Genomic DNA, 72089 nt, shown 5'->3' on the forward strand with positions numbered 1-72089 from the left:
CGAGTCAGGTTGGTAATAGGAGCGATGAGAGTGGAGAATCCTCGAATAAATTTTCTATAGTAGTTGGCGAAACCCAGGAACCGCTGGATAGACTTGAGAGAATTTGGAATGGACCAATTGGCAATAGCTTCCAATTTTGTCGGGTCCATCTGAAGATCCGATCCGGAAATTATATAACCCAGGAAGGGTATAGAGGGAACTTCAAAGGTGCATTTAGATAGTTTCCCGTAGAGCCGGTTCTCACGAAGACGTCGGAGAACTTCACAGACTTGTAGACGATGAGATGGAAGGTCTTGGGAGAAGATAAGGATATCATCTAAGTAAACAACGAGGTACTTATACAGGACATCACGAAAGATTTCGTTCACAAAGTGTTGGAACACTGCTGGAGCATTACTCAACCCAAATGGCATTACCAGGTATTCATAATGGCCATCTCGAGTGTTGAAAGCTGTCTTCCACTCGTCACCACTCCGGATTCTGATGAGATTATAGGCACCGCGGAGATCTAACTTGGTGAAGATGCGGGCTCCTTTAACTCTGTCAAATAATTCGGTAATGAGTGGTAATGGATAACTATTCTTGATGGTAATGTCATTGAGACCCCGATAGTCAATGCATGGACGCAGTCCTCCATCCTTCTTTTTAACAAAGAAGAAACCTGCACCAGCGGGTGATGATGACGGACGGATGAATCCCTTCTGAAGATTCTCTCTGATGTAATCACTCATCGCCTCAGTTTCAGGAACAGACAACGGGTAGGTGCGCCCCCTAGGTGGCTTCTTGCCAGGAAGGAGATCGATGGGACAATCCCATTCCCTATGGGGCGGCAGGATATCAGCAGCCTTTTCACAGAAGACATCTGAGAAGTCTTGATAAGCTGCTGGGAGACTTGACTGTGTCTTTACTTCGGTAGATTTTATGGGACACACTTGGGCTAAACAGGATTGATGACAATGTGAACCCCATGAGGTAAGCTGCAACGTTGACCAGTCAAACTGTGGATTATGTAGCTGGAGCCAGGGCATGCCCAAGACAATCTCCTGGGTGGCTTGAGGGATGACCAGGAACTTAATCAGTTCAGAATGGAGAAATCCAACTCCCAGAACCACTGGGGCAGTTTGATGAGAAATGTTCCCCTTGGAGATTCGACTACCATCCACAGCAGTAATGTAAACTGGACAAGAAAGTTCACAGGTAGATAGGCAAAATTTATTTACCGCAGCTTGGGTGATAAAGTTTCCTGCAGCACCGCAGTCCACTAATGCTGACGCAGACTGGAGCCCAACTGAAGTCTCTAGCGTCACTGGAAGGATGAGGTCTTGTTGAGAAGGAGCTTGACTGAAAGATCCTAACTTGACTCCTCCCTTACAAGTCAGGATCTGGCGTTTCCCGAACGCACCGTGCAGGAGTTAATCTGATGGCCCGCAGCAGCACAGTATAGGCAGAGTCTCTCACGTATTCTTCTTGCCCGCTCTTCAGGAGTTAGGCGGGACCTATTTATCTGCATAGGCTCGTCAGAAGAGGGAGACTGGAACTGTACAGAAGGTATGAACCTTGATCTGCGTGGCTCACTCCGAGCGCGTTCATTATTGCGTTCGCGGATGCGAGAGTCCAACTTAATGCACAGGGAGATCAAATCAGACAGTTGAACAGGAATGTCACGGGTCGCCAGTTCATCCTTGATCCGATCCGAGAGTCCGTGCCAGAAAGCTGCTACCAGAGCTTGGTTGTTCCACTGAATCTCTGCAGCCAACGTCTGGAACTGGATGACATATTGTCCCATGCTTCGGGTACCTTGACGAAGTTGGATCAGGTCTGCCGAAGCTGATGTTGCACGACCAGGCTCGTCAAAGATCCGTCTGAAGGTTGACACGAAGTCTGTGTAGTTATTAATCAGAGGGTCAGCACGTTCCCACAGAGGAGACACCCAACTCAGAGCAGATCCAGAGAGTAAGGAGATGATGTAGGCAACCTTGGATCTTGGCGTGGGGAAATTATGTGGCAATAACTCAAACTGTATTTCACATTGGTTGAGAAACCCGCGACATAACTTTGGACTGCCATCATACTTGCTCGGCACGGGCAGGTGCAGACGTGACACTGGAGCTGAAGCAGCCGGCATAGAAGAACTCACAGCACTGGCAGGTGCTGGAGTAACAGGAACAGTAGGAGAGAGTACACTAGGCAGGGATTGCTGTAGTGTATCTAATCGGGAGGACATCCCTTGCAGGAAGTGAAGCATCTGCTGCTGCGCAACCTCTTGACCATCCAGACGGGAGACCAGATTTTGCAAGGCCTCTGACCCCACACTCCGTCCACCATCCGAGTCCATCGTTCCTGGACTTACTGTCAGATTGTGTTTGGGCTGTGTCCCCGGAGGGGGCGCTAGTGGGTCAGTGGAGGTAGATGGGAGAAAACGAGGAGGCTGGATAACGTTCCTGCGCATGAGCGCAATGGTATTTTATTTGGCAGATGATATAATACAGAATGGTAGCAGAAACAATAATAACAGATGAATAAAGTCAATCACTCAGTATGATAACTGAAAGTCTATGGCAATGGATGACAGATGACTTGAGAAAATAATATCCGGTAATATATAAACAGAAGAACAAATGCTTGTGAAATGGTTCTGGTTTGGAAACCAGTGCAGGTTTTAAAACAGGAAACTTAGGCAGCAAGGTGGAAATGGCAAACCTGAGCAGAGGCAGGAGTCTGACTTCACAGTGCAGGTGATGAGGCACTGGCAGCAGCAAGCTGTATCACAGGTGGAGGAATGAAACACACCTGGAGTCAGTCTTCAACTGCAGGCTGAAGCACACAAGGTGGTGATGAGTGTGAAGCCTTATTTGCAGGTTGCAGGTATTGCTGGGCCTTGAAGTTCCACGGAGCTGTGCAGAGTAACCAGGAGTACAAGTTCTTAAGCAGAGAACCAGGAACACAGGAGGAACAGGAACAGATCCTTTCACATGGGTCGCTGGAGAGACACAAAGTCCAGGATGCCTGCAGACTGATCCTGCAGTCTCTTATGTACCCCATGGTGCACAGGGATTGGGTGAGTGAAGGAAAGTGGGTGCGGCCAAGCACCGGATTGGCCGCAGTATACTGGCTGTTTGCAGAGTGTCATGGCGGTGCCCACGCCGCGGCCTAGCGGGGACGCGGCGCGCTACACGCCCGCTGTCTCAGGAGTGTTCCCAGGCCCTTGATGATGTCCCATGGCAGGGGCATAGGTGACAGGTGACCGCAGGGAGCCAGGACGGAGTCCGCAGCAGCGGACGGATGTCAGCCTGGTAAGTCGATTCCTGACAGAGATAGTGAAACCTTTGTTTTCTGATGGCTCAATGAGCACAAACTTTGTTTAATACACAAAGTTATTAAAAATATTGTATTAAATGAACTTCAGGCTGTGTGTATGAGGTGTATATGAAACATAAATAAATTGTGTGTATGTACACAAACTTTGTTTAATGCACAAAGTATATTATAGCATTAGCTAAAATGATGTTTAGGCAGTGTGTATAAGGTGTATTCGAAACATAAATGCATTATGTGCTTAGACTTAGGTCCCATCACCATGATATCTCATTATGGCATGCAATTATTCCAAAATACGGAAAAATCCGATATCCAAAATACTTCTCGTCCCAAGCATTTTGGATAAGGGATACTCAACCTGTATATGCATTGGCACTAACCAACTTCCCAGCATCCGCATACACCCAAGAGGAGGAGGATGGGTGCCGCAAGCTGCAGTACCTCTGGCCAGGCACTGCTCTGCTCTCTGCTCCGCGGCTGTGTCAGCCTCAGCTTCCCTGCCTCGCTGGAGCCTCATCCCGCCCGGCTCCTCCGATGTGGAGCCTCATCCCGCCCGGCTCCTCCGATGTGGAGCCTCATCCCGCCCGGCTCCTCCGATGTGGAGCCTCATCCCGCCCGGCTCCTCCGATGTGGAGCCTCATCCCGCCCGGCTCCTCCGATGTGGAGCTGACACTTATAGTGCTGGAGAACGGTACCAGGAGGTAGCCGGGTGCACCACAGAGCTACGTTGGAAAAGCAGCAGTCACACTTTAATCCCACTGTGAAGCACACACTGTACATGCAGGTGCCCCTTCAGGGCTTGGAGCCCGGAGGCAGGAGTCTCAATTTCCTCTAGGAGTTATGCCCCTGAGTAGGCCCCAGTTTAACTGCCCCCTTCCCACGTGTCACAATATGTGTCATTTTTTACATTTTTAATATACCCCCCCCCCCCCCCCCCCCCAGACCAAAAAGTGGTTTTGTGGGGCAGCACACACCTCCATAGTGCAAAAGATAATCCTTTAATTTAGACACCACCCCAGTATAACCTGATCGTCAGTTCCCCCCTGCTGCAGCTAATCTCTGCACACGCTGAGATCAGCATACTTGTGCTCGGTGGGAAACTGTTTCCCTCCTCACACTTTAGATTTACATGCTTGCGCCCCGGGTTGATACAGAATATAGACATTATAAAGGTTGACAGTCAATAGGTCGACATTATAGGGTCGACAGTCAAAAGGTTGACAGGTTCAAAAGGCAGACAGGGTCAAAATGGTGTTATTTTGTCTTTTTAATCATATTTGACCCAAATTTGTTGAAAAAAATGCGTCCCCTCACGGGCTCGCTTCGCTCCACATGCTTCGGGCTCAGTGGCTTGCTCCGCTCCACTTCGCTCACCACAAGGTTACTAAAAGATATTAGTTTGTGAAATGAATAGTAAAGATAGCAAAAGTTGTAAAGACATGAAAAAACACGTGTTGACCATATCTGTGTTGACTTGTTTCATGTTGACCTTTTGACCCTGTTGGCCTTTTGACTGTCAACCTTTTTGGCCCTGTCGACCTTTTGGTCCTGTTAACCATTTGACTGTCGACCTTTCGACCCTGTCGACCTTTTGACTGTCAACCCTATGGTGTCTACCTATAAACTGTTAACCTTTTAACTGTCTATCTAACAACCACCTCCCATTCCCACAGCATTCTGGGGCACAACTGTGTGAGTGAGATCGGCGGTCACAGACGGCAACATTACTCCAGGGGTCCAGAGCAGGAGGCAGAACGGATTTCCTCCAAACGGCGGAGGCAGAGCAGCATCACTGACGTATGTGATCCACCTCGGTCAGGTAACGCACTCCTGCCTGCAGTCCCATCCCATACACTAATGCCAGACAAGTGGTTAAAGAATTCCAGAAAACATGACCTGTTGGGACTTCTTGAGGAAGTATATGTTCATCATGTCGATATACAGAATATCGCCATAGAGAGAATGTTAACATTCAATATGTCAGCACTGACAGTGTCGGCAATGACAGAATGCCAACACTGTCATAATGCAGACATTGTGAATGTTGACAGCTGATTTTAATTAGGCTGCTGTGGGTTTATTAATAGAGTTAGTTAAGATGTCTATAGAAAACCGCATGGTCAACAAGCCGACTCTCGACATACATATGTTTGACCTCCTTTCCATGTCGACATTCTGAATATTGACTTTTTGTACTACTCAGTTCTCAGCTCATAGAAGTTTTCCACGCAGTGTGGGTGCAAGATTTCTCGGTGCCCACTTCATCCATACTGCCCCCAACAAACGCCAATACCCACTTCCCAGCCCTTCAGAGGAAAGTGTTACTTAAAAGCTCCACAGCCACCTCTTGCATTAAAGGGCCCTACACACTAGTCGATTTCTCTGAGAGATATGAACGATATCGTTCATAAATGAATGATAAATTGTTCATATCTTTCAGTGTAGAAGCCTCAACGATGAACGATGCGCGTCAATGCTCTCGTTTATCGTTGGTTTCCTGACATTTGAACACGCAGGTCGATTTGGACGACCTGCATGTTCGGGAATAGGGCCGGGTGACGTGGGGAGGGAAAAAACTTTCCCTTCCCTCGTCACCCGCACCTGCGGCGGATCGCCTGTTGGCCGTATCGCCCACTGGGCACCTCGGCCGCAGGTCGCTGAGTGTGTAGGGGGATTATGTTCAACAAGGATGTTACTTTCGGAGACAGCCTTAGTTTTGTGATGGGCAGGATCAGTGGCCGTCCCCCTCCCCTGATCCCAGCACCCTAGGCAGATGCCTAAAGCTGCCTAATGGTAGAGTCGGCCCTGTTTCCAAGTGTAATTAGTGACAATTAGAAAGGCACACCATTGAATTCATAGAGCTGTTTATTTGCTATGCTCTGCCGTGGGCAGGAGTCCTCCAGCCTGCACTGTAGGGAAGATGTGACATATACAGTAAGCAGGCCTAGGGGCTGGCTCTCTATTCTGCAAGCTCGGACTACATTGCTTGCTACAGGGCCAGATTACTTGATACTGGTCTGTAGAGCCCTCGTGCTATGCAAACTAGAGAATATACAGTGAATGCTGAGGATTATGTAAGAAAGCACATAAAAATATAAACTCATAGGACTTAATGATCTGCCCATTTTCTAACATTTCTTAATGCGGTACAAACTTTCTCGAATTTAAAATACATTTTAAAACAAATGAAACTATCTCCCCCTGGTGGTCGTTACAGATAGTGCTAAGTATCAAAAGTTCTATAAGAGATTTTGCAAATGATCAGATTTTTTACATTTTGGGGTCTCCAAACAATTGACAATTGCTTTATCATTGGCAGTACAGGAGAAATTAAGGATAAATAGATCAGTACAAAGAAGCATGTAATTGCAGGTTACTAAGTAAAAGGTATTGCCATATTTTCCTCTTTCTACTTGGCTTCCAGGATATGGATAGATGAGTAGAAAAGAGGAGACGGGTGAAATTAGGGATAACTAGAGAATGGTTGGAGCAACTATTTCTTACGGCGATCACGTCATCGTGGTTCTAACCCCCACTGTAGAAAGTAGAGATGAGCGCCTGAAATTTTTCGGGTTTTGTGTTTTGGTTTTGGGTTCGGTTCCGCGGCCGTGTTTTGGGTTCGAACGCGTTTTGGCAAAACCTCACCGAATTATTTTTGTCGGATTCGGGTGTGTTTTGGATTCGGGTGTTTTTTTCCAAAAACACTAAAAAACAGCTTAAATCATAGAATTTGGGGGTCATTTTGATCCCAAAGTATTATTAACCTCAAAAACCATAATTTACACTCATTTTCAGTCTATTCTGAATACCTCACACCTCACAATATTATTTTTAGTCCTAAAATTTGCACCGAGGTCGCTGTGTGAGTAAGATAAGCGACCCTAGTGGCCGACACAAACACCGGGCCCATCTAGGAGTGGCACTGCAGTGTCACGCAGGATGTCCCTTCCAAAAAACCCTCCCCAAACAGCACATGACGCAAAGAAAAAAAGAGGCGCAATGAGGTAGCTGTGTGAGTAAGATTAGCGACCCTAGTGGCCGACACAAACACCGGGCCCATCTAGGAGTGGCACTGCAGTGTCACGCAGGATGGCCCTTCCAAAAAACCCTCCCCAAACAGCACATGACGCAAAGAAAAAAAGAGGCGCAATGAGGTAGCTGACTGTGTGAGTAAGATTAGCGACCCTAGTGGCCGACACAAACACCGGGCCCATCTAGGAGTGGCACTGCAGTGTCACGCAGGATGGCCCTTCCAAAAAACCCTCCCCAAACAGCACATGACGCAAAGAAAAAAAGAGGCGCAATGAGGTAGCTGACTGTGTGAGTAAGATTAGCGACCCTAGTGGCCGACACAAACACCGGGCCCATCTAGGAGTGGCACTGCAGTGTCACGCAGGATGTCCCTTCCAAAAAACCCTCCCCAAACAGCACATGACGCAAAGAAAAAAAGAGGCGCAATGAGGTAGCTGTGTGAGTAAGATTAGCGACCCTAGTGGCCGACACAAACACCGGGCCCATCTAGGAGTGGCACTGCAGTGTCACGCAGGATGTCCCTTCCAAAAAACCCTCCCCAAACAGCACATGACGCAAAGAAAAAAAGAGGCGCAATGAGGTAGCTGTGTGAGTAAGATTAGCGACCCTAGTGGCCGACACAAACACCGGGCCCATCTAGGAGTGGCACTGCAGTGTCACGCAGGATGTCCCTCCCAAAAAACCCTCCCCAAACAGCACATGACGCAAAGAAAAAAAGAGGCGCAATGAGGTAGCTGACTGTGTGAGTAAGATTAGCGACCCTAGTGGCCGACACAAACACCGGGCCCATTTAGGAGTGGCACTGCAGTGTCACGCAGGATGTCCCTTCCAAAAAACCCTCCCCAATCAGCACATGATGCAAAGAAAAAGAAAAGAAAAAAGAGGTGCAAGATGGAATTATCCTTGGGCCCTCCCACCCACCCTTATGTTGTATAAACAAAACAGGACATGCACACTTTAACCAACCCATCATTTCAGTGACAGGGTCTGCCACACGACTGTGACTGATATGACGGGTTGGTTTGGACCCCCCCCAAAAAAGAAGCAATTAATCTCTCCTTGCACAAACTGGCTCTACAGAGGCAAGATGTCCACCTCATCTTCACCCTCCGATATATCACCGTGTACATCCCCCTCCTCACAGATTATCAATTCGTCCCCACTGGAATCCACCATCTCAGCTCCCTGTGTACTTTGTGGAGGCAATTGCTGCTGGTCAATGTCTCCGCGGAGGAATTGATTATAATTCATTTTAATGAACATCATCTTCTCCACATTTTCTGGATGTAACCTCGTACGCCGATTGCTGACAAGGTGAGCGGCGGCACTAAACACTCTTTCGGAGTACACACTTGTGGGAGGGCAACTTAGGTAGAATAAAGCCAGTTTGTGCAAGGGCCTCCAAATTGCCTCTTTTTCCTGCCAGTATAAGTACGGACTGTGTGACGTGCCTACTTGGATGCGGTCACTCATATAATCCTCCACCATTCTATCAATGTTGAGAGAATCATATGCAGTGACAGTAGACGACATGTCCGTAATCGTTGTCAGGTCCTTCAGTCCGGACCAGATGTCAGCATCAGCAGTCGCTCCAGACTGCCCTGCATCACCGCCAGCGGGTGGGCTCGGAATTCTGAGCCTTTTCCTCGCACCCCCAGTTGCGGGAGAATGTGAAGGAGGAGATGTTGACAGGTCGCGTTCCGCTTGACTTGACAATTTTGTCACCAGCAGGTCTTTCAACCCCAGCAGACCTGTGTCTGCCGGAAAGAGAGATCCAAGGTAGGCTTTAAATCTAGGATCGAGCACGGTGGCCAAAATGTAGTGCTCTGATTTCAACAGATTGACCACCCGTGAATCCTTGTTAAGCGAATTAAGGGCTGCATCCACAAGTCCCACATGCCTAGCGGAATCGCTCCCTTTTAGCTCCTTCTTCAATGCCTCCAGCTTCTTCTGCAAAAGCCTGATGAGGGGAATGACCTGACTCAGGCTGGCAGTGTCTGAACTGACTTCACGTGTGGCAAGTTCAAAGGGCATCAGAACCTTGCACAACGTTGAAATCATTCTCCACTGCACTTGAGACAGGTGCATTCCATCTCCTATATCGTGCTCAATTGTATAGGCTTGAATGGCCTTTTGCTGCTCCTCCAACCTCTGAAGCATATAGAGGGTTGAATTCCACCTCGTTACCACTTCTTGCTTCAGATGATGGCAGGGCAGGTTCAGTAGTTTTTGGTGGTGCTCCAGTCTTCTGTACGTGGTGCCTGTACGCCGAAAGTGTCCCGCAATTTTTCTGGCCACCGACAGCATCTCTTGCACGCCCCTGTCGTTTTTTTAAAAATTCTGCACCACCAAATTCAATGTATGTGCAAAACATGGGACGTGCTGGAATTTGCCCATATTTAATGCACACACAATATTGCTGGCGTTGTCCGATGCCACAAATCCACAGGAGAGTCCAATTGGGGTAAGCCATTCCGCGATGATCTTCCTCAGTTGCCGTAAGAGGTTTTCAGCTGTGTGCGTATTCTGGAAAGCGGTGATACAAAGCGTAGCCTGCCTAGGAAAGAGTTGGCATTTGCGAGATGCTGCTACTGGTGCCGCCGCTGCTGTTCTTGCGGCGGGAGTCCATACATCTACCCAGTGGGCTGTCACAGTCATATAGTCCTGACCCTGCCCTGCTCCACTTGTCCACATGTCCGTGGTTAAGTGGACATTGGGTACAACTGCATTTTTTAGGAGACTGGTGAGTCTTTTTCTGACGTCCGTGTACATTCTCGGTATCGCCTGCCTAGAGAAGTGGAACCTAGATGGTATTTGGTAACGGGGGCACACTGCCTCAATAAATTGTCTAGTTCCCTGTGAACTAACGGCGGATACCGGACGCACGTCTAACACCAACATAGTTGTCAAGGACTCAGTTATCCGCTTTGCAGTAGGATGACTGCTGTGATATTTCATCTTCCTCGCAAAGGACTGTTGAACAGTCAATTGCTTACTGGAAGTAGTACAAGTGGGCTTACGACTTCCCCTCTGGGATGACCATCGACTCCCAGCGGCAACAACAGCAGCGCCAGCAGCAGTAGGCGTTACACGCAAGGATGCATCGGAGGAATCCCAGGCAGGAGAGGACTCGTCAGACTTGCCAGTGACATGGCCTGCAGGACTATTGGCATTCCTGGGGAAGGAGGAAATTGACACTGAGGGAGTTGGTGGGGTGGTTTGCGTGAGCTTGGTTACAAGAGGAAGGGATTTACTGGTCAGTGGACTGCTTCCGCTGTCACCCAAAGTTTTTGAACTTGTCACTGACTTATTATGAATGCGCTGCAGGTGACGTATAAGGGAGGATGTTCCGAGGTGGTTAACGTCCTTACCCCTACTTATTACAGCTTGACAAAGGGAACACACGGCTTGACACCTGTTGTCCGCATTTCTGGTGAAATACCTCCACACCGAAGAGCTGATTTTTTTGGTATTTTCACCTGGCATGTCAACGGCCATATTCCTCCCACGGACAACAGGTGTCTCCCCGGGTGCCTGACTTAAACAAACCACCTCACCATCAGAATCCTCCTGGTCAATTTCCTCCCCAGCGCCAGCAACACCCATATCCTCCTCATCCTGGTGTACTTCAACACTGACATCTTCAATCTGACTATCAGGAACTGGACTGCGGGTGCTCCTTCCAGCACTTGCAGGGGGCGTGCAAATGGTGGAAGGCACATGCTCTTCACGTCCAGTGTTGGGAAGGTCAGGCATCGCAACCGACACAATTGGACTCTCCTTGTGGATTTGGGATTTCAAAGAACGCACAGTTCTTTGCGGTGCTTTTGCCAGCTTGAGTCTTTTCAGTTTTCTAGCGAGAGGCTGAGTGCTTCCATCCTCATGTGAAGCTGAACCACTAGCCATGAACATAGGCCAGGGCCTCAGCCGTTCCTTGCCACTCCGTGTGGTAAATGGCATATTGGCAAGTTTACGCTTCTCCTCCGACAATTTTATTTTAGGTTTTGGAGTCCTTTTTTTACTGATATTTGGTGTTTTGGTTTTGACATGCTCTGTACTATGCCATTGGGCATCGGCCTTGGCAGACGACGTTGCTGGCATTTCATCGTCTCGGCCATGACTAGTGGCAGCAGCTTCAGCACGAGGTGGAAGTGGATCTTGATCTTTCCCTAATTTTGGAACCTCAACATTTTTGTTCTCCATATTTTAATAGGCACAACTAAAAGGCACCTCAGGTAAACAATGCAGATGGATGGATTGGATACTAGTATACAATTATGGACGGGCTGCCGAGTGCCGACACAGAGGTAGCCACAGCCGTGAACTACCGCACTGTACTGTGTCTGCTGCTAATATATAGACTGGTTGATAAAGAGATAGTATACTCGTAACTAGTATGTATGTATAAAGAAAGAAAAAAAAACCACGGTTAGGTCACTGGTATATACAATTATGGACGGGCTGCCGAGTGCCGACACAGAGGTAGCCACAGCCGTGAACTACCGCACTGTACTGTGTCTGCTGCTAATATATAGACTGGTTGATAAAGAGATAGTATACTCGTAACTAGTATGTATGTATAAAGAAAGAAAAAAAAACCACGGTTAGGTGGTATATACAATTATGGACGGGCTGCCGAGTGCCGACACAGAGGTAGCCACAGCCGTGAACTACCGCACTGTACTGTGTCTGCTGCTAATATATAGACTGGTTGATAAAGAGATAGTATACTCGTAACTAGTATGTATGTATAAAGAAAGAAAAAAAAACCACGGTTAGGTGGTATATACAATTATGGACGGGCTGCCGAGTGCCGACACAGAGGTAGCCACAGCCGTGAACTACCGCACTGTACTGTGTCTGCTGCTAATATATAGACTGGTTGATAAAGAGATAGTATACTCGTAACTAGTATGTATGTATAAAGAAAGAAAAAAAAACCACGGTTAGGTCACTGGTATATACAATTATGGACGGGCTGCCGAGTGCCGACACAGAGGTAGCCACAGCCGTGAACTACCGCACTGTACTGTGTCTGCTGCTAATATATAGACTGGTTGATAAAGAGATAGTATACTCGTAACTAGTATGTATGTATAAAGAAAGAAAAAAAAACCACGGTTAGGTCACTGGTATATACAATTATGGACGGGCTGCCGAGTGCCGACACAGAGGTAGCCACAGCCGTGAACTACCGCACTGTACTGTGTCTGCTGCTAATATATAGACTGGTTGATAAAGAGATAGTATACTCGTAACTAGTATGTATGTATAAAGAAAGAAAAAAAAAACCACGGTTAGGTGGTATATACAATTATGGACGGGCTGCCGAGTGCCGACACAGAGGTAGCCACAGCCGTGAACTACCGCACTGTACTGTGTCTGCTGCTAATATATAGACTGGTTGATAAAGAGATAGTATACTCGTAACTAGTATGTATGTATAAAGAAAGAAAAAAAAACCACGGTTAGGTCACTGGTATATACAATTATGGACGGGCTGCCGAGTGCCGACACAGAGGTAGCCACAGCCGTGAACTACCGCACTGTACTGTGTCTGCTGCTAATATATAGACTGGTTGATAAAGAGATAGTATACTCGTAACTAGTATGTATGTATAAAGAAAGAAAAAAAAACCACGGTTAGGTCACTGGTATATACAATTATGGACGGGCTGCGGAGTGCCGACACAGAGGTAGCCACAGCCGTGAACTACCGCACTGTACTGTGTCTGCTGCTAATATATAGACTGGTTGATAAAGAGATAGTATACTCGTAACTAGTATGTATGTATAAAGAAAGAAAAAAAAACCACGGTTAGGTGGTATATACAATTATGGACGGGCTGCCGAGTGCCGACACAGAGGTAGCCACAGCCGTGAACTACCGCACTGTACTGTGTCTGCTGCTAATATATAGACTGGTTGATAAAGAGATAGTATACTCGTAACTAGTATGTATGTATAAAGAAAGAAAAAAAAACCACGGTTAGGTCACTGGTATATACAATTATGGACGGGCTGCCGAGTGCCGACACAGAGGTAGCCACAGCCGTGAACTACCGCACTGTACACTGGTTGATAAAGAGATAGTAGTATACTCGTAACAACTAGTATGACGACGGTATAAAGAATGAAAAAAAAACCACGGTTAGGTGGTATATAATACAATTATGGTTGGACGGACTGCCTGCCGAGTGCCGACACAGAGGTAGCCACAGCCGTGAACTACCGCACTGTACACTGGTTGATAAAGAGATAGTAGTATACTCGTAACAACTAGTATGACGACGGTATAAAGAATGAAAAAAAAACCACGGTTAGGTGGTATATAATACAATTATGGTTGGACGGACTGCCTGCCGAGTGCCGACACAGAGGTAGCCACAGCCGTGAACTACCGCACTGTACACTGGTTGATAAAGAGATAGTAGTATACTCGTAACAACTAGTATGACGACGGTATAAAGAACGAAAAAAAAACCACGGTTAGGTGGTATATATTATAATACAATTATGGATGGACGGACTGCCTGCCGAGTTCCGACACAGAGGTAGCCACAGCCGTGAACTACCGCACTGTACACTGGTTGATAAAGAGATAGTAGTATACTCGTAACAACTAGTATGACGACGGTATAAAGAACGAAAAAAAAACCACGGTTAGGTGGTATATATTATAATACAATTATGGATGGACGGACTGCCTGCCGAGTGCCGACACAGAGGTAGCCACAGCCGTGAACTACCGCACTGTACTGTGTCTGCTGCTAATATAGACTGGTTGATAAAGAGATAGTATACAATACTACTAATATACTGGTGGTCAGGCACTGGTCACCACTAGTCACACTGGCAGTGGCAGTCCTGCAGCAAAAGTGTGCACTGTTTAATTTTAATATAATATTATTTATCATGTACTCCTGGCTCCTGCTATAACAACCTGCAGTGCTCCCCAGTCTCCCCCACAATTATAAGCTTTATATACAATACATTGATGTGCAGCACACTGGGCAGAGCAGTGCACACAGACTGAGTCACTGTGTGACTGTGTATCGTTTTTTTCAGGCAGAGAACGGATATATTAAATAAAACAAACAACTGCACTGTCTCTGGTGGTCACTGGTCACTGTGGTCGTCAGTCACTAAACTCTGTCTGCACTCTGCACTCTCTTCTAATCTACAGTATCACAGCAATCTCTCTCTCTCTTCTAAATCTAATCTAAATGGAGAGGACGCCAGCCACGTCCTCTCCCTATCAATCTCAATGCACGTGTGAAAATGGCGGCGACGCGCGGCTCCTTATATAGAATCCGAGTCTCGCGAGAATCCGACAGCGTCATGATGACGTTCGGGCGCGCTCGGGTTAACCGAGCAAGGCGGGAAGATCCGAGTCGCTCGGACCCGTGAAAAAAAAAGTGAAGTTCGTGCGGGTTCGGATTCAAAGAAACCGAACCCGCTCATCTCTAGTAGAAAGCAGCAGTTACCAGCATTGTATAGCAAGGGGCAGGGCCACAATGATGCAATTTAGTGCAAATCATGTCTTCAAGCAGCCAGGACTGCGGGCTGCAACAGGTGGCAGTGAGGGACATGTGGGAAACTTGCTTACTCTTCTGGGCATCTCGGAGAGCCATCCAAAATTCAGGAGTCTGCAGGATGCTCTAGGAGAGTAGGCAAGCATTATTTAATTGCAGAATCGAGGCAAGCCACCCAAGGGAGCTCAGCGAGATAATAGCGCTGCCCAGGGCCAGTTCTAGACCTTGTGGCACCCAGGGTGAAAGTTTCCTTTGCCCCCCCTTCCCACCCCCCGACAGGCAAAACAGGTTTTGTGCGTGCCGTAGGCGTGCGTCCCAAAATAGGGGTGTGGCTTCATAGGGAAGGGGCATGGTCACAGTTATGCCCCTTGTGGTATCTTGCAGTCAGTGAAGCAGCTTTTATTTCTCTGCGAGTTTATACTCAAAGACTTAATCTCTGCAATTTATTGTTCACTAGAACTTTAGTCTGCCAAGGAACATGAGTTCCTGTTTTATTATTTTACTTCTGTGCCTCCTGATTCCTGGGGAGCTGTACGCCAGGCCTCTCCCAGCTGGGTGGCGACAAGCCTCTATTGTCGATACTGCCAAGAAAAATCTTATGGAGCGGCATCGTGTACATCCTCAGGATGGGCACCATCAACAACGGCATTATGTGCGGCACCAGGAGCATCATCAAGGGTGCCATCTGGAGCGACATCATGGGCGCTATCAAGAACATCATCATGGGCGCCCCCAGGAGCAGAATGAGATACACCACGAGGAGCAGAATGAGGGACACCCCCAGGAGCAGAATAAGAAACACCCCCAGGAGCAGAATGAGAAACACCCTGAGGAGCAGAATGAGGGACACCCCAGGAGCAGCATCAGACACGTGGATTCGTCCAGAAATTTGTGTCTGGATTGGTGAAGTGGCTCCTGATTGCCGGGGTAGCATTTGTAATATTTATATGCCTGAGCATGTACTGCTCCTACCAGTGCATACATAGATATGGGGACCAAATTCCACCTGAGCTATTGCAAGGATTATGAGGAAATCATATCCCCCACCTGCAGCTTGTCCATCTGGCTGCTACTGTGCTCCAGCCTCACATCAACAGTGCCTCTTACATGCTCCTGCAGCACCTCAGCAGTGTCTATTACCTCGCTGCTCCATCAGCATATCACCTTGCTACCTACAGTGCATACATGCCAAATTACAACTAGAGATGAGCGGGTTCGGTTTCTCTGAATCCGAACCCGCCCGAACTTCATGTTTTTTTTCACGGGTCCGAGCGACTCGGATCTTCCCGCCTTGCTCGGTTAACCCGAGCGCGCCCGAACGTCATCATGACGCTGTCGGATTCTCGCGAGGCTCGGATTCTATCGCGAGACTCGGATTCTATATAAGGAGCCGCGCGTCGCCGCCATTTTCACACGTGCATTGAGATTGATAGGGAGAGGACGTGGCTGGCGTCCTCTCCATTTAGATTAGGGTTGAGAGAGAGAGAGAGAGATTGACCTGAGGCTGTGATACTGTAGAAGAGAGTGCAGAGTTTAGTGACTGACGACCACAGTGACCACCAGACAGTGCAGTTGTTTGTTTTATTTAATATATCCGTTCTCTGCCTGAAAAAAACGATACACACAGTGACTCAGTCACATACCATATCTGTGTGCACTGCTCAGCCCAGTGTGCTGCATCAATGTATATATATATCTGACTGTGCTCAGCTCACACAGCTTATAATTGTGGGGGTGACTGGGGAGCACTGCAGTGCCAGTTATAGGTTATAGCAGGAGCCAGGAGTACATAATATTATATTAAAATTAAACAGTGCACACTTTTGCTGCAGGAGTGCCACTGCCAGTGTGACTAGTGACCAGTGACCTGACCACCAGTATATATAATATTAGTAGTATACTATCTCTTTATCAACCAGTCTATATTAGCAGCAGACACAGTACAGTGCGGTAGTTCACGGCTGTGGCTACCTCTGTGTCGGCACTCGGCAGCCCGTCCATAATTGTATATACCACCTAACCGTGGTTTTTTTTTCTTTCTTTATAGTCATACTAGTTACGAGTATACTATCTCTTTATCAACCAGTCTATATTAGCAGCAGACACAGTACAGTGCGGTAGTTCACGGCTGTGGCTACCTCTGTGTCGGCACTCGGCAGCCCGTCCATAATTGTATATACCACCTAACCGTGGTTTTTTTTTTCTTTCTTTATACATACATACTAGTTACGAGTATACTATCTCTTTATCAACCAGTCTATATTAGCAGCAGACACAGTACAGTGCGGTAGTTCACGGCTGTGGCTACCTCTGTGTCGGCACTCGGCAGCCCGTCCATAATTGTATATACCACCTAACCGTGGTTTTTTTTTCTTTCTTTATACATACATACTAGTTACGAGTATACTATCTCTTTATCAACCAGTCTATATATTAGCAGCAGACACAGTACAGTGCGGTAGTTCACGGCTGTGGCTACCTCTGTGTCGGCACTCGGCAGCCCGTCCATAATTGTATATACCACCTAACCGTGGTTTTTTTTTCTTTCTTTATACATACATACTAGTTACGAGTATACTATCTCTTTATCAACCAGTCTATATATTAGCAGCAGACACAGTACAGTGCGGTAGTTCACGGCTGTGGCTACCTCTGTGTCGGCACTCGGCAGCCCGTCCATAATTGTATATACCACCTAACTGTGGTTTTTTTTTCTTTCTTTATACATACATACTAGTTACGAGTATACTATCTCTTTATCAACCAGTCTATATTAGCAGCAGACACAGTACAGTGCGGTAGTTCACGGCTGTGGCTACCTCTGTGTCGGCACTCGGCAGCCCGTCCATAATTGTATATACCACCTAACCGTGGTTTTTTTTTCTTTCTTTATACATACATACTAGTTACGAGTATACTATCTCTTTATCAACCAGTCTATATATTAGCAGCAGACACAGTACAGTGCGGTAGTTCACGGCTGTGGCTACCTCTGTGTCGGCACTCGGCAGCCCGTCCATAATTGTATATACCACCTAACCGTGGTTTTTTTTTCTTTCTTTATAGTCATACTAGTTACGAGTATACTATCTCTTTATCAACCAGTCTATATTAGCAGCAGACACAGTACAGTGCGGTAGTTCACGGCTGTGGCTACCTCTGTGTCGGCACTCGGCAGCCCGTCCATAATTGTATATACCACCTAACCGTGGTTTTTTTTTCTTTCTTTATACATACATACTAGTTACGAGTATACTATCTCTTTATCAACCAGTCTATATATTAGCAGCAGACACAGTACAGTGCGGTAGTTCACGGCTGTGGCTACCTCTGTGTCGGCACTCGGCAGCCCGTCCATAATTGTATATACCACCTAACCGTGGTTTTTTTTTTCTTTCTTTATAGTCATACTAGTTACGAGTATACTATCTCTTTATCAACCAGTCTATATTAGCAGCAGACACAGTACAGTGCGGTAGTTCACGGCTGTGGCTACCTCTGTGTCGGCACTCGGCAGCCCGTCCATAATTGTATATACCACCTAACCGTGGTTTTTTTTTCTTTCTTTATACGTACATACTAGTTACGAGTATACTATCTCTTTATCAACCAGTCTATATTAGCAGCAGACACAGTACAGTGCGGTAGTTCACGGCTGTGGCTACCTCTGTGTCGGCACTCGGCAGCCCGTCCATAATTGTATATACCACCTAACCGTGGTTTTTTTTTTCTTTCTTTATACATACATACATACTAGTTACGAGTATACTATCTCTTTATCAACCAGTCTATATATTAGCAGCAGACACAGTACAGTGCGGTAGTTCACGGCTGTGGCTACCTCTGTGTCGGCACTCGGCAGCCCGTCCATAATTGTATATACCACCTAACCGTGGTTTTTTTTTCTTTCTTTATACATACATACTAGTTACGAGTATACTATCTCTTTATCAACCAGTCTATATATTAGCAGCAGACACAGTACAGTGCGGTAGTTCACGGCTGTGGCTACCTCTGTGTCGGCACTCGGCAGCCCGTCCATAATTGTATATACCACCTAACCGTGGTTTTTTTTTCTTTCTTTATAGTCATACTAGTTACGAGTATACTATCTCTTTATCAACCAGTCTATATTAGCAGCAGACACAGTACAGTGCGGTAGTTCACGGCTGTGGCTACCTCTGTGTCGGCACTCGGCAGCCCGTCCATAATTGTATATACCACCTAACCGTGGTTTTTTTTTCTTTCTTTATACATACATACTAGTTACGAGTATACTATCTCTTTATCAACCAGTCTATATATTAGCAGCAGACACAGTACAGTGCGGTAGTTCACGGCTGTGGCTACACTGTGTCGGCACTCGGCAGCCCGTCCATAATTGTATATACCACCTAACCGTGGTTTTTTTTTCTTTCTTTATACATACATACTAGTTACGAGTATACTATCTCTTTATCAACCAGTCTATATATTAGCAGCAGACACAGTACAGTGCGGTAGTTCACGGCTGTGGCTACCTCTGTGTCGGCACTCGGCAGCCCGTCCATAATTGTATACTAGTATCCAATCCATCCATCTCCATTGTTTACCTGAGGTGCCTTTTAGTTGTGCCTATTAAAATATGGAGAACAAAAATGTTGAGGTTCCAAAATTAGGGAAAGATCAAGATCCACTTCCACCTCGTGCTGAAGCTGCTGCCACTAGTCATGGCCGAGACGATGAAATGCCAGCAACGTCGTCTGCCAAGGCCGATGCCCAATGTCATAGTACAGAGCATGTCAAATCCAAAACACCAAATATCAGTAAAAAAAGGACTCCAAAACCTAAAATAAAATTGTCGGAGGAGAAGCGTAAACTTGCCAATATGCCATTTACCACACGGAGTGGCAAGGAACGGCTGAGGCCCTGGCCTATGTTCATGGCTAGTGGTTCAGCTTCACATGAGGATGGAAGCACTCAGCCTCTCGGTAGAAAAATGAAAAGACTAAAGCTGGCAAAAGCAGTAGCACCGCAAAGAACTGTGCGTTCTTCGAAATCCCAAATCCACAAGGAGAGTCCGACTCCAATTGTGTCGGTTGCGATGCCTGACCTTCCCAACACTGGACGTGAAGAGCATGCGCCTTCCACCATTTGCACGCCCCCTGCAAGTGATGGAAGGAGCACCCGCAGTCCAGTTCCTGATAGTCAGATTGAAGATGTCAGTGTTGAAGTACACCAGGATGAGGAGGATATGGGTGTTGCTGGCGCTGGGGAGGAAATTGACCAGGAGGATTCTGATGGTGAGGTGGTTTGTTTAAGTCAGGCACCCGGGGAGACACCTGTTGTCCGTGGTAGGAATATGGCCATTGACATGCCTGGTGAAAATACCAAAAAAATCAGCTCTTCGGTGTGGAAGTATTTCACCAGAAATGCGGACAACAGGTGTCAAGCCGTGTGTTCCCTTTGTCAAGCTGTAATAAGTAGGGGTAAGGACGTTAACCACCTCGGAACATCCTCCCTTATACGTCACCTGCAGCGCATTCATAATAAGTCAGTGACAAGTTCAAAAACTTTGGGTGACAGCGGAAGCAGTCCACTGACCAGTAAATCCCTTCCTCTTGTAACCAAGCTCACGCAAACCACCCCACCAACTCCCTCAGTGTCAATTTCCTCCTTCCCCAGGAATGCCAATAGTCCTGCAGGCAATGTCACTGGCAATTCTGACGAGTCCTCTCCTGCCTGGGATTCCTCCGATGCATCCTTGCGTGTAACGCCTACTGCTGCTGGCGCTGCTGTTGTTGCTGCTGGGAGTCGATGGTCATCCCAGAGGGGAAGTCGTAAGCCCACTTGTACTACTTCCAGTAAGCAATTGACTGTTCAACAGTCCTTTGCGAGGAAGATGAAATATCACAGCAGTCATCCTGCTGCAAAGCGGATAAGTGAGGCCTTGACAACTATGTTGGTGTTAGACGTGCGTCCGGTATCCGCCGTTAGTTCACAGGGAACTAGACAATTTATTGAGGCAGTGTGCCCCCGTTACCAAATACCATCTAGGTTCCACTTCTCTAGGCAGGCGATACCGAGAATGTACACGGACGTCAGAAAAAGACTCACCAGTGTCCTAAAAAATGCAGTTGTACCCAATGTCCACTTAACCACGGACATGTGGACAAGTGGAGCAGGGCAGGGTCAGGACTATATGACTGTGACAGCCCACTGGGTAGATGTATGGACTCCCGCCGCAAGAACAGCAGCGGCGGCACCAGTAGCAGCATCTCGCAAACGCCAACTCTTTCCTAGGCAGGCTACGCTTTGTATCACCGCTTTCCAGAATACGCACACAGCTGAAAACCTCTTACGGCAACTGAGGAAGATCATCGCGGAATGGCTTACCCCAATTGGACTCTCCTGTGGATTTGTGGCATCGGACAACGCCAGCAATATTGTGTGTGCATTAAATATGGGCAAATTCCAGCACGTCCCATGTTTTGCACATACCTTGAATTTGGTGGTGCAGAATTTTTTAAAAAACGACAGGGGCGTGCAAGAGATGCTGTCGGTGGCCAGAAGAATTGCGGGACACTTTCGGCGTACAGGCACCACGTACAGAAGACTGGAGCACCACCAAAAACTACTGAACCTGCCCTGCCATCATCTGAAGCAAGAAGTGGTAACGAGGTGGAATTCAACCCTCTATATGCTTCAGAGGTTGGAGGAGCAGCAAAAGGCCATTCAAGCCTATACAATTGAGCACGATATAGTAGGTGGAATGCACCTGTCTCAAGCGCAGTGGAGAATGATTTCAACGTTGTGCAAGGTTCTGATGCCCTTTGAACTTGCCACACGTGAAGTCAGTTCAGACACTGCCAGCCTGAGTCAGGTCATTCCCCTCATCAGGCTTTTGCAGAAGAAGCTGGAGACATTGAAGGAGGAGCTAACACGGAGCGATTCCGCTAGGCATGTGGGACTTGTGGATGGAGCCCTTAATTCGCTTAACAAGGATTCACGGGTGGTCAATCTGTTGAAATCAGAGCACTACATTTTGGCCACCGTGCTCGATCCTAGATTTAAAGCCTACCTTGGATCTCTCTTTCCGGCAGACACAAGTCTGCTGGGGTTGAAAGACCTGCTGGTGACAAAATTGTCAAGTCAAGCGGAACGCGACCTGTCAACATCTCCTCCTTCACATTCTCCCGCAACTGGGGGTGCGAGGAAAAGGCTCAGAATTCCGAGCCCACCCGCTGGCGGTGATGCAGGGCAGTCTGGAGCGACTGCTGATGCTGACATCTGGTCCGGACTGAAGGACCTGACAACGATTACGGACATGTCGTCTACTGTCACTGCATATGATTCTCTCAACATTGATAGAATGGTGGAGGATTATATGAGTGACCGCATCCAAGTAGGCACGTCACACAGTCCGTACTTATACTGGCAGGAAAAAGAGGCAATTTGGAGGCCCTTGCACAAACTGGCTTTATTCTACCTAAGTTGCCCTCCCACAAGTGTGTACTCCGAAAGAGTGTTTAGTGCCGCCGCTCACCTTGTCAGCAATCGGCGTACGAGGTTACATCCAGAAAATGTGGAGAAGATGATGTTCATTAAAATGAATTATAATCAATTCCTCCGCGGAGACATTGACCAGCAGCAATTGCCTCCACAAAGTACACAGGGAGCTGAGATGGTGGATTCCAGTGGGGACGAATTGATAATCTGTGAGGAGGGGGATGTACACGGTGATGTATCGGAGGGTGATGATGAGGTGGACATCTTGCCTCTGTAGAGCCAGTTTGTGCAAGGAGAGATTAATTGCTTCTTTTTTGGGGGGGGTCCAAACCAACCCGTCATATCAGTCACAGTCGTGTGGCAGACCCTGTCACTGAAATGATGGGTTGGTTAAAGTGTGCATGTCCTGTTTTGTTTATACAACATAAGGGTGGGTGGGAGGGCCCAAGGACAATTCCATCTTGCACCTCTTTTTTCTTTTCTTTTTCTTTGCGTCATGTGCTGTTTGGGGAGGGTTTTTTGGAAGGGACATCCTGCGTGACACTGCAGTGCCACTCCTAGATGGGCCCGGTGTTTGTGTCGGCCACTAGGGTCGCTTATCTTACTCACACAGCTACCTCATTGCGCCTCTTTTTTTCTTTGCGTCATGTGCTGTTTGGGGAGGGTTTTTTGGAAGGGACATCCTGCGTGACACTGCAGTGACACTCCTAGATGGGCCCGGTGTTTGTGTCGGCCACTAGGGTCGCTAATCTTACTCACACAGCTACCTCATTGCGCCTCTTTTTTTCTTTGCGTCATGTGCTGTTTGGGGAGGGTTTTTTGGAAGGGCCATCCTGCGTGACACTGCAGTGCCACTCCTAGATGGGCCCGGTGTTTGTGTCGGCCACTAGGGTCGCTTATCTTACTCACACAGCGACCTCGGTGCAAATTTTAGGACTAAAAATAATATTGTGAGGTATTCAGAATAGACTGAAAATGAGTGGAAATTATGGTTTTTGAGGTTAATAATACTTTGGGATCAAAATGACCGCCAAATTCTATGATTTAAGCTGTTTTTTAGGTTTTTTGGAAAAAAACACCCGAATCCAAAACACACCCGAATCCGACAAAAAAAATTCGGTGAGGTTTTGCCAAAACGCGGTCGAACCCAAAACACGGCCGCGGAACCGAACCCAAAACCAAAACACAAAACCCGAAAAATTTCCGGCGCTCATCTCTAATTACAACTGAGGTATTGGAAGGATTATAAGGCAATCATATCCTCCACCTGCAGCTTGGCCATCTGGCTGCTACTCTGCTCTCTCTGCTCCAGCCTCACATCAACAATGCCTCTTACATGCTCCTGCAGCACCTCAGCAGTGTCTTTCACCTCGCTGCTCCATCAGCATATCATCTTGCTGCCTGCAGTGCCTACATGCACTGTCAGGAACCTCCAGTATCAGAGAAGCCTTGACGTTGGCCTGGAGGCTTAACCATATCTTTGCAAATATATGTTACCAAGATCTCTGATAATCTACCACCATGTAGTGTTCAAATCATACTGCTAATAACTATTGGTGTGCTGGGAAAACCTGTTTTGTGTATTTTTCTTGCTTAGAACAACCCTTCCCTTTCAAGCACCTGAGGGGTATTATTAAACTGATTGAGCATCTTCCATGTTATATTGCAGTTCTGAGAGGCACAAATGGGGCTAGCATTCTGACAACATGCTGATTCTTGTAGTGCCATATGGAGGACCCATGGGTAATTCCAGGTAATCTGGCTCTCAATTTAGATATATCTTTGTAAGTGCTACTATCATGTGGTCTTACAGTAGAAAATGATATGGCCCAGATTGGGTACTGTTATAATGCAGTGTTAGGGACCTCCCATATCAGAGAAGCCTTGACGTTGGCCTAGAGGCATAACCATATCTTTGAAAATATATGTAACTAATAGCTCTGAATTATCTACCATGCAGTGTTCAGATATTATTGCCAATACCCCTTGGTGTGCTGGGGAAACCTGTTTTGTGTATTATTCTTGTTTAGAATGAACCTCTCCCTTTTAAGTACCTGAGGGGTATTAGTAAACTGAATGTGCAGCTTCCATTTCATACTGCAGTGCATACTTACCTACTCTTTTAAAGATTGTGCTTTTAAAGATTATCCACAGAAGTGCAATAAATGTTACAAAATGGCAAACATTAAAATAATAGGATGAGGCCCAATCTCACCCACATCAGACCTGCAATAAAATTAAGCGCTTTTCATGGAGAAATGCATTGTGCACCGTCCCACAATGCACAGAATATCCCAGGAAGTGTGCCCTCTCTACCCATTTTTTTATTTATAATCATCTCATCTTGCACAACTAAATCTTATGTTTGCCCCTGGGCAGAGCTGGATTAACAAAGGGGTGGGTGGAGCTGCAGCTCCAGGCCCCCATTGAAAATAGGCCCAGACAGTACTTACACATTGGTGACAAGAAAAAAAATAGTTTTCCGTCACCATCAGTGACCATCCGCAGCCCCATTCACTCACTCGCTAATCCCCTCCACCCCACCTAGTTCCCAGATACACTCCACCAGGGCTGCCGGCTAAAAGTGAAACAAAACAGGAGGCATTCCAGCCTCTTCCCCTTGTGTTTCCTCCCCCTTCTCTCTCTGTCTCTCTGTCTCCCGATTCTCCCCCTTTCTATCTCTCTCCTACTTTTTCTCTCAATCTCCCTCTTCTCTCCCTCTCCCTCTTTCCCCCCTCTTTCGCTCTCACCATTCTCCCCCTTCTCTCTCTCTCATACTGCCCCCCCCCCACTTTTCCCTTGCTGTCTCCACTTTCTCTTTCTCTCTGTCTGTCTCCCCCTTCTCTCTCACCTTTCTCTCTCTCTCTCTCTCTCTCTCTCTCTCTCTCTCACCCCTTTCTTTCTCCTCTCACCGCTCTCTCACTGTCTCCCCCTTCTCTCACCGTTCTGTCTCCCCTACTCCTCCTTTCTCTCTACCCCCCCTCCCCTCTCTGTCCCCCCTTCTCTCTATCTCTCTCTGCTTTCCTCTCTCTCTCGGTCTCCCCCTTCTCTCTCTCTGTCTCCCCCTTCACTTTCTCTATGATTCCATCCTTCTCTCTCTCTTTCTCTCTGTATCTCCTCTCTTCTCTCTCTCTCTACCCCCTCCCCCTTCTTTCTTGGTGTATCCCATTCTCTCTGCTTCTTCCCCTTTCTCTCTTTCTTTCTGTTTCCTCCACCTTCTCTTTCTCTCCTCTTGATTCCCCATCTCTCTCCCTCTCTCTTCCCCTTTCTCTCTCTCCCACTCACTTTTCATATATACGAAGACCCAGCATCTGGGTTTTCGCTGCTGAGGGTATCGCCATCTTTTTATGGCGACACCCTATAGAAGCCTATGGGCTTCTTTTGCACCTGTTGCTCACAGTCGCATCCACCGTCCAGCGCCACACCCGCCACCCAGCATTGCACCTGCCAACCCCCCCTCACTTGTGTCTAGGACTGGGAAGTGACGGACCCCACAGAGACCCCCCCACCCCTTCTGATAGGTATTGTGGGGGGCCTCTGTCACCACATTGCGATGTTAATAGCATATGTTAGTATGTTTGCAATTAGCATTGATGCGAGGGACGGCAATATATTTTAATACATCCCGCCCTCTGTGTCTACCCCCTATCTCTCCCTTTTCTCTCCCTCTGCATTCTCTCTCTCATCCTCCCCTTTCTTTCTCTTTCACCCCTTTGTCTCACCTCCTCTCTCTCTCACCTCATTTTATCTCTTTCTCTCTCACCCTTTCTCTCTCTCTTTCCCTCTATCTCTCAACCCCTTTATCTTTCTCCATCCCTCCTTTCTCTCTCTCCCCCTTTCTCTCCCTGCCTCTCCTTTCTCTATCTCTTCCCTCTTTCTTTCTTTCTTTTTCTTTCTTTCTTTCTTTCTTTCTTTCTTTCTTTCTTTCTTTCTTTCTTTCTTTCTTTCTTTCTTTCTCTCCCCTTGCTCTCCCCTTCTCTTTCTCGCACTTTATTTTCTTCTCTTTCCCACATTTCTCTCTCTACTTCTCTCTCACACCTCCCTTTAGCTCTTTCTCTACCTCCCCTTCTCTCACCCTCTTTTTTTCTCTCTCTCCCCTCCTTTCTCTCTCTTTCTCCCTTTTCTGACTCCAAGTATGCCCGGAGGGTTAGGGTTATGCTGCAGGAGGAGAGGTTAGGGTTAGGCACTAGGGCGAAGGTTATGGTTAGGCTCTGGGAAGGGGAGGTTAGAATTATAGTGCAGGTGGAGAGGTTAGGTATTAGAGTATTAGGGTGATGGTTAGGGTTAAGCTCTGGGAAGGGGAGGTTAGGGAGAGGGTAAGGGGTAGGTTTAATTTACTTACCAAGAAATGTCGGGATTCTGATCATTGGGATCCTCACTGTCAGGATCCTGTTCCCAACCCATAGATGAGCACATATAGACATACAGTAGGCACATATGGATATAGAGGAGCACATACAGACTTACAGGAGCACATACAGACATAGGCACATAAAGACATAGAGGAGCACATATAGGCATACTGTAGGCACATATGGACATAGGCACATACAGACATAGAGGAGCACATATAGGCATACTGTAGGCACATATGGACATACTGTAGGCACATACAGACATAGAGGAGCACATATAGGCATACTGTAGGCACATATGGACATATACGGACATAGGGGAGCACATACAAGCATATTGTAGGCACATATGAACATAGAAGACCACCTGAGCTCCAACTTCTAACTTGCACTGGAATGACTTTACACCCCTGGATGCCGCCCCACAGCACAGGAGACACCCTCCCCCCACATCACTAGTCACACCACCATAGCACTGGTCACACTGTCTGTGGAAGCACACAGTAGGCCATTCATCAGTTTAAGCTCCAGCCCCTTGTGAACCTTAATCTGGCACTGATTAGGCTGTAGGTGTGGTGATATCACAGAACCACACTCCCACCCTTTAACATATATGGAGAATCAGCACACTTGGTCTATTTACTAAGCCTTGGAGAAAGATAAAGTGGATGTAGCTAAAGTACCAACAAACCAGATCTGAACGGTTATGAACTGCTGTGAGTGGTTCAGCTATCGGACAGATGACCACGTGAATACAGGTTATAAGCAGCAAACGGACTATTCAAAATGCAGATGATTCCAGCCAACCTATGATATGTGAGTTGTTTTTAATTGAATGTGTGCTAAAAAATGTTTATTGTTTATTATGTATTGTGAGTGTACTTCACTATTGTACTTCACCTCTTTATATTGCTATGCAGATACTGCTGTTACATTGAGGAATAGAGAATGGAGGGATGCTGCCTAAAGGATATCTATGTTATAAAATGACCCCTGTTGTGGGTTAATATGTTAAAACAGATACAGAAAAGGAGGAAAAAATAGTTCAGAACAGGCTGTTTTATTTGTATTATTTGTAATAAATAAACATTTAACTGGATAACAGTGTGAGTGAATAAAATAGTGAGGCAGTGATGTGCTGCTGTCAGTCAGGCAGTGATAAGCTGCATTTATGTGACTAGTATCTCTGTGAGTGATGGTATTATTTATTTACAAGTTTAAAGTTGGAAGTAGTTCAAGTGTATGGTTATGCTGGAGCAGTGCGGTCATTGGGAAATAACGCATGTCCCAAATCACCCCGTTCTCTGTGTAATGACTCCTCAGCACTAACATGTAATTTCCCACTGATTTCCCCCATGTATCACTGTGTAGTATCAGTGGGCAGATGCTGCTGATGGGAAGCACGGCTGTAAGGCTTACTCCTCTATTCTTTAACCCTCGATGTGATAGTCTCTTAGACGTCCGTGAGTGTAAACCTTATGCTACAAGTAACATGCAAAACACAAGCAGTAAAGATTCACACTGTTTATTGTTTGTTTAACAAAAGTATATAAAAGAAAGGATTTAGGGCGTGTATGTCCCAAGTCAATAACTAATTGGACAGAACACAAAAGGGGGTTAACATAACATGATTGGCTAGGAACTGCCGCAGCGGAAGGATATACATATATGGGCAAGTTTGTACTCACACAGAAAAGTTATGCACACGGTATAAAAAGATAACAGACAAAGACAGTAGCAAAAATGTGCTGGAACAAACAGTTCTGTAACACAAACAATTCTATGACATGTGAAGCAGAGACGAGCTTTAACCCTTTCATTCCCCTCTTAGAATCATTATTGTTATACTATATGATTCTAACAAAGCTTACGTCTTTCTGCACGCCAGTGGACTAGATACTGGGCGTATGACTCAGGGCCAGGTACCTCAGTTTCAGTAGTATGGGACAGGGCACCATTGTACATTATAGCATTATCGATACCTTTGGAGGTGAGCTTCTTACAGCACGGGATAATACAGTAAACAATAGTGGTAACAAGAATAAGGGTAATAAGTATAACTATACCTATTTGTATAAGGGCTTGTTTCCAGTTTTCAACCCATCCAAAGTATTGGCTCCATGGATTATCAACACCTGAGTTCCTTTTGAGTTCCTTTGATAATGACTCTAGTTTCTGTATGGCTAATGTTATTTTACCGTTAGGACCTGTGTTATCAGGGATATAGGTACAACATCCTTCGGCTTTGTTGATGTAAACGCATGTACCACCTTTTTCTGCTAGCATCATATCCAGAGCCATCCTATTTTGGAAGGTCATATGGGAAGTAGCTTCTAGTTGCTCAGATATTCCCAGAAGGGCCTCTTTGGTATCATTAACAAATCTTTGTTGGTTATAATATATATAGTTAATCCACGCTACATTTTTGTTTACAGTCACTATAGGGAATAAGGATTCAAATCCTGCAGCTACCTCGTCTCTAGCTTTGAACTCATTTGGAACCCCTCTTGGGACCCCTATAGCATCAATGTATACATGGGGGTCAAAACTACCTCCTGGGAGTGTCCTTTTCTTCCGAAGGATAGGGGAATTAGAGGAAGGAGTGGGGTGGTCTTCGGTGATCATTAGAAGTGGCATTATGACTTTGGCCAGGGCACACTCACCATGCCAGGGCGTATCCAATTTGATCCTAAGTTTCATATCCCCGCATATATAGTAGATGTCGCCTAATGATCTAGTTTGATTAACTAGGACAGTTGTCCTTCTTTCTGCGCAATACCCTGGTGGGAAAGGTTTTAAATCCCTTCCTTTGGTGGTGTTGGATACATAACAGGTATAATTCCCGGGGTATATGGTTATGGTACTTCCGGGATTAGGATTTTTTAATAATATAGGATATTCCTTCTTCCACATTTCACACTGACTATCATTATTTTTAGTATCATTGTATAGGCTAAAGAAGCATCCTTCTTGATCTAAAGGAATGTTTAAAGGTACTGTACCTAAGTGGGGCCTAGATTTGCCACATACGTAACAATTGCTCATATTATGTTTTGCAGCATTATACTTCATCCATTCTAGCCAGAAATTAATGTCCGAGAAACCGGTTTCAATGGCTAGGATGTCTTCAAAAGTGGGGTTATTAATGGCTACCATATCCTTAAAGGTAACAATATGAGGCCTTAAAGGTTTACCTTGGGGAGAGACTCTGGACTGGTATGCTGGATGTTTAAACATATCCCATAAATAAAAGATCTGTCTTGCGCTAAAGTACCCTGTTTTCCACCATATCCCAACTACATAGGTACCATTATCTGCTCTGCTAGGGTGTTGGATGTTTAGTCTAAACCTGTATGCATTCGGGCCTTCATCCATCTTAAAGATAGACAGTCTCTTGAGTAGGGGTACTCCATCAGGTTGACTCCATCTGTTTAAGGCGTCTGATGGTCTGTACCCCCAATCAAGTCCCGTGTTCCACCCCACGGATCCCCAGGAGTCACAGTTATATCCCCACCAGGAATCAGTAACACAAATATAAACTGTTTCGGACATCCCTGCTTTCCTTCTTTGCTGTATGAAATGTTTGTTGTCAGCAAGCTTGGGGAACATAAAATAGTCTAGGACATAGGTGGCTACGTGTGTGTTGGAGGAATTATACCACAAGGTGGGAACCCCGTCGGTGTGTGTAATGTCAACTTCACATGTTGTGAGGTGGATGTGGGCCAGTAGGGCTATCAAGGTAGTCCCCAGGGTAAAGATAGGGGGCATTTTCTTCATCCTCCTCTGGTCTTCTGTCTTCGCTAGGTGGGAGGTCAGGGCTGTCCGCCCCTGTTCGTACCTCACTGGAATCACCTGTTTCCTCCTCTAGGTCTGGTCTAGGAATTTTCTTTACTCGGGAAGCATGGATCCAGGTGGGACTCTCTTCTGTCAGGACTGCGGTTCGGGTTACAGCAACGACTTCTGTCTCTGGACCATAGGTGAAGTCTCCCGGAGTCTTGTTCTTTGGGAGTACTTTTACCACGACTCTGTCTCCAACTTTGAAAGGATGTGTTGGTTCCTGTGGGTTCAAAGGATTTTTACAAACAACATCATGTTCAATCTCATCAAGTTTGGTTATGAGGGCCCTGACATACTCTTCCCTTATAAGTTCTAGATCTCCTTCCTGTATTATCAACGGTTTTTTTGCCCATGGGGTGGGAAAAGGCCTACCCATCAATATCTCAAAAGGGGAGTACCCTAGGGTTTTCTGTGGGGTCATCCTAATTTCTGCTAGGATGATAGGGAGGACTTGCTTCCATTTGTGGAAGGTACCTCCTGTGGCCTTCCTTAGTTTGTCTTTGAGGGTCCTATTCATTCTTTCTACGACCCCTGAACTCTGCGGGTGGTACGGGATGTGAAACTTCCATTCTATTTGCAAGGCCTTCACTAGGGCCTGTGTGACTTTGGCTGTAAAGGCTGTGCCTTTGTCACTATTTATCTGCAATGGGCATCCCCATCTCGGGATGATTTCCTGTGTTAGGATTCTAGCTACTGTCTTAGCATCCTCTGACTTAGTTGGGAATACTTCTGGCCAGCGAGAGAACATATCTACAATGACCAGGGCATATTCTTGTTTGCCTATGCCAGGGATATGGGTAAAATCAATTTGTAAGTGTGTAAAAGGGGTGGTGGGGTATTCAAGATGCTGGTGTTTCGCTTTATTAGGGTTGTTAGGGTTGTTCCTGAGGCAGGTGATGCATCTGCTAACATATTGGTCCACAAGTGTTTTGGCCTCAGTAACATAAAAATCCTTGGTTAGTAGGAGGAGTGTTGTGGCTTTACTATGGTGACCAACACCATGGTAATGGGCAATGAGCAAAGGGGCACTGGACTGGGGTATACAGGGTTTCCCCTCTTTGCAGATTAATCCTGATTTAGGATTTTTCTGCAGAATTGGGTAAGTCCAGTCGGAGAGATCAGTATTAGTCGCAGCAGCTTGAAGTTGAGTGAGCAGATGGACGTTGTCAAGGGAGGGAGGGGCCATGACTGCCATGTGAGAATGGGCAGTAGGCTGTAGGGCCGCTTGTTTAGCAGTAGTGTCTGCAAGGGCGTTGCCAAGGGAGATATTATCCTTTCCGCCAGTATGTGCCTTGCAGTGGATAATGGCAATGTCAGAAGGGAGGGTAATGGCATGTAACAGATCAGAGATGAGCTGCGCATGCGAGATACCCTTGCCATCTGCCCCGAGAAAGCCACGGCGTTGCCAAATGACCCCATGGTCATGAACAACGCCGTGGGCGTATCTGGAGTCAGTGTAAATGGTAACAGGCTTGTTCTGGTAGAGCTGACATGCTCTAGTGAGTGCAATGAGTTCTGCAGCTTGCGCGGACTGATAAGGTATTGGTAGGGCTTCCAACACAGTGTCAGGGAGGGTGACAATGGCATAGCCAGCTTGGTATGTATTGTCATTGGGCCTACTACAGGAGCCATCAACAAAAACTATGTCTGCGCCTGGTATGGGAACGGGAGACATGTCAAGTCTGGGAGAGGTTTCAGCTTCAATGGAAGCAGCACAGTCATGTAGGTCGGGTGGTTCATCCTCGGGACCTTTCAAGCCTAAAAGGGCATTGAGAATGGGTGTAGGGCCAGAAGAACTGGCAGTGTACTTGATGGTAAGTGTAGGGTTGCCCAAAAGAAGTACTTCATATCCACTAAGGCGTTGTGCTGACATGTGCTGTGTGTGTAAGCCTTTAAGTATTGCCAGGACATCATGTGTGGTGTGGAGTACTGTGGTGTGGCCTAAAGTGAGGGTAGTGGCCATTTCTGCAACCATTGCACAGGCTGCCAAAGCCCTGAGGCAGGCAGGCATACCTTGCACAGACACTGGCATGACTTTGGAAAAGGCAAAAAGTAATTGTGTCTGTGAATCTACAGGTATGCTGAAAAAGGCATTCTTCAAATCAATTACAGAGAAGAACGCAGCATCTGCAGGGATTGCAGAAATGAGTGAGTTTACGTCTGGAACAATTGGTGCAATTGGGACTATTAGCTGATTGATCGCTCTGAGATCCTGTACAAATCTTATACTGCCATCAGCTTTGGCAACAGGGTTCACAGGAGTACAGTATGGTGATACAATATGTCTGAGAATACCCTGTTGTAAGAATTGCTGTATCATGGGGCGGAGACCTTCTATCTTTTCTGGTGAGAGGGGATACTGCTTTTGATAAACAGGTTGTGAGTCGGGTTTGAGATTGGCCTTATATGGTGTGCATGAGATTAGGCCAGTGTCATATGGACCTTCTGACCAAAGAGCGGGGTTTACTTGGGCGAGGTCAGGCATGTTGGTAGTCATTTCCCAAATTGGAAAATGAGGGGATTCAATATCCAACCCAGTACCAGTAGGTGAGGGCAGAATAGAGATGGAAAGTTTGCTAAGCAGGTCCCTACCTAGTAGGTTGATGGGGCACTCAGGTATGACTGTGAACCTATGTTTGCCCATGCGCAACCCCTTTGTTGTGGAGACAGAGAGGGCCTTGGTTAGGTAGGCATTGGTGGGTATCCCATTGATTCCCATTGAAGGAGCAGTCTTTTCCAAATCACCATCATATAGGTCAGAACACAAAACACTGGTTGTTGCACCGCTGTCCACTAAAAAGGGAATTTTACTTCCATTTATAATAAGTGGCAGCAGAGGTGAATCTTTCCAATGACGGGTGAGTTGAATAAAGGCTGGGATACCCTCCTCCAGGCCCCGTCAGTGCGCGGGGTCTTGCCAGTCAACTCTGAAACGTACATGATCAGAGAGAGGGTTGTCATGGCGTGGGCGGGGGTGTTGTTGGGGGGCAGGATTCAGAGCAGGCTGTCGAGGTGTCTGAGGGGGCTGGGGGCAATCTCTTGCCCAGTGACCATCCTGGCCACAGTTGTAACAGGAGGTGTGCCGTTTGCCGGCCATGTCTCCTGTAGGTGATTTATGTTGGGGTCTTTGGAATCTTCCCTGACTGCGGGGTTGGTTCTGTCTGTCAAAGCGTCTGGAGTTCTGATAGTTATGAGTGGGTGCAGGTTTCTTTACATCAAAACACCCTGCAGCCTCTTTCTCATATAGATGTTTTTCAAAATCTTTCGTACTATCAGAAGTCCAGGAAGAGACGCTTTGCTTAACAGAAACTATGACAGAAGGTAGAAGGTTGTTAATGAAGGTGGAAATGAGTAAGCTTTCCGAGTTAAGCAAAGGTAAGCCAGCGTCATCTGTCCAACAGTCCTTAAACCTTTTCCAAAACTCAGTAACAGACTCTGAAGGCTTCTGTTTACAAGCTACAGCGACAGGCAAAGAAGCACGGGTTTTAAAGACTTCCTTCATATGTGTATCAATTTCCTTCCACATATTCTCGATACCTGTCTGTGTGTTGAGGGTGTAGGTAGCGGCACTATTTTGTGCAGCAGGTGTGTGGATGGCAGGGACCTTTGTCCAATCCCATCCATTATAGTGGTCGGTTACACCATCTATAATCAGCCTCATGTCTTCTTGTGTATAGCTGCGTCCTTTGCAAGCTTTGCGCAAATAAGATATACAGCCAGCAGGGGTAACGGTAGGCTTGGGACAGTGTTTTACTATCCTGTCTAAATCTTCTATTTCAATGGGTTTTATTAACATTTGGTCTCCCACTGTCATAAAGGGTAAGTGGAGGGCAACGGTGGTGGAAGAAGCTTCACCGCCGTCAGATAATTCAGTTCCTCCTCGAGTGACATGGGGGGAGAAGGAGCCCTCGGCAGCGATAGTGGAATCGGCTGTGCGGCGGGTGGCTGGTTGTTTAAGGGATGTGGGCTGGGAGGTTATTATACTATTATCTAAACTCTGGGTTACTGGTGCGTTAGGGATAGAGCTAGTGGACGCATTTTCTAGCAGTGGAGGTGGAGGCGATCCCATCTGTTGTGAAAGGGTTACTGCTGCTAAGAGATCTGTGTCTTTAAGAGCAGGATATACTGGGCTGTAAGGGGGAGGCGAGAGGGTTTTCAAAGATTTACAGGTTCTCACTTCCTCCTTTGTTTCTTATTGATGGATTTATCATACCAATAGGGTGCTATGGTCAGCCACTGCTCACCCCCGGCCCGCATATATGTCATATCCCATTGTGGATCATGATCATACCACGGCCAGGCTTCCCTGTCCCCTAAACAAAGACCTTTAACCATATCCATATAGAAAGGGTAATTACTGCCTTCCCGTGGAAATGGGTCCTGTCCTGCTTTCTCTGTCCACCCTGCTAAATTATCCACCCAGGGATCAATCAAATAATAATCAGAGGTAGAATTACGGGCCACGTATTCTTTACATGTCTCCCCGGGTAGGGGAGGGGGGTATACAGTTTTCTTACTCTGACCAGAGCCCATAGTAAAAACACAATTTCCAACAACTTTCTATGCATGCATCAGCTAACCAGTTAATTAGTTATTGACAATATCACAATATCATCTGCATAGTATTTTAACAAAACAATCGATAGTAATAATCTGTACGTTTACTCACCACTCGTACAGGGACTTGGAAATGCAGCGTATTGTGATAGGAAGCAAGAAAGTTATAAGGGTATTCAACAGACGTGCACTTACCACCCGTCAAGCTGAATACATGAAACTTATACTCTAATATCTGTTATGGCCATAACATAATAAGTAGACAATCAAATCGAGGTAAAATCTACGTTATGTATAGACTCCCAGGTCTATTTTAAGTATCCCAGATACTAACGTCTTTGGAGAATTGCGCTTGGACCCCTGGTCACTTCTCAGACGTATCTTTAAGTCCCAGACATTAAAGATGTTAGGTCACGTGTTCCCAGAACACTGACACGGATTCAGCTTCAGTGTATGACCGCAATCCCGTATGGCAAAGACAGACAATAAATTCTCTATCTCACCGGTCCGGGGACGATCAACTGAATCCCGGACGAGCCCCCACTTGTAAGGCTTACTCCTCTATTCTTTAACCCTCGATGTGATAGTCTCTTAGACGTCCGTGAGTGTAAACCTTATGCTACAAGTAACATGCAAAACACAAGCAGTAAAGATTCACACTGTTTATTGTTTGTTTAACAAAAGTATATAAAAGAAAGGATTTAGGGCGTGTATGTCCCAAGTCAATAACTAATTGGACAGAACACAAAAGGGGGTCGCCTGTATGCCACATTTGAATTCTCCATGGCATAAATCCCCAGCGCACAGCAATATCACTGGCATTTATTGAGTTGAAGCTGCTGCTGACGCATGAGAAAGAGCCTCCCAAGAGAGATACGTGTGCACTGCTCACTAGAATTTACTGCCAGCGATTCACCAGTGACCGGATCTCAACACACAATCACACCTGTGTTTTTACTTTCCCCTTTTTTATTTTATTTGTGTAGGTACTGTTACCAGCTACAGTGAGCCAAAGGGAATTAGCCCAGCTGCTTGGAAATGAAGGAACATCCTATAACATCAGTGAGACATGGCTGAGGTCAGGACACCGCAGACCATCCAATGGAAGACATTCATCAGGTAGAGAAAGAGCAGGACCATCATCAGGAAGAGAAATAGCTGGACCATCATCAGAAAGAGGAAGAGCTGGCCCATCATTGGGTAGAGGAAGACACGAGTACAGTGCCAGTTAAAATTGGGCAGTTGCACTGAAGGAAGAACTCCTGAGGCTGGAGAATATCCTGACGCCCATTCTGCCAGATTAATTTTAAGCCAGTGAGCCTGTTCTGGGCCTTCCACTGCATAGATTTGGATGAAAACTTTAACCACTTGCCTGGAATGGTTGCATCAGATGCGTCTACACCAGGCTGGGTTTTCCTTGACGTGGTCATCGTATATTATTGACCTGTTGCAGTGGTGCACTCAGGGGGGTTCTGAGTCACCTGACAGATGAGGAGAGGGAGCACTGTTTTATTAAGCCCCATCCCATGCGGCAAAATGCCTTGATTTGTGGGTCAATCAGGAGGGAGCGGGGCCAATATAAAGTGATTCCATTAAAATCATGTCATTTTGGACCCGCCCCCTCCTGATTGACCCATGAATAGTAGCATTTTACCATGAGGGGGACGGGCTTAACAATGTTGCCTATCTACAACATGGCTGCAGCTGCAAGCCAGGTGAGAGTGAGTGAGTGAATGCGTGTGTATATATGGATGTTTGTGTATGTAATCATGTATGCAGGCATGGCTAACCCATGGTTCTCCAGCTGTTGGAAAACTACAAATCCCAGCATGCCCAGCCACAGTTAAAGCATTCCATAATAGCAAAACTGTGGCAAAGCATGCTGGGATTTGTAGTTTCACAACAGAGATCCACAGGTTGGCTATTCCTGGTGTATGTGTGACTTACACATGTGTGTGTTGTTGTTTTTTAAAGAAAATTGTATTAGACATATTTTTAACTGTTCTTAACTAAATTAAATTCTAAATAACAAACAAAAACAACAATTTTTGAGCAGTTTCTGGAAAAATATTAATCAGTTAAGTGGTTAATGAACTGTAATAACTGACAGAAATAACCATTTTTCAGTGACCTAAAATTACTTTACGGAAATGGATGTGGGAAGACCCAAAATATTGTGTACCCAAAAGTCTTGATATAGTAACATTGATAACAGAAGGTAAACCCATCTCGCAATATAAAAGTGATTATAAAACTGAGCAGAAATTAAAACTGGGGATTAGGGCTACTGGCGATACCCCAAAAATAAAAACGACATTAGGCAGCCACCTTATACAGGGCCGGATTAACAATGGGGCGGATGGAGCTGCAGCTCCAGGCCGCCCCATTAAAATAGGCCCAGAGGATCAGATCCTCTGGGTCTATTTTGATGGGGCGGCCTGTACACAGCCTGTACACTGGAATAGTTTTGTTTCCTGTTACAGCGACCGCAGGAAACTCCCATCCCCCGCTTTACTGCACGGGGTTGAACACCTGAGCTTAATAATTTTGCTAATGGCGGCACAGCGGAAGGCTTCAAAAGGCCTCCTTGCGCTGCACAGTACCTGACTCTCCAGCGCAGCAGCTTCATGACAGGACATCGCATCCCGCCATGTGACATTACAACAAGCGCTGCGCTGCCGTCCCACCACTGTGTAGAACTGCTGTCCAAGTGTGCACTGTGCAGCAGCCGACTCAGCTCCATTAAGGTATCTCTGATGGCTGTGACTGAGCTACCCGGCAGCTGCTGATCAGAGAAGGGGTGTCAGTGTCCTGCAGGGCCTCTGTAATAGGTATGCACTGTCACCGACTGAGGATGTTACTAATTATACTTTTACACATTCATATACACTGCTCAAAAAAATAAAGGGAACACTAAAATAACACATCCTAGATCTGAATGAATGAAATATTCTTATTAAATACTTTGTTCTTTACATAGTTGAATGTGCTGACAACAAAATCACACAAAAATTATCAATGGAAATCAAATTTATTAACCCATGGAGGTCTGGATTTGGAGTCACACAAAATTATGGTGGAAAAACACACTACAGGCTGATCCAACTTTGATGTAATGTCCTTAAAACAAGTCAAAATGAGGCTCAGTAGCGTGTGGCCTCCACGTGCCTGTATGACCTCCCTACAATGCCTGGGCATGCTCCTGATGAAGTGGCGGATGGTCTCCTGAGGGATCTCCTCCCAGATCTGGACTAAAGCATCCACCAACTCCTGGACAGTCTGTAGTGCAACGTGGCATTGGTAGATGGAGCAAGACATGATGTCCCAGATGTGCTCAATTGGATTCAGGTCTGGGGAACGGGCGGGCCAGTCCATAGCATCAATGCCTTCGTCTTGCAGGAACTGCTGACACACTCCAGCCACATGAGGTGTAGCATTGTCTTGCATTAGGAGGAACCCAGGGCCAACCGCACCAGCATACGGTCTCACAAGGGGTCTGAGGATCTCATCTCGGTACCTAATGGCAGTCAGGCTACCTCTGGCGAGCACATGGAGGGCTGTGCGGCCCCCCAAAGAAATGCCACCCCACACCATTACTGACCCACTGCCAAACCGGTCATGCTGGAGGATGTTGCAGGCAGCAGAACGTTCTCCTTGGCGTCTCCAGACTCTGTCACGTCTGTCACGTGCTCAGTGAGAACCTGCTTTCATCTGTGAAGAGCACAGGGCGCCAGTGGCGAATTTGCCAATCTTGGTGTTCTCTGGCAAATGCCAAACGTCCTGCACGGTGTTGGGCTGTAAGCACAACCCCCACCTGTGGACCTCGGGCCCTCATACCACCCTCATGGAGTCTGTTTCTGATCGTTTGAGTAGACACATGCACATTTGTGGCTTGCTGGAGGTCATTTTGCAGGGCTCTGGCAGTGCTCCTCCTGTTCCTCCTTGCACAAAGGCGGAGGTAGCGGTCCTGCTGCTGGGTTGTTGCCCTCCTACGGCCTCCTCCACATCTCCTGATGTACTGGCCTGTCTCCTGGTAGCGCCTCCATGCTCTGGACACTACGCTGACAGACACAGCAAACCTTCTTGCCACAGCTCGCATTGATGTGCCATCCTGGATGAGCTGCCTGAGCCACTTGTGTGGGTTGTAGGGAGGTCATACAGGCACGTGGAGGCCACACACACTACTGAGCCTCATTTTGACTTGTTTTAAGGACATTACATCAAAGTTGGATCAGCCTGTAGTGTGTTTTTCCACTTTAATTTTGAGTGTGACTCCAAATCCAGACCTCCATGGGTTAATAAATTTGATTTCTATTGATAATTTTTGTGTGATTTTGTTGTCAGCACATTCAACTATGTAAAGAACAAAGTATTTAATAAGAATATTTCATTCATTCAGATCTAGGATGTGTTATTTTAGTGTTCCCTTTATTTTTTTGAGCAGTATATATATATATATATATATATATATATATATAGTAACGTATTGCCTTGTTTATTTTTTGCCAAATCTCTGCATATTATATATATATATATATATATATATATATAAAAACACAGATTCCCAAGTGCGCTAGTAAATGTAATGTAACTAATTACACAATTCTTCCAGCGTTTATTTCATCAGAAAATGTGGACTGGAGGATGTTTAGATCTGGGGACCTGTAACAGACACCCCTCACCAAAAAGTCACCCAAACAAGAGGCCAACAGGCCAATTAATAAAAAGTTATTTTAATAACATATGATTAAACATATGAATTTTAGTACACAATATAAAATTATATCAATAAAACACAGCCACAACCAACATGTTTGTAAGATGGATTCTAGATACTCCCTCACCTTTTTCAAGGTGCGAGCTCGAAGGGAGTATCTTCACAAACTAGGCCTTTAAGGAATCATGCTTAATTAGTTTTAAGGCAGTGTTTACAAAAACACTATTATTCTATAGATTTTATATCCAAAAAGAATTACCACTCCGGCTAGGAGCTTGAATATAGGAACTCCACCTACTAAATCCTGATAAAGGAGACTGTGACTAATTCCCATTTGAGGTTACGTTCTGCCATATAAATCCATCGAGAGTGAATTAGCCTTTTTTCTTATATGCGTTACCCATGATGAAGTCGATAAGACGAAACGCGTTGGGTTTGTCAGTCAGAAAATCGCACCCTAGTTTGTGAAGATACTCCCTTCAAACTCACACCTTGAAAAAGGTGAGGGAGTATCTAGAATCCATCTTACAAACATGTTGGTTGTGGCTGTGTTTTATTGATATAATTTTATATTGTGTACTAAAATTCATATGTTTAATCATATGTTATTAAAATAACTTTTTATTAATTGGCCTGTTGGCCTCTTGTTTGGGTGACTTTTTGGTGAGGGGTGTCTGTTACAGGTCCCCAGATCTAAACATCCTCCAGTCCACATTTTCTGATGAAATAAACGCTGGAAGAATTGTGTAATTACATTACATTACTAGCGCACTTGGGAATCTGTGTTTTTCTTTGTATGTTTCTGAGGTCTCCCAACAAAGACCTCTCCCAGTGTGTCGCTCCCGAGTTGGCGCGAGATAAAGATACTTCTGTGTTTTATATATATATATATATATATATATGTATATATCTTAGAGGTGAGCGGGTTCGGTTCTCAGGGAACCGAACCCTACCGGACTTCATGTCATGAGCCCGGATCCGAGTCAGGCTCGGGTTTTCCCGCCTGACTCGGAAACCAGAACGAGGCAAAACGTCATCATCCCACTGTCGGATTCTCGCAGGGTTTGGATTCCATATAAGGAGCCGCGCGTCCCCGCCATTTTCACTCCAGCATTGGAGAGTGTAGAGAGAGAACGTGTCTCCGTGTCTTGTGCTGCATCTGTCCAGTCACAGTGGTTGTATCCTCTGCTGCCATATGTCCATTGCTGCTGTATAAGTCCCTTACAGTGTTGCTGTCTTGTGCTGCATCAGTCCAGTGGTGGTGTATTGTGCTGTATCAGTCCAGTGGTGGTGTATTGTGCTGTATCAGTCCAGTCACAGTGGTGGTGTCCTCTGCTGCCATATGTCCAGTGCTGCTGTATAAGTCCAGTCCAGTGGTGCTGTGTTGTGCTGCATCAGTCCAGTGGGGGGGTGTTGTGCTGCATCAGTCCAGTCACAGTGGTGGTGTCCTCTGCTGCCATATGTCCAGATCTGCTGTATAAGTCCAGTCCATTGCAGTGGTGCTGTGTTGTCCTGCATCAGTCCAGTCGTGATGTCCCTGTGCTGCCATATATGTCCAGTTGTACTGCCGTATATGTCCAGTGATCCTGCCGTATATGTCCAGCCGTACTACCGTGTATGTGCAGCGGTACTGCTGTATAAGTCCAGTGATCCTGCCATATAATTCCAGTGATCCTGCTGTATAGTTCTAGTGATCCTGCCGTATATGTCCATTGATACTGCCGTATATGTCCAGCGGTACTGCCGTATAAATCCAGTGATCCTGCCATATAATTCCAGTGGTATTGGCGTATAAGTCCAGTGATTCTGCCGTATATGTCCATTGATACTGTCGTATATGTCCAGCAATACTGCCGTATAAATCCTGTGATCCTGCCGTATAAGTTCAGTGATCCTGCCATTTAATTACAGTGGAACTGGCGTATAAATCCAGTCCAGTGATGCTGCCGTATATGTCCAGTGATACTGCCGTATATGTTCAGCGGTACTGTCGTATATGTCCAGCGGTACTGCCGTATATGTCCAGTGGTACTGCCGTATAAATCCAGTGATCCTGCCGTATAATTCCAGTGTTACTGGCGTATAAGTCCAGTGATCCTGCCGTATATGTCCATTGATACTGCCATATATGATCAGCGGTACTGCCGTATAAATCCAGTGATCCTACCGTATAAGTTCAGTGATCCTGCCATATAATTACAGTGGTACTGGCGTATAAGTCCAGTCCAGTGATACTGCCGTATATGTCCAGTGAAACTGCCGTATATGTCCATCGGTACTGCCGTATAAATCCAGTGAGCCTGCCGTATAATTACAGTGGTACTGGCGTATAAGTCTAGTGATCCAGCCGTATATGTCCATTGATACTGCCGTATATGTCCAGCGGTACTGCCGTATAAATACAGTGATCCTACCGTATAAGTCCAGTGATCCTGCCGTATAATTCCAGTGATCCTGCCAGATATGTCCACTGGTATTGCCATATAATTCCAGCGATACTGCCGCATATATATATATATATATATGTATATATTTATATATATATATAGCAAAATTGAGTCGGCACTCGCATGCTGTCAAACACTGCTGCTCCGGTGCCCTCCCTGAGACACTTGGACCCTCGTATATAGCATATATGGGCGGCACTCGTGAGGCTTTCAATCGACGAATAAAGAGACGAACAGCGTCTGCGTGTCAACGTTTCAGTCTATTCAGTTGCTCTTGAAAAAAGTCAAATAGACTGAAACGTTGACACGCAGACGCTGTTCGTCTCTTTATTCGTCGATTGAAAGCCTCACGAGTGCCGCCCATATATGCTATATATATATATATATATATATATATATATATACACCCTGTTGCAAAGTGGATTACTGGGGCCATAACAACTATGCTGGTGTTAGACATGCGTCCGGTATCCACCATTAGTGTAGTGGGACTGCAGTGCCAACCCTAGATGGGCCAGGTGTTTGTGCCGCACACTTGTGTCGCTTAGCTTAGTCATACAGCTACCTCATTGCCCTCTTTTACTTCTTGGCATGATGTGCTGTTTTGGTACTATGTTTTTTTAAGTGCCATCCTGTCTGACACTGCAGTGCCACTCCTAGATGGGCCAAATGTTTGTGTCGCTTAGCTTAGTCATATAGCTACCTCATTGCACCTCTTTTTCATCTTTGCATGATGTGCTGTTTGGGGCCTTTTTTTATATCTGCCCTCCTGTCTGACACTGCAGTGCCACTCCTAGATGGGCCAATTGTTTGTGTTGCTTAGCTTAATCATACAGCCAGTGGCGGAACTAGCGAGTGGTGGGTCCAGGTGCGACAAAATGCTTTGACCCCCGCCCCCCCCCCCCCCCCCCCCCCCCGCCATCCCATCCAAGTCCACCCCCTCACCCCTGGAGAGGATCTGGTGAGGGGGACCTGCTCAGGGCCAGGGAAATGGATACCTAGCAACAGTGCCGTAACTAGACATTTTAGCGCTGTGTGCAAGAAACGGCATCGAAGCCCCTACCCTCTATTAAAACAGGGGCAGTGCGCGCACCTTTTCTCAGCTGACCAGACAAGGCACGCTGCACTCCAGGGTGATTTTACACTGTGAATCTTGAAAAAGACGCTGCATAGCGTCGAAACGCGTCGACACGGTGTTTTTGGCGTGTCACAATTCAGCTTATCCATAGAGGGGACTATAATAATATGATACCTGGGTCTGTTGTTGTCAGCTGATTACCACCATTTGCATTTCCCCATATGGTACGGCTATTTGTTTACCCTTTTATCATACTCTAAAAATAAAAAGAGTGTCTTTGTCCTAATTGGCGTCTATCTTTGGCTTTTGATTTGTTATGAGGGATATCGTCATATAACTGCATGTGTGAGGAATGTTCAAGGATCGCTAAAAGAAACCTTTATGCGCTTTGAATACGTCTTACACGAGTAAGCATACATGTAAGAATTCACAATCATCATTACTGAACACCAATTCGGGTGCTTTCCAAAAGGAGGTGGACTTCAGAACTTCTATTGGGACTATACGAACACCTTTATTCTCCGTTTTGCACGGCTGGGAAAGATTTATAATCATTACAGTATTACACTATGTTGTGTTTTCTGTTTTTCTTTTCATATTGATTTGAATATCATCTGCCACGGGGACAAATCCGGATTTTTGGAACATTGGAGCGGAAAGTGAGATTGTACCTTTTTTTCTTTCACATTGTATATAGGTTGGTGATCTATTAAGTACAGTACCTTCCATTGCAGCTTCCTATTGCAGCGCCAAAAGAGAAAAAACAATCTTTTTGCATAGTGTCCCCTTTTTACACATAACGGCAGACAGCGTCCCCTTTTACACATAACGGTAGACAGCGTCCCCGTTTACACATAACAGCAGACAGCGTCCCCTTTTTTACACATTACGGTAGACAGCGTCCCCTTTTTACACATTACGGCAGAAGGCATCCCCTTTTTACACATTACGGCAGACTGCGTCCCCTTTTTACACATTACGGCAGACAGCGTCCCCCTTTTTACACATTATGGCAGACAGCGTCCCCCTTTTTACACATTACGGCAGACAGCGTCCCCTTTTTACACATTACGGCAGACAGCGTCCCCTTCTTACACATTACGTCAGACAGCGCCCCCTTTTTACACATTAAGGCAGGCAGTCCCCCTTTTTACATATTGTGGCAGACAGAATATATACATAGATAGATAAATAGATAGATAGATAGATAGACATAAAGAAAGAAAAGATTATACTTACTGTCTCCGCTGGCTCAGGCTCCTCGATGCAGCTTGATGGCAGATGATGATCCCGGGCAGGGGAGAAGAAGGAGGGGGAGGGAGGTGGAGGAGGGAGCTGCAGCAGCGCAGTGTAATTGGTGGAGGTGCTGCTGCTACTGTCCCTCTCCTTCACCATAGGCTGCCCTCCGCCGCTGTAAATGCTGGGATGCGCTTCCCAGCATTCACAGCGGCGGAGGGCAGCCTATGGTGAAGGAGAGGGACAACAGCAGCGCCTCCACCAATTACACTGCGCTGCTGCGGCTCCCTCCTTCTCCTTCCCTTCCCTGTGGCGCAGCGCTCCTCGGCGGGCGGCGGACAGCGGCATGTAATGAGTCAGTTTGACTAATTACATGCCGCACTGGCTTTGGGCCCCTGGACAGTGGCGGGCCCTAGTGCAAGGCACTGCTTGCACTGGCGGTAGTTCCGCCACTGCATACAGCTACCTCATTGCACCTCTTCTACATCTGTGCATGATGTGCTGTTTGGGGCCTTTTTAAAAATCTGCCCTCCTGTTTGACACTGCAGTGCCACTCCTAGATGCGCCAATTGTTTGTGTCGCTTAGCATAGTCATACAGCTACCTCATCGCACCTCTTTTTCATCATTGCATGATGTGCTGTTTGGGGCCTTGTTTTTTTAAGTGCCATCCTGTCTGCCACTGCAGTGCCAATCCTAGATGGGCCAGGTGTTTGTGCCGCACATTTGTGTCGCTTAGCTTAGTCATACAGATACCTTGGTGCACCTCTTTTTCATCTTTGCATCATGTGCTATTTGGGGCATGGTTTTTAAAGTGCCATCCTGTCTGATACTGCCGTATAAATCCAGGGGTACTGCAAAATTAATCCAGGGGTACTGCCGTATAAGTCCACCAATTGCAGAATTTTTGAAAAAATGACAGGGGCGTGCAGGAGATGATGTCAGTGGACTGAAAAATTGCGGGCCACTTTTGACATTCAGCCACTGCATGCCACTACTAGATGGGCCAGGTGGTTGTGTTGCTTAGCTTAGTCATACAGCAACCTCGGTGCACTTTTTCTTCTTTGCATCATGTGCTGTTTGGGGACTAGTTTTATTTACGTGCAATCCTGTCTGCAACTGCAGTGCCACTCCTAGATGGGCCAGGTGTTTGTGCCGCACACTTGTTTCGCTTAGCTTCGTCATACAGCCACCTTGGTGCAACCTTTTGGCCTACAAACAATATTGTAAGGTGTGAGGTGTTTAGAATAGACTAGAAATGAGAGGAAATGAATGTTATTGAGGTTAATAATACCGTAGGAGCAAAATTACCCCCAAATTCTGTGATTTTAGCTGTTTTTATGTTTTTTTCAAAAATCATCCAGATTCAAAACCAAAACCATAATACGAAAGGGTGGTTTTGGCAAAACCAAGTCTAAACCCCAAACATGAGCGGGGAATTAGAACCAGAACCAAAACACGAAAAGTGCCCGCCCCCCCTCCACTGGTTGTGATTCCCCTCCCGCTACAGCTCTTTCCCGACTCCCCCAACATTTTAGTCCTGCACTCCATCACAAATCTTCCCGACCCCTTCCTCATCACAGTAGATATAGATATACACACACACACACACACACACACACACACACACACACACACACACACACACACACACACACACACATATAGGAGAAGAACACAAGAAGAACAAAGAGAGGAAAGAGAGGAGGTAAAGGGAAACAAACAAAGGAGGCCAAATTAGTAACGGGTATTTTCAATTTGTCTGACCACGTTCTAACCCCAAGTGAGATTAGACTGTTACAGAAAGGATTGTCCTTTGCACCTAATAAGAATCCAAATAACTTTGAATTGTTTATTGATGCAAATAAATTTATAAGAACATTGACGTTAAAACGTCATTTTGCAAAGAATAAGAGTGTTGGCACAAGTATTGCCAAAGAATCGGACAATAAGACTGGCCTCAAAATAGGTTCAAATTACTATCCCCTTGAATCCAGAGGTAGTTATCTGGAGACCTTCTCAAAATTGGTTATGAGGGATTTCGATGAATTATGTAAAAGTAATGTGAAATGTAAAGATAATCTGGGAAGGGATGAGAGAAATGCTATAAAGTCCCTGGAGGAGAATTTTGATTTGGTTATAAAAATGGCGGATAAGGGGGGGGGGGGGGGTAGTGCTGAGATGAATAGAACCGATTATTTGGAGGAAGCTAATAGACTGCTTAACGATGCTGTTACATACTCTAAACTCCAGACTGATCCAAGTGGGAAAGTACTAAATGAATTAAAAGTTTTATTAGATAGAGGATTGCGGGATGGATGTATTAGTAAGGAAGAGGTTGATTATGTGTATAACTCGAATCCAAGGTTGGCAATCTTTTATTTCCTCCCAAAAATCCATAAGCGGCTTGAGAAGCCGCCGGGGAGACCGATAGTATCGGGAATAGAGTCTGCTACATCTAGGCTCTCCGAATATGTTGACATACATATAAAAAAATATGTCCCCCAGTTAAAATCTTATGTACAAGACTCGACACATGTACTAAGAGTGTTGAATAGCATGGAATGGGAAGAGGGTTTATGCTGGTGTACAATTGATGGTGAGTCGTTGTACACCAGCATACCCCATAAGGAGGGACTGAAAACAGTGTATTATTTCCTCACCCTGGACTTGTCTCTTACAGAAGAAATGAGGCTTTTTTTGGTTCAATGTGTAAAATTTGTGCTTGAAAATAATTACTTCAAATTCCAAGGACAATTTTATAATCAACAGTGCGGCAGTGCGATGGGTACGCCCTACGCACTGAGCCTAGCAAATTTGTACCTAGGAAAATGGGAAAATGAAGTAATCTATAATAATAACCCTTTTTCCGGATCACTCTTCACCTACCATCGCTATATAGATGATATACTTATAGTATGGAGGGGGAGTAGGGATGAGTTTGACATGTTCATGTTATATCTGAATAAAATGGTTATAATTTAAGATTTACGTCCAACTTCCAGACTGAAAAAATAGAGTATCTTGATTTGGTGATTGACACCAGTGGATGGAGTCCGGGTAATACTATAAATACCTATACATATATAAAAAAGGTTGATAGTAATAATTACGTGCACTTCAACAGCTGTCATTATAAAAACTGGATTTCGAATATACCTTATTCGCAATTCCTGAGGGTGAAGCGTAATTGTACTGATAGAGGAATATATGAGCAACAAATAGAATTGTATAAAAACAGATTCCTGGAAAAAAAGTACCCATTACACATAGTGGATAAATGTAAAGAGAAAATGGATATGGTTGATAGAAATAGTCTTTTGTCATATAAGAACAAAAATGAAAGAAAGAATACTCTAATACCTTTTATTACTGGTTATAACACCAAAAGTAGGGAGATTAAGAATATCCTTACTAAGCATTGGGATGTTTTATCAATAGATCCGGTACTGAAAGGGTTATTGCCTGAAAAACCCCAGGTTGTGTTTAGAAAAGCGAGAAACTTAAAAAATTCCCTAGCGCCTAGTAATCTGCCAAAAACGAAGGAGGACTCCTGGTTGAAAAAAACAACCGGATTCTTCCCATGTGGTAGATGTAAAATGTGCTCTTTTGTGAATAAAGAAAGAAAGAAAATCTGGAATAGAGATAAAAGTAAACATTGGGTTATTAAAGAAATAATGAACTGTCAGACCACTTGCGTGATATATATGGTGGAGTGCGCATGTGGAGTACGCTATATAGGTAAGACCAAACGCCAGTTAAAAATCCGTATGTTAGAACACACAAGAAGTATAACCAATAAATGTCAGGAACATAGTGTTCCGAGGCATTTCCTTAAGTGTAATGGAGGTGACCTCAGTAAGTTTAGTTTTAAAGCATTGGAGCATGTAAGGTTAGATGACAGAGGGGGGGATATATTGAAACAGCTTAGTAAGAGGGAGGTTTTTTGGATCCATGCATTAGAAACAATTAGCCCATTAGGACTGAATGAAAATTATGATAAAACCCCCTTTTTACATTAGTTGTACCACGGGGAACTCGCTTCGTGCGGCATTGTAGTCGTATCATTGATCCCTTTGCCCCACTGCGAGCTGAGCTCCCTATGGTATAGTGGAAGTTAGGTTGAAAGGGGTTAATATGTAAAAACTGTTTTTGTTGAACGTTAGCATATCTGACTGACTATGATTCTCGTTGCTCCTTGAAACAATTTATTATGAAGTATCTGTTGTCAATCATTGTTTTGTTTTATAGTATTATATTTTTTATCTTATTCTATTCTATTTGTTCTATTCATTCTCTTTTAGGATGTATTGCGCTAATATGTAATAGATACCTGAGTACCCGTATTGCTAATAATTTTAGTAGTCTCAGTGTCGTTGCTGATTAACTTATAATTATATGATAGCTGTTGTATAATAGCAGACTATAATTAATAGTATATGAATGATGACTTAAAAAAGTGTTTTTGGAGAGATTGTATTGTATACGAATCTCTTAAAAGTATGTAAATTCTTGGTATCTGTATATGTATGTATAGAATTAGTTAACTTGAATGCCTGTAATCCCTAGAGACTACACATGTGTATGGGATGATAATACGCAGGTGTTTTGTGTAGTATAAATGCAATGATAGATAGTGCTTAGCCACACCCCCTGACGAAGTCCATAGACGAAACGCGTTGGGCGTGGCCTGTGGAGCTGGTGACAGACCGTCACAACCTGGTCTCGGTCCTGGTGAGAGAAGGACTATTCGCCTGTGACTCCTGATAGAGAGACGGAGGATCGGCTGTGTGAGAGAGCGGCTCCGTGGCTTGATTACCATGTGAAGGACGGAACGCTTCATTTTAAACTGAGATGTATGTGAGCATTTGTTCTTAATAAATGGAATTGTAAACCTTTTACTCATACCTGCGCCCTCTACTCTTCTTCCGTTATATATATATATATATATATATATATATATATATATATATAAAATAAACAATATCAATAATAATCTAGTAGAAATATATGTAGAAAATATAAAAAAAAATAGTTTCACACTCCTCAACTCTGTTACATGAGTGGCTGCTAGGAGCAGGTGTTTATATGTGGTTATTAGCAACATACAGGCCCGGCCCTACACATACGCCGACTACACAGCTACATAGAGTGCTGGATGGGTGAGGGCGCTGCTGAAGTCATCGGTACTCTCTCTGCCGCATCACCTGGTCGACCTAGACAGTAACACCCAGGCTCCTCTGATAAGAGCACAGAGGAGACCTGTAACTGCCTGCTCCACCTCCTGGGAGACTGCTCTGTCTCCACAGCCCTCCCCCAGTGCCAGGGAACAGGGGGAGGGAGACAGTGCAGCGTCTACTAACGAGGGTTAGCTGGAGCTATGACCTATAGATGGAACATGGCAGAGGCAGCTCCCACTGTACAGCGTCCACCCCACCTAGTGCCCACATACACTCCACCGGGGCCGCAGGCTGAAAGTGAAACAATTTAACAAAAAGGGAGGTAATCTGCGCACTGGGGTGGTTTTACTGTATGGGATGTGCTGCTAGTCAAAAGGGTGTTCTTGCCCTTTGGTTCAATATGGATATCTGGTTTTCACCTGACTGCGCTCATCCCCTACAGTTTGAGTACTCGTGAAATGATGCAAATGGATACTTATATAAAGGTGTGTTTTACTTTCACATGTATCAAATATGACACTCAATATAATGAAACAGTGCAGATAATATTGTGGAACACGAAAAAGGTGGTAATCACAATGTGTGCTCACGGGGAGCACCTTTTTAACTCAGTCCTTTAATCACTCAAATTGGTGATTAAATCCTTTAGGTTCTTGGCGTGTGTGTTCTGACACAAAGGCCAATGGGCTGGAAAAAATATATATATGTATTGATTAAATCTGGCTGTGTTGCTTTAAAAGTCAAATATAGATTTTCCAGTGGAAATGTCTCTAGTCCTGACCGGTCTGTGTGGGCTTTAAAAATCTGTCTTTAGTAATTAGATTCATATAGTTGCAGAGGACGGCGTCCCGTACCTCTGCGTGTGGAAGTCAGGTATTCGTACACTATCGTTGCGGACGTACTTGTAAGATGTACAGGTGCGGGGGGCAGCGGGAACCTCCTGGTGGCTCCGGACAGACTCGTCCCTCAGCTCGCGCACCCCGCTCTCCGGTTCGTCCTGTTAGGGATCTCCCCGTGTGCCTGCGCCGCTCGCTGGGTTGGTCGTGTTCGCATGGGGGGGAGCTCAGCCGCAGGATCTAAACAGAGCCTGTGGCAGTGTTGCACCTCCCCACAACGGAGTACTCACCTGTGTGGTCCTCCTGCTGCCCGTCCGTCTGTACTACTTACCGATGTCTGCGCCATAGGTCCGAGGGTCTCAAGGCACTCTTGCCAAAGACTCCCAGAGGAAGACCGATCTGGTTGAAACGCGTTGGCGGAGACGACTAAGAGACATCAAACCAGTGGAGGACAGGAGAGTGCTGTGAGACCCTCGGACCTACGGCGCAGACATCGGTAAGCAGTACAGACGGACGGGCAGCAGGAGGACCACACAGGTGAGTACTCCATTGTGGGGAGGTGCAACACTGCCACAGGCTCTGTTTAGATCCTGCGGCTGAGCTCCCCCCCACGCGAACACGACCAACCCAGCGAGCGGCACAGGCACACGGGGAGATCCCTAACAGGACGAACCGGAGAGCGGGTGCGCGAGCTGAGGGACGAGTCTGTCCGGAGCCGCCAGGAGGTTCCCGCTGCCCCCCGCACCTGTACATCTTACAAGTACGGCCGCAACGATAGTGCACGAATACCTGACTTCCACACGCAGAGGTACGGGACGCCGTCCTCTGCAACTATATGAATCTAATTACTAAAGACAGATTTTTAAAGCCCACACAGTCCGGTCAGAACTAGAGACATTTCCACTGGAAAATCTATATTTGACTTTTAAAGCAACACAGCCAGATTTAATCATTACATATATATATTTTTTCCAGCCCATTGGCCTTTGTGTCAGAACACACACGCCAAGAACCTAAAGGATTTAATCACCAATTTGAGTGATTAAAGGACTGAGTTAAAAAGGTGCTCCCCGTGGAGCACACATTGTGATTACCACCTTTTTCATGTTCCACAATATTATCTGCACTGTTTCATTATATTGAGTGTCATATTTGATACATGTGAAAGTAAAACACACCTTTATATAAGTATCCATTTGCATCATTTCACGAGTACTCAAACTGTAGGGGATGAGCGCAGTCAGGTGAAAACCAGATATCCATATTGAAAGTGAAACAAAACAGGAGGTGTTCCATCCCCTTCCCATCGCATTTCCTCCCCCCTTCTCTCTCTCTCTCTCTGTCTCCCCCCTCTCTTCCCTTTCTATCTCTCTCCGGCTTTTTCTCTCACTCTCCCTCCTCTCCCCCGCTCCCTCTTTCCCCCTCCTCTTTTGCTCTCACTATTCTCCCCTCTCCCCCTTCTCTCTCTCTCTTGTCCTGGGTCCCCCCCCCCCCCTCCCCCGTTTTCCCTCGCCGCCTTCCCTTCTCTTTCTCTCTGACTGTCTCCCCCTTCTCTCTCACCTTTCTCTCTCCCCCTACTCCCTCTTACTCTCTCCAATGTCTCTCTCTCCCATCTCTCTGTCACCCCCTTCTCTCTTTATCTCTCTGTCTTCCACTTTCTATCTCTCTCTCGGTCTCCCCCTTCTCTCTCTCTGTCTCCCCCTTCACTTTCTCTTTGTCTCAACCTTTCTCTCTCTTTCTCTCTCTCTCTCTCTCTCTCTGTATCTCCTCTCTTCTCTCTCTCTAACCCCCGTTCTCTCTCGGTGTCTCCCCTTCTCTCTGTCTCCCCCTTCTCTCTTTGTTTCTTCCCCCTTCTCTCTCTGTTTCTTCCACCTTCTCTTTCTCGCCTCTTGATCTCCCATCTCTTTTCCTCTCTCTTCCCCTTTCTCTTTCTCGAACTCATTTCTCCCCTATCCCCCTTTCTCTCTCTGTTTCCCCTTTTCTTTCTCTCTGGGTGAGATGTACTAAAGGGAAAATGCGGTAAAACCCTTGTTTTCTGGGGGTTTTACAGCATTTTCATATGTACTAAGACCCGGCCTCTGGGTTTTCGCCGCTGAGGGTATCGCCATCTTTTTATGGTGATACCCTATAGAAGCTTATGGGCTTCTTTCACACTCGCTGCTCAGAGCCACACCCACCGCCCAGTGCTGCACCCGCCACCCAGCATCGCACCCGCCAACCCCCCTCACCTGTATCCAGGCTGCTGCGCTCTACAATCCCCTGCCCAGTCACTCCCAGCACATGTCACCTCCCAGGGGGGCCTCTGACACTGCATTGCGATATTTATTGCATATGTAAGTACATATGTGATTAGCATCAATGCGAGGGGCGGCGATTTATTTTAATTCATCCCGCCCTCTGTGTCTACCCCCTATCTCTCCCTTCTCTCTCTCTTTCTCTGTCTTCCCCCTTCTCTCTTCCCCATTCTCTCCCATTGCTCTTTCTCTTCCTCTTCTTTCTTTCTTTCTTTCTTTCTTTCTTTCTTTCTTTCTTTCTTTCTTTCTTTCTTTCTTTCTTTCTTTCTTTCTTTCTTTCTTTCTTTCTTCTTCTCTTTCTCTCTCATCTCCCCCTTTCTTACTCTCTCCCGCATTTGTCTCACCTCCTCTCTCTCTCTCTCGCCCACTTTGATCTCTTTCTCTCTCACCCTTTTCTCTCTTTCCCTCTCTCTCACTCCCTTTATCTATCTTTATCCCCCTTTCTCTCCCTACCTCTCCTTTCTCTCTCTCTCTTCCTCTCCTTTCTTTCTTTCTTTCTTTCTTTCTTTCTTTCTTTCTTTCTTTCTTTCTTTCTTTCTTTCTTTCTTTCTTTCTTTCTTTCTTTCTTTCTTTCCCCTTTCTCTCCCCCTCTCTTTCACCTGCTTTATCTTCTTCTCTTTCCCACATTTCTCTCTCTACCCCTCTCTCTCACCCCCTTTTATCTTTCTCTCTCCCCTCTTTATCTCTTCCTCTCTCTCACCTCCCTTTATCTCTTTCTCTACCCCCTTTCTCTACCCCCCTTTCTCTCACCCCCTTTTCTCTCTCTCTCTCTCTCTCTCCCCCTTTCCCGAATGCATGTATGCCAGGGAGGGTTAGCGTTATGCTGCGGGAGGAGAGGTTAGGGTTAGGTACTAAGCTGAAGGTTTAGATTAGGCTCTGGGAAGGGGAGGTTAGAATTAAACTGCGGGAGGGGAGGGTTAGGGTTAGGCTGCATGAGGGGAGAGTTAGGGGTAGGCTGAGGGAGTGTTAGGGAGAGGGTAAGGAGTAGGTTTAATTTACTTACCAAGAAGTGTTGGGATTCTGACCATCAGGATCCTCACTGTCGGGATCCCGTACCCATCCCATAGACGAGCACATATAGACATAGGCACATACAGATATAGGCACATAAAGACATAGAGGGGCACATATAGGCATATTGTAGGCACATATAGACATAGGCACATACAGATATAGGCACATAAAGACATAGAGGGGCACATATAGGCATATTGTAGGCACACATGGACATAGGCACATACGGGGGATGTGGTCAATTTACCTACAATCAAAATCCTGACGGTCAAAATACTGACAACCATTGACTGACGGTCAAAATCCCCACAAGGTCAAAATCACGAAATCGTCAAAATACCAACATTTAAAATAACGACAAGGTCATAATATACTGACATTTAACATGTCGACAGGTCAAAAGGTCAACATGGTTTTTTTAATGATTTTTTTCATTGAAACTGACTTGTTCAAAGCATGGCGAGCACAGCAAGCCATGCGAGGGGACGCTGTATACTTATATGGGTGTCCATTAGAGATGAGCGGGTTCGGTTCCTCGAGATCCGAACCCCCCTGAACTTCACCCATTTTACACGGTTCCGAGGCAGCCTCGGATCTTCCCGCCTTGCTCGGTTAACCCGAACGAGGCCGAACATCATCATCCCGCTGTTGGATTCTCGCGAGATTCGTATTCTATATAAAGAGCTGTGCGTCGCCGCCATTTTCACTCGTGCATTGGAGATTGAACGGAGAGGACGGGCTGCGTTCTCTCCCTGAAAAGCTCCGTAATCTGTGCTCAGTGTGCTGCAAATATCTGTGCTCAGTGTGCTGCAAATATCTGTGCTCAGTGTGCTGCAAATATCTGTGCTCAGTGTGCTTAAAATATCTACGTTCTCTGCCTGAAAACGCTCCATATCTGTGCTCAGTGTGCTGCAAATATCTGTGCTCAGTGTGCTTTATTGTGGGGACTGGGGACCACCAGTATATAAATAATTATAGTAGTACAGTACAGTAGGCCATTACTGTATGTTGCAGCTCTGTGTCACTGCAAGTATCCATTCCATATCTGTGCTGCATTTTTGTGGGCAGTATATAGTATTACAGTGCAGCATTTTGGTGACACAACAGTATATAGTTGTGTACAGTAGGCCATTGCTGTATCTTGCAGCTCTGTGTCACTGCAAGTATCCATTCCATATCTGTGCTGCATTTTTGTGGGCAGTATATATAGTATTACAGTGCAGCATTTTGGTGACCCAACAGTATATAGTTGTGTACAGTAGGCCATTGCTGTATCTTGCAGCTCTGTGGCACTGCAAGTATCCATCCATTCCATTTTCTTCCAGTGATTTGGACCAATAATACCATTGATTAGAACGAATAGTTCCAGTGATTTTGTCATTTTCTTCCAGTGATTTGGACCAATAATACCATTGATTAGAACGAATAATTCCAGTGATTTTGTCATTTTCTTCCAGTGATTTGGACCAATAATACCATTGATTAGAACGAATAATTCCAGTGATTTTGTCATTTTCTTCCAGTGATTTGTACCAATAATACCATTGATTAGAACGAATAATTCCAGTGATTTTGTCATTTTCTTCCAGTGATTTGGACCAATAATACCATTGATTAGAACGAATGATTCCTGTGATATTGAGGTGTTTGTGTCGCTTATCTTAGCCGTCCAGCGACCATATTGCACCTCTTTTTCTCTTTTCTTTGCATCATGTGCTGTTTGGGGCCATCCTGTCTGACACTGCAGTGCCACTCCTAGATGGGCCAGGTGTTTGTGCCGCCCTCTTGGGTCGCTTTGCTTAGTCATCCAGCGACCTCGGTGCAAATTTTAGCACTAAAAATAGTATTGTGAGGTGTCAGGTGTTCAGAATAGACTGGAAATGAGTGGAAATTGTGGTTATTGATACTATATAATACTATAGGATCAAAATTACACCCCAAATTCTATGATTTAAGCTGTTTTTGAGGTTTTTTTTTAAAAAAACACCCGAATCCAAAACACACCCGAATCCGACAAAAAATTTTCAGGGAGGTTTTGCCAAAACGCGTCCGAATCCAAAACACGGCCACGGAACCGAATCCAAAACCAACACACAAAATCCAAAAATTTTCCGGTGCACATCTCTAGTGTCCATGTCGACCTATGTCGACATACACACAAAAAATAATGAAAATATCATGTCGATTTTTTGACCTGTCGACATTTTAAATGGTATTTTGACCTTGTCTGTATTTTGATCTTGTCAGTATTTTGCCCTTTTCGGAATTTTGACTATCGGTCAATTGTTGTCAGTATTTTGAACGTCGGGATTTAGATTGTAGGTATTTCATACTGATCCCACATACGGACATAGGGGAGCACATACAGGCATACTGTGGGCCCATACGAACATAGAAGACCACCTGAGCTCCAAATTCTAACTTGCCACTGGAATGACTTTACACCCCTGGATGCCGCCACACAGCACAGGAGACCCCCTCCCCCCACATCACTAGTCACACACCACAGTACTGGTCACACTCTCTGTGGTGGCACACAATAGGCCCTTCATCAATTTCAGCCCCAGGCCCATGTGAACCTTAATCGGGCACTGACTTCATGGGTGTGTTGAAAGAGCTGCTAAGTATTTTTAATATGTTTACATCCAACTCATTAATAACTTCATAACTGGAAAATATAAACCTGGCCAATGCCGGGTACTTTAGCTAGTATATATATAATGTTGTAAGAGGCATAATAGCATGGGCTTTCTCTGGGTCAATCTTGTGATTCCCCTGACCCCCAAAGCATGTGCCTTATGTCCCTGTTAAAAAAAAAATGGGGGGACAGGGCAGTGCCAGATTAAGGCCCACGTGGGACTGAGCTGAGATTTAGGAAGGGCATATTATGTACTGTCGCAGGTAATGTGATCAGCGCCATAGAGATGTTCTGCTGGATGGGAAGAGGGGGTGGGGTGACATACTATATCACTGCACTACCTCCCACACTACATCATTATGCTACCTCCCCACATTACATTACTGTGCTACTACCCCACATTACATACCCACACTATATCACTATGATACTTATTCACACTACATCACTGCACAAAATCCCTGCAGGATATCACTATGCTACCTCCCCACACTATGGGGGTCATTCAGACTGGATCGCTGCAGCAGCAGCAGCGATTACAGTTTGAATCTTTTTTTGGAGTGGCAACGCCCAGCGGCTGCACTGAGCGTGCAACACCCCGGAAGCCCAGTGAGGTACTATCAGCATCTCTGGGCTGCAATCACCTCTGCCTGATTGACAGGCAGAGGTGGTTGCAGGGTGGGAGGGGGCGTGCCAACGGCATTAGAATACCATTGGCGGAGCACGGTCTGGACAATGAAGGCGTGTCCAGACCATTTGGGGGGGCGGGCCGCTGCGCCTGTGTAACATCACACGCAGCCACTGCGACCCAGGATGCGACGAGAAGCTCCCTGCCAGCGTGCAGGAGCTGTGCTGGTAGGGCGTTACTAATCAGGTACAAAGCATTGTCACCATGTGAAGCCTTTGTACCTGTGCGGCGGGCAGAGCCAGATATGCGGAGCAGACTAGCCCTGTGCTGGGTCCCCCCCGCATGTCTGTGAAAGTGATCGTAGATGTGCTAAATTTACACTTTTTCACTGCACTACCTCTCCATACTACATCACTAAGCTACCTTCCTGCACTAAATCACTATGCTACCTCCCCACATTACATTACGGTGCTACTTCCCCACATTACATACCCACACTCAGGGCCGTAACTAGGGGGGTGCGGACAGTGCATGGCACATAGCGCACTTGCCCTGTGGGCGCAACTGCCCCCATCCACCCACGATCCAGTGCATGATGTAGCGGTGCCCTGCTGCAAAGCTTACTTCCCCGGAACTAATGCTCTGCCTGTGACCCTGTGAGAGACGCCCAATCGCCGTTGCTGATCTGTTTCAGTGAGCTAGCTCTGAGCACACAGAGTTGCTGCCGCCGCTGTCCAGCCTGGCAGGTGCTAACGGTTAGCAGGCCTGGCTTGCCGGCAGCAGGAGAGGCAGGTAAAGAGTGCCCGCGGCTGCCAGAGCCCACCGCTGCCTTTTAATTATGTTCGTACAGTATCTCCAGCTGTCAGAGCTGCGGATGCAGTCTCACCTGGTCAATAGACGGGAAGAGGGAGAGAGAGTGGGGCGTGAGGACTGCAGGGTCCCCACTCTCTCCCCTGCCCTGCTCATCCCCTTCTATCATCTCCCTGCCCCCTATACAGACTGGGAACCAGGAGATGTCAGGGGGCCCCCTCTTTCTTTTTGCTTTTGACCCTTGTTAGCATAAGATTAGTGTAATTGGCAGAGGTGTGGGCAATGGTGGGTTAGGGGGCTGGGTATAATCACCTCAGGAGTTTGATAGGAGCCATTCTGTGCTGGCCACATTGTCATCAGAGCTTCTCTCACTCCTATGCTACAGATACTTTGTCATATGACAGTTTAGAGTATATGCTTTTTACTGCATACTGTATATATCTCAGCCTGTGTGCCATGTTCTGGGGAAAGGGGTGTGTGTATGTGTGTGTGGGGGGTAGGGGGCTGTCTGGAGGCGCTCATTGAATGCCTCACCAATGGCTATACTTGGGATTTGGTTGTTTATGTGCTCTTAACTGTAGCTGTGGGGCATTGGTGCATATAGTTCACCCCCTCCCTCCCCCTAAGTACTGTTTTGCTGAAGTATTTTGTGTTTAATATAAGTCCTTGTGTATGCATTAAGGTGTACTGTATTTTGCTGTAATGTGACATGTCTGCAGGTAATAAAATGTGCTCTGCTGTCTGGCGTAATGTGTATAAGGGGACAACTTTGTGGTGTAAGGTAAATAAAGGACACTAGTGTGCGGTCAGGTGTAATGTGTATAAGGGGCTCTACTGTGCGTTGTAATGTGGAAAATGGACACTACAATACTGTGCAGTGTAATGTAAATTGGTCCTGTTCTTTGTCCATGCCCCTTCCCCACGAAGTCACGTCCCTTTATTTGTGGCGTGCCTTATCCCCTTTTCGAATATGGGGGTGGGGGGGGGGGGGGTGAAGGGGGGCAGCAATTCTCTTTCTGGCATAGGGCACCAAAATGTCTAGTTGCGGCACTGCTAATGGGTTTCTGCATAAACCTCACCAGAGAGATGGCCAAAAACACAGAGGTTACATTGCCTTATTGTATAACACAGGCCAGCCATCAGGGGGGTACTGCGGGCACAGTTGTCACAGGCCTGGTCTCCATAACAGAGAGGGTAGGTCCCGCATGCCCCTGCCCGCCCGCTATCCGTGTGCCTGTTCGTTCTCTGCCATCATTCGCCTGGAGCCTGCAGGCTGTGTCGAAAATGTCCTCTCAAGATGGCCGCCGCCTCAGAGGAGAGTTATTAACGAAACTAGATGCTTTTGTATCTTTAATTATGTGATTCATCGCGCCCTACAGGCGCTCTTCACACCGTCGTGAGGGGCCACGCCCCCTTAAGCTTTGCACGGCGTGCAATATTTTTATTATATGGAGTACTACCTCTGATCATAATTGTGTGAGTGGTTAAATATTGCATGGACAAAGGGCGTGCGATGGTTAACGGGTCGAAGCCCCTTGCAACGGCGTGAACAGCGCTCGCAGGGCCTGATGAATCACATAGTCGGTGCTGTGGTTGGGGGAGTTGCTTGTGCGGGGGAGACGTGGATGTGGTCTGGGGATGCCGTGGGTGGGAACGGGCGGTCGCGGGGGTGCCATGGGTGGGGGAGGGGCTGATGCGGTGGTGCCGCGGGTGGGGGAGGGTGCGTGGGTGCCCCGGGTGGGGGTCCAGAGCCACAGCGGGTGGGGGAGGAGCAGTTGCGGGATGCCGTCGGTGGGAGAGGGGCAGGTGCGGTGGCGCTGCGGGTGAGGGAGGGGGTTTGGAGCCACCGGAGGGGGGTGTGGGGGCACAGCGGATGGGGCCCGGAGGTACTGCGAGTGAGGGAGGGGCGAGTAATGCTTTTCCTCCTGGAAGCAGCTAAGCTGCTGTCCTTCCTTTGGCAGTGGCTCTCCTGGAGACTCGCACAGCAGCCAAGCAGCCAGTCACTATTGTTAGCGCTGGTGTCCCAACGTGCCGCATTACAGGGAAGAAGATGCACTCAATAAACTACAGCTCCCAGCAGCCATTACCACTGGAATGCTTGGGCGCTAAGGGCTGCTGGGAGCTGTAGTTTATTTAGTGTGCCTACTTCCCTGTAATGCGGCACGTTGGGACACCGGCGCTAACAATAGTGACTGGCTGGCAGAACTGACTGACTCGCTGAATCAATGTAAAAGGTGAGAGTGCTGTGCAGTGTCAGTGACACTGCACACCCACTGCACTGCACAGCACTGTCATCTTTACACTGATTCAGCATCCAGACATTACCCTCCGCGATATCACCCACTCTATCCGTTTCATTAGCCATCTCGGGGCTTCCAGGCCGGCAGCCCAGGTGCTGTGTTCCGGAGTCAGGGCCTCTGGGGATCTGGACGCGGCTGTTGCGGGGAGGAACTTCTGTGACATCACGCGCAGAGGAGGCTTCGGGGCTCAGAGAGTATGCGGGACAGGGAGAGCTATGAAAGCCTTCAGCTGCGCCACTTTCATACACATCTATGCCGGTGTCCGCAGCAGCTTTTGTTCCACCTGCGCTGCGGCTAGGGAGTGGGGATTGTTGATGCCAGAGGGGGCAGGCAGACTGGCAGCAGGAGATAGGGGGTCATTCCAAGTTGATTGCTCGCTAGCTACTTTTTGCAGCCGTGCGAACGCATAGTCGCCGCCCACTGGGTAGTGTATATTTGCTGTGCAAGGGTGCGATCACATGTGCAGCTGAGCACTATAAAAATAGTTTGTGGAGTTTCTGAGTAGCTCAGAACTTACTCAGCCTTTGCGATCACTTCAGCCTGTCCGGTCCCGGAATTGACGTCAGACACCCGCCCTGCAAACGCTTGGACACGCCTGCGTTTTTCCAAACACTCCCAGAAAACGGTCAATTGACACCCACAAACGCCTTTTTCCTGTCAATCTCCTTGCGATTGGCTGTGCGAATGGATTCTTCATTAAATCCATCGCACAGCAACGATCCGCTTTGTACCGGTATGTAGAGATGAGCGGGTTCGGTTCGCCGAGAACCGAACCCCCGCGAACTCCACGTGTCAAACACAGGTCCGAGCCCGGTTCGGTTATTCCCGCCTGACTCGGAAAACCCAAACGAGGCAAAACGTCATCATCCCGTTGTCGGATTCTCACGAGATTCGGATTGCATATAAAGAGCCGCGAGTCACCACCATTTTCACTCGGGCATTGTAGAGGGTACAGAGAGAACGTGGCTACATTCTCTCAGTGTCAGTTCTCAGTATCAGTACCCAGTATCAGTGCTTATTGCTGCTCAGTAAGACTAGTACAGTGTCTCTCTTGTGCTGCATCTTGCTGCTGTAGGGTGCTGTGGTAGTAGTGTCCTGTGACTGTGCATCGGTCATCATCATTCCAGTCACAGTGGTATCTGGGGGGTGACAATTCCAGAGTGCTTTTGTGCTGCTCACCAATACTAGTACAGTGTCTTGTGCTGCATCGTGCTGCTCAGTGTCAGTTCTCAGTAGTAACATCAGTGCTCAGTATCAGTGCTCATTGTCTTGTGCTGCTCAGTAGTACTACATTACTAATACTAGTACAGTGTCTTGTGCTGCATCGTGCTGCTCAGTGTCAGTTCTCAGTAGTATCATCAGTGCTCAGTATCAGTGCTCAGTAGTATCATCAGTGCTCAGTATCACTGCTCATTGTCTTGTGGTGCTCAGTAATACTACATTACTAATACTAGTACAGTGGCCCTCATTCCGAGTTGATCGGTCGCAAGGCGAATTTAGCAGAGTTACACACGCTAAGCCTACGCCTACTGGGAGTGTATCTTAGCATCCTAAAATTGCGACCGATGTATTCGCATTATTGCGATCAAAAACTACTTAGCAGTTTTAGAGTAGCTCCACACTTACTCTGCCTGTGCGATCAGTTCAGTGCTTGTCGTTCCTGGATTGACGTCAGAAACACACCCAGCGTTCGCTCAGACACTCCCCCGTTTCTCCGGCCACTCCTGCGTTTTTTCCGGAAACGGTAGCGTTTTCATCCACACGCCCCTAAAACGCCGTGTTTCCGCCCAGTAACACCCATTTCCTGTCAATCACACTACGATCGCCGGTGCGAAGAAAATGCCGTGAGTAAAAATCCTATCTTCATAGCAAAGTTACTTGGCGCAGTCGCAGTGCGACTATTGCGCATGCGCACTAAGCGAAATTTCACTGCGATGCGATGAAAAATAACGAGCGATCAACTCGGAATGAGGGCCAGTGTCTTGTGCTGCATCGTGCTGCTCAGTATCAGTGCTCAGTAGTATCATCAGTGCTCAGTGTCAGTGCTCAGTAGTATCATCCGTGCTCAGTATCACTGCTCATTGTCTTGTGGTGCTCAGTAATACTACATTACTAATACTAGTACAGTGTCTTGTGCTGCATCGTGCTGCTCAGTGTCAGTTCTCAGTAGTATCATCAGTGCTCAGTATCAGTGCTCAGCAGTATCATCAGTGCTCAGTATCACTACTCATTGTCTTGTGGTGCTCAGTAATACTACATTACTAATACTAGTACAGTGTCTTGTGCTGCTCAGTATCAGTGCTCAGTAGTATCATCAGTGCTCAGTATCACTGCTCATTGTCTGGTGGTGCTCAGTAATACTACATTACTAATACTAGTACAGTGTCTTGTGCTGCATCGTGCTGCTCAGTATCAGTGCTCAGTAGTATCATCAGTGCTCAGTATCACTGGTCAGTGCTCAGTGTCTTGTGCTGCATCTTGCTGCTGTAGGGTGCTGTGGTAGTGTCCTGTCACTGTGCATATGTCATCATCATTCCAGTCACAGTGGTATCTGGTATCTAATTCCAGACATTACTGCCGTCTAATTCCAGATATATTACTGGCATATAATTCCACACATTAAAAAATGGAGAACAAAAATTTGGAGGGTAAAATAGGGAAAGATCAAGATCCACTACCACCCAGTGCTGAAGCTAGTGCCACTAGTCATGGCAGAGATGATAAAATGCCATCAACGTCGTCTGCCAAGGCCGATGCCCAATGTCATAGTAGAGAGCATGTAAAATCCAAAAAGTTCAGTAAAATGACCCAAAAATCTAAATTAAAATCGTCTGAGGAGAAGCGTAAACTTGCCAGTATGCCATTTACGACACGGAGTGGCAAGAAACGGCTAAGGCCCTCTCCTATGTTCCTCATGACCAGGGCCGTAACTACGTGTGTGCCAAGTGGGCTTGGCACACAGCGCAGTTGCCCTGAGGGCGCACGGCTAGCGGCATGTAATGAGTCAAATTGACTCATTACATGCCGCCTCTGAAGTCTGCGCCGTGCGCCGCCGCCGCACTGAGGAGGAAAGCAGCGCTGGGCAGCGGAGAAGGAGGAGGAGGGACGGGGACTGGAGCCGCAGCAGCGCTATTTCATTGGTAGTAAGCGCCGCTGCAGCATCCCCCTCTCCTTCCGTATTGGCTGCCCGGCGCTGCTGTGGATGCTGGGATGCGGTTCCTCCATCCCAGCATCCACAGCAGCTGCCCAGCGCTGCTCTCCTCCTTCTCACCTGCCTGCACCGAGGGAGCTGCACGAGGAGCCTGTCAGCGGGGAGATGGTAAGTATGTCTCTCTCTCTCTCTCTCCCAGGGGGACACCGTCTGCCATAATGTGTAAAAAGGGGGCCTGGCTGCCGCAATGTGTAAAAAGGGGACCTGGCTGCCGCAATGTGTAAAAAGGGGGCCTGGCTGCCGCAATGTGTAAAAAGGGGGCCTGGCTGCCGCAATGTGTAAAAAGGGGGCCTGGCTGCCGCAATGTGTAAAAACGGGGCCTGCCTGCCACAATGTGTAAAAAGGGGGACTGGCTGCCGCAATGTGTAAAAAGGGGGACTGGCTGCCGCAATGTGTAAAAAGGGGGCGTGGCTGCCGCAATGTGTAAAAAGGGGGACTGGCTGCCGCAATGTGTAAAAAGGGGGACTGGCTGCCGCAATGTGTAAAAAGGGGGACTGGCTGCCGCAATGTGTTAAAAGGGAGACTGTCTGCTGTAATGTGTAAAAAGGGGGACGCTGTCTGCTGTAATGTATAAAAGGGGCTCTACCTGGTGTAGTGGCGCTACTGTGCAGCGTAATTTGAATAATGTAGACTACTGTGCACCGTAGTATGAATTGCTATTATTTTGTGGCCACGCCCCTTCCCCATGAAGCCACGCCCCTATATATTTTCGCGCACCTACGACGCGCACTGCCCCTGTCTTGCATGGGGGGGGGGGCGCCAATGTCGTTTCTTGCTCACAGCGCTAAAATGCCTAGTTACGGCACTGCTCATGACTAGTGGTTCAGCTTCACATGACGATGGAAGCACTCATCTTCCCGCTAGAAAAATGAAAAGAGTTAAGCTGGCAAAAGCACAGCAAAGAATTGTGCATTCTAAATCACAAATCCCCAAGGAGAGTCCAATTGTGTCGGTTTGCGATGCCTGACCTTCCCAACACTGGACGGGAAGAGGTGGCTCCTTCCACCATTTGCACGCCCCCTGCATGTGCTGGAAGGAGCACCCGCAGTCCAGTTCCTGATAGTCAAATTGAAGATGTCACTGTTGAAGTAAACCAGGATGAGGATATGGGTGTTGCTGGCGCTGGGGAGGAAATTGACAAGGAGGATTCTGATGGTGAGGTGGTTTGTTTAAGTCAGGCACCCGGGGAGACACCTGTTGTCCGTGGGACGAATATGGCCATTGACATGCCTGGTCAAAATACAAAAAAAATCACCTCTTCGGTGTGGAATTATTTTTTTTTTTAAATAGAGTAATTTTTATTCAACAGCATATTAAAGATACAGACATTTCAGTATACACTGGGAAGCACAATTGGAATTACACGATATTCTGAGTCATACTATTTTCCAAGGGTATACATATATACGAATGACATTCCCCGTATTGCTATTCCCGTGCAGTCTTCCCACAATATACATATTTTCTGAAGTCTGTAAACAGGTCGTGATTCACATACTTATCATTTTAGATATTTTCTCCCCAAACCTTTATTGTAATTACCCCGTCTAGTAGGCCTTATATAGCCCACAACCCCACTACCCCCGAACAGAACCCTCTGAAACAAACTCAAGCCTAGTCAAGCTAAGGTGTGTATGGTGTGGTGTGGCAGCTAGATAGTTAAACAACTACGTTAAAGGGGAGGTAAAGGCTCGGCCCAGCGCCCCAGGGCCCAATTAGCGCTCCGCAGCGAAAGCCGGTGCCCTCTAAATCTGAAGGGCAAGGGAGGAGTATGTGGAATTGATACAGGGAGACCATATCTTCTCGTATTTGGTAAGGGCATTATATTTCATATATACATAGCGTTCTTTTAATAGAGTATCGTTTACCAAACTTTTGAAAGCAGGTATCGTGGGAGGACGCGGGGCCATCCATGTCCGCGCAATACACACCTTTGCAAGAGCGCACACACTGCGGGCATACATGCTTTCCCATCGGGACCCAGAGTCAGAATCGCCCACCCCCAAAATACAAAATCTCGGAGTCAGCAAACCTCTCGGTATCCCCGTATGTTCCAGAATCGACCCGACCCCAGCCCAGAACACCTGCAGCAATGGGCATTCCCATGTGAGGTGCCAGAATGTGCCTCCGGCAGCCCCGCACTTAGGGCAAACATCAGCACTATCAGACCTAAATCTGGCCAGCCTGCTCGGCGTCATGTATGATCTATGCAGAATGAAAAGCTGTATCTGCTGAAACCGCAGCGATTTGGTGACCTGGCTCGGATTGCCCAGAGCACCCTCCCAGTCTTCCCCGTCTATGGGACCCAAGTCACACTCCCAGTTCTCCCGAAGATTCGAGAGCGGGTCTGCATGTATTGTTTGAAGAAGGTACGAGTAGGTGAAGGAGATCACCTTGACTCGACCCAGTGAATGTAGAAATGTTTTTTATGGGGAAGGGGAGGAGCGCCGGGGGAGAATCTCCGAACTGCGCCTGCAAGGCGTGCCTGAGCTGTAAAAATCTGTAAAAGTGAGAGTTCGGGAGTCCAAACTCCTCCTTTAATTGCTGAAATGATTTCAATGAACCATCACTATATAACTGGGACAGTGAGACTATCGAATATGGAGCCCACACCTCCCCGCCCTCTAGAGACCCCAGTTCACTAAGCAATGTGGAGTGCCATAGGGGAGTATCCGGGTCCATACCCTCGTACCCAAGCAGGCTCTTCAATGCCTGCCATATCTTCTAGCCTGAAAGACAATAGGAGGTGAGAATCTAGAAGGGTTTCCCCCCACCAGGACCTGTGCCGGGGAAAGATCCGGGTAATAGCACCGAAGGAACGCCCAACCCAGTCCAGTCCCCTCCCCTCCCCTCCTCGAAGCCACATACCGATATGTGATAGCTGAGCAGCATAGTAATACAGTTGGAAGTGGGGCAAGGCCAAGCCGCCGTCCCTTTTTTGTCTGGTAAGGGTGGTTAATTTTATTCTAGATCTTTTATTGGCCCATATCAAGGACGTCAGGACACTATTTAATTTCCTGAAGAAGGCTGGAAAGATGTATACAGGGGACTGCAAGAGAACATACAATAGTTTAGGCAAAACTACCATTTTAATGAGGCCGACCCTACCCGTCATTGTCAGTGGAAGTTTACACCAAGCTCTCGATTTGCGCACTACTGTCTGTACAAGAGGGTCAAGGTTTAAGGGCACAAAGTCTGATGGGTCGTTGGTAATTAGGATCCCGAGGTACTTAAACTGGACTGTCCAACACAGCGGTAGGGATATTTTCGGAACCTGGGGGAGGGAGCCTATAATGGGCATAATAAATGATTTGGACCAGTTTATGCGGAGACCCGAATACCCACCAAAGGTCTCAATGACCCGCAACACAGTGGGCATCTCCACCGCGTAGTCTCGAAGGAATAACAGCAAGTCATCCGCATAGAGGGCTATTTTATCAGTGCAGGAACCCGTATCTATTCCCCCAATGTCCGGGTGCGACCTGATCAAGCAAGCCAGGGGCTCTATGGCTATGGCAAACAGGGCAGGAGAGAGGGGGCATTCCTGTCTGGTGCCCCGTGTCAAAGGGAAGGAGGAGGAAATGTAGCCGTTCACCAGGACCCTGGCGCGTGGATTCTGGTATAGCAATTTGATCCATTGTATAAAGTTTGGGCCAAAGCCCATGTTCCTCATGACTCCCCACAAGTAAGGCCACTCAACGCTGTCAAATGCCTTGGCTGCATCCAGTGAGACCACAGCCGCGTCCGAGGGGAAGTCATGAGGAGCCTGCAAAATAGTGTACAGCCTGCGCAGATTAATGGATGTGGATTTCCAAGGCATGAAGCTGGTTTGATCCGGATGAATTATAGATTCAATTACTAGGTTGAGCCGGACCGCAAGAATTTTTGCCAGGATCTTGGCATCAGTGGGGATAAGGGAGATCGGCCTGTAGGACTCCAATAGTTTGGGGTCCTTACCAGGTTTTGGAAGCATTATGAGAATCGCCTCGGACATTGAGGGAGGAAGGCTGTTAGCGGCAAGCATATCAACATACATGTCAAGCAGCTGGGGACCAAAGAACTCAATGTATTGTTTATATAGTTCCATGGGAATACCGTCACTACCCGGGGATTTACCACTAGGTGACACCTCCACCGCCGACGTCACCTCCTCCAGGGTCAGAGGCGCGTCCAAGGCGTCCCTAGCCTCAGGGGAGAGTTTAGAAAGGGGAATATTTGTCAGGTATAGGTCTAAGTCCTCCGTGGAACATGTCAGTCGACTATCATATACCTCCCTAAAGTAGCTGAGGAACATCTGTGCGATGTCAGGGGTGTTATCTACCATGGAGCCGTCGGAGTCAAGCAGCTGCGCTATCGTGGTCCCAGGTCTGTCATAATGCACTAAGTGGGCCAGCAAACTACCTGGTCTGTCCGCCTGCATATAGATGTTAGTGACCCTAAACAAGAGGGAACGTGCATTTTTGTCTGAAAGGTGAGCCAGCCAGGCCTCCTGAGCCACCAGCCAGCGGGTTTTCAGCGCAGGGGTACCCTCAGTCAGGTAACGCGTCTCCAGATCCCTACACTCAGTCTCAAGCTGTCTTTCCGTCGCCCTGCGAGCCACCTTGCAGGCAGCAATTTTGCCAATCAATGTACCTCGCAAATACGCTTTGAATGCATCCCAAACAACCGGGGCCGGGGCCGTTCCCGCATTATCCGCAAAAAATCCCTCCCATGTGGGCACTAAATCCGGGCAATCGCCCAGCTGGGCCAGCCAAGATGGATGCAGCCGCCAATATGACTGTCCCCTCTGACAGTCCCCATCTATTGACAGCACCAGGGGCGAATGATCGGACACCCCCCGTGCTTCGTAACGGACATCCGTCACGCCAGGCAGAAGCCCAGGCGAGACCAGGGCCAGGTCGATTCTGGAAAAAGAGCCATGTGTACCCGAATAACAGGAGTATTGCCGAAGATTAGGATTCCGAATCCTCCAGGCGTCTACCCACTGCATACTATCTAGAAAATCTGCGAATTTAGATCTAGATGAAATTAAGCCGCCCCCCACCCCTTGATCTCGAGGAGCCCTCCATCTATCCAAAGAGGCATCCAACACAGTGTTGAAGTCCCCCAGGCAGATGACAGGGGTGTGGGGGGAGGAGGCAACAAATGAGACATCATATGAAAACGGGGGGGGGGGGGGAACATACACAGACAATAGGAAAAAATTACATGAAAACAGTTTACATTCTATGAACACATATCTACCGTGTGGATCTGTATTTACCCTGATCATCTCAAACTGAACAGTCCTCTTTATCATTACCGACACCCCTCGGGAATAAGAGGAGTGCGAGGAATGATACGCCCACCCCACCCAAGGCCTGCGGAGCGACAACAGCCTATTTCCCTCCAAGTGGGTTTCGCTTAAACAAATGATATCCGGGCCATATTTCTTGATCATTTTAAATACTAAGGATCGCTTAACTTTGCTGTTGATGCCCCGGACATTCCACTAGAGATGAGCGGGTTCGGTTCCTCGGAATCCGAACCCGCCCGAACTTCAGCTTTTTTTACACGGATCCGAGCGACTTGGATCTTCCCGCCTTGCTCAGTTAACCCGAGCGCGCCCGAACGTCATCATGACGCTGTCGGATTCTCGCGAGGCTCGGATTCTATCGCGAGACTCGGATTCTATATAAGGAGCCGCGCGTCGCCGCCATTTTCACACGTGCATTGAGATTGATAGGGAGAGGACGTAGCTGGCGTCCTCTCCATTTAGATTAGAAGAGAGAGAGTGAGATTGAGACAGAGACACTTGATTTACTGGAGCTTAGGAGTACTAGAGAGTGCAGAGTTTACTAGTGACTGACCACTGACCAGTGACCACCAGTGCAGTTTTATTTAATATAATCCGTTCTCTGCCTGAAAAAAACGATACACAGTGACTCAGTCACATACCATATCTGTGCTCAGCCCAGTGTGCTGCATCATCTATGTATAATATCTGACTGTGCTCACACAGTTTAATTGTGGGGGAGACTGGGGAGCAGTTATAGGTTATAGCAGGAGCCAGGAGTACATATTATTAAAATTAAACAGTGCACACTTTTGCTGCAGGAGTGCCACTGCCAGTGTGACTGACCAGTGACCTGACCACACTGACCACCAGTATAGTATACTATATTGTGATTGCCTGAAAAAGTTAAACACTCGTCGTGTGACTTGTGTGGTGTCCAGCAGGTCCGTCATTATATAATATATACCTGTCCGGCTGCAGTAGTGATATATATATATTTTTTATATCATTATTTATCATCCAGTCGCAGCAGACACAGTACGGTAGTTCACGGCTGTAGCTACCTCTGTGTCGGCACTCGGCAGTCCATCCATAATTGTATACCACCTACCCGTGGTTTTTTTTTTCTTTCTTCTTTATACATACTACATCTCATTATCATCCAGTCTATATTAGCAGCAGACACAGTACAGTACGGTAGTCCACGGCTGTAGCTACCTCTGTGTCGGCAGTCGGCAGTCCATCCATAATTGTATACCACCTACCCGTGGTTTTTTTTTTCTTCTTTATACATACTACATCTCATTATCATCCAGTCTATATTAGCAGCAGACACAGTACAGTACGGTAGTCCACGGCTGTAGCTACCTCTGTGTCGGCACTCGGCAGTCCATCCATAATTGTATACCACCTACCCGTGGTTTTTTTTTCTTTCTTCTTTATACATACTACATCTCATTATCATCCAGTCTATATTAGCAGCAGACACAGTACAGTACGGTAGTCCACGGCTGTAGCTACCTCTGTGTCGGCACTCGGCAGTCCGTCCATAATTGTATACCACCTACCCGTGGTTTTTTTTTTCTTCTTTATACATACTACATCTCATTATCATCCAGTCTATATTAGCAGCAGACACAGTACAGTACGGTAGTCCACGGCTGTAGCTACCTCTGTGTCGGCACTCGGCAGTCCATCCATAATTGTATACCACCTACCCGTGTTTTTTTTTTCTTCTTTATACATACTACATCTCATTATCATCCAGTCTATATTAGCAGCAGACACAGTACAGTACGGTAGTCCACGGCTGTAGCTACCTCTGTGTCGGCACTCGGCAGTCCGTCCATAATTGTATACCACCTACCCGTGGTTTTTTTTTTCTTCTTTATACATACTACATCTCATTATCATCCAGTCTATATTAGCAGCAGACACAGTACAGTACGGTAGTCCACGGCTGTAGCTACCTCTGTGTCGGCACTCGGCAGTCCATCCATAATTGTATACCACCTACCCGTGGTTTTTTTTTCTTTCTTCTTTATACATACTACATCTCATTATCAACCAGTCTATATTAGCAGCAGACACAGTACAGTACGGTAGTCCACGGCTGTAGCTACCTCTGTGTCGGCACTCGGCAGTCCGTCCATAATTGTATACCACCTACCCGTGGTTTTTTTTTCTTTCTTCTTTATACATACTACATCTCATTATCATCCAGTCTATATTAGCAGCAGACACAGTACAGTACGGTAGTCCACGGCTGTAGCTACCTCTGTGTCGGCACTCGGCAGTCCGTCCATAATTGTATACCACCTACCCGTGGTTTTTTTTTTCTTTCTTCTTTATACATACTACATCTCATTATCATCCAGTCTATATTAGCAGCAGACACAGTACAGTACGGTAGTCCACGGCTGTAGCTACCTCTGTGTCGGCACTCGGCAGTCCGTCCATAATTGTATACCACCTACCCGTGGTTTTTTTTTCTTTCTTCTTTATACATACATACTACATCTCTTTATCAACCAGTCTATATTAGCAGCAGACACAGTACGGTAGTCCACGGCTGTAGCTACCTCTGTGTCGGCACTCGGCAGTCCATCCATAATTGTATACTAGTATCCATCCATCTCCATTGTTTACCTGAGGTGCCTTTTAGTTGTGCCTATTAAAATATGGAGAACAAAAATGTTGAGGTTCCAAAATTAGGGAAAGATCAAGATCCACTTCCACCTCGTGCTGAAGCTGCTGCCACTAGTCATGGCCGAGACGATGAAATGCCAGCAACGTCGTCTGCCAAGGCCGATGCCCAATGTCATAGTACAGAGCATGTAAAATCCAAAACACCAAATATCAGTAAAAAAAGGACTCCAAAACCTAAAATAAAATTGTCAGAGGAGAAGCGTAAACTTGCCAATATGCCATTTACCACACGGAGTGGCAAGGAACGGCTGAGGCCCTGGCCTATGTTCATGGCTAGTGGTTCAGCTTCACATGAGGATGGAAGCACTCAGCCTCTCGCTAGAAAAATGAAAAGACTCAAGCTGGAAAAAGCACAGCAAAGAACTGTGCGTTCTTCGAAATCCCAAATCCACAAGGAGAGTCCAATTGTGTCGGTTGCGATGCCTGACCTTCCCAACACTGGACGTGAAGAGCATGCGCCTTCCACCATTTGCACGCCCCCTGCAAGTGCTGGAAGGAGCACCCGCAGTCCAATTCCTGATAGTCAGATTGAAGATGTCAGTGTTGAAGTACACCAGGATGAGGAGGATATGGGTGTTGCTGGCGCTGGGGAGGAA

This window comes from Pseudophryne corroboree, chromosome 4, assembly GCF_028390025.1.
Source record: "Pseudophryne corroboree isolate aPseCor3 chromosome 4, aPseCor3.hap2, whole genome shotgun sequence".
NCBI classification, from domain to species: domain Eukaryota; kingdom Metazoa; phylum Chordata; class Amphibia; order Anura; family Myobatrachidae; genus Pseudophryne; species Pseudophryne corroboree.